At 37.6% G+C, this 72,089-nt stretch overlaps 2 protein-coding genes and 1 non-coding gene across 3 annotated transcripts; all 3 read left to right on the forward strand.

Annotated features, from left to right (window-relative positions):
* Positions 1-18,032: 18,032 nt before the first annotated feature.
* LOC107764904 (amino acid permease 6-like) lies at positions 18,033-31,205 on the forward strand. The gene is made up of 7 exons (XM_075231048.1): positions 18,033-18,287; positions 18,384-18,617; positions 19,084-19,177; positions 19,328-19,542; positions 20,155-20,300; positions 29,728-29,955; positions 30,639-31,205. The coding sequence occupies exons 1-7, from the start codon at positions 18,164-18,166 to the stop codon at positions 31,071-31,073; spliced, it is 1,476 nt and encodes a 491-aa protein (XP_075087149.1). The 5' UTR covers positions 18,033-18,163; the 3' UTR covers positions 31,074-31,205.
* A 1,787-nt stretch (positions 31,206-32,992) lies between these two features.
* TRNAE-CUC (transfer RNA glutamic acid (anticodon CUC)) lies at positions 32,993-33,065 on the forward strand. The gene has a single exon. It is a non-coding gene; the product is annotated as a tRNA-Glu (tRNA).
* Positions 33,066-34,584: 1,519 nt separating this feature from the next.
* Positions 34,585-35,946, forward strand: LOC142169767 (uncharacterized). The gene has a single exon (XM_075231672.1). It carries the CDS (start codon positions 34,585-34,587, stop codon positions 35,944-35,946), a length of 1,362 nt encoding a protein of 453 aa, XP_075087773.1.
* The last annotated feature ends 36,143 nt before the right edge of the window (positions 35,947-72,089 follow it).

The raw sequence follows: 72,089 nt of genomic DNA on the forward strand, positions 1-72,089 counted from the left end.
ACTTCTACCCGAAAATATGAGCTGGATCCCCTAGGCAAAAAGGTTCTACCTAGGTTAAGCTACAAAAGCAACCTGAGCGAAGAGTACTTCTACCCGGAACTATGAGTTGGATCTCCCTAGGCGAAAAGGTTTTACCTGGGTTAAGCTACGAAAAACAAGCATGGGCGAAGAGTACTTCTACCCGAAAATATGAGCTGAATCCCACTAGGCGAGAAAGTTCTACCTGAGTTAAGCTATGAAAAACATCCTGAGTGAAAAGTACTTCTACCTGGAACTAGGAGCTGGATCACCCTAGGCGATAAGGTTCTACCTGGGTTAAGCTACAAAAAACGAGTCTGGGTGAAAAGTACTTATACCCGGAAACTATGAGCTGGATCCCCCTAGGCGAAAAGGTTCTACCTAGGTTAAGCTATGAAAAACAGCCTAAGCGAAGAGTACTTCTACCCGGAACTATAAGCTAGATCCCCCTAGGCGAAAAGGTTCTACCTAGGTTAAGCTACGTAAAACAACCTGAGCGAAGAGTACTTCTACCCGAAAACTATGAGCTGGATCCTCCTAGGAGAAAAGGTTCTACCTGGGTTAAGCTACGAAACACAACCTGGGCGAAGAGTACTTCTACTCGGAACTATGAGCTGGATCCCCCTAGGCGAAAAGGTTCTACCTGGGTTAAGCTACGTAAAACAACCTGAGCGAAGAGTACTTCTATCCGGAAACTATGAGCTGGATCCCCCTAGGCGAAAAGGTTCAACCTGGGTTAAGCTACGAAAAATAGCCTGGGCGAAGAGTACTTCTACCCAGAAACTATGAGCTGGATCCCCCTAGGCGAAAAGGTTCTACCTGGGTTAAGCTACGAAAAATAGCCTGGGCGAAGAGTACTTCTATCCGGAACTATGAGCTAAATCCTCCTAGGCGAAAAGGTTCTAACTGGGTTAAGCTACGAAAATAATCTGTAATAGTGATGCATGCTGAAAATAAAAGAAAATAGAGATTTTGTGAAACTCACCTTGGTGACATTCGTTCTTTAGGAATCTCCATTCAGCACTGCTTTGTTCCTGCTTAAAAAAAATAAAATTGAGAGTTTTAAAAGTGGTGGTCGGTGTGTGGCCTTGATGTCTTTGGTAACATGGTTTAGTGCCCATCTTTATTTTGATGATGATTTCAACCTACCACTAGATGTTTCCTGAATACCACTTGCATTTCTAGTCTCGGAGAGCCTTTGACTTCTCAAACTTTTACATGACGGTTGGTCGCATGGGACTTAACCTTTTCAACTTTATTTTGCCTTTGTGGCATCTCACTTTCGACTTATTTCCTCCACAACTTTCAATTTAAGAGCATTGGGGAACCTTTGGCTCTTTAAACTTTGCCAAAATGGTTAGCCACTTGGGACTTAACCTATTCAACTTCATTTTGCCTTGCGGGCACTTTCAATTTGAATTTATCCTTTCGAGAGTTTTTTATTTCAAAGCATCAGCCACCATGGCCAGTCGGGGTTGACTTGATTCCCCTGCCAATGCAGGGTGCCTCTTGAATATTAGCTTGTATCAAATGAAAGCCCTGTAAATCATTCTTTCTATCCCTTCTTTGCCTTAGTTTTGGAACATAGTTAGACCGAAAGGGATTCAAAGAAAAATAAACAATGGAATGGATAATGAATTTAGACAAGGGGTATCCCTTTCGGGGGAAGGAAAGAAGGACTTATCTGGAGTACATGCGGACTTCAATGAACATGACATGCCTTTTGAACTGGATGCCTGATATGTGTAAACCCTCCGACTCTTAGAAATTCATCACAACTTTTGCCTCGAAACCGAAAAACCTTGCCCAGGACTGTCAATACCAATGGCTGTGAAGATCCTCTTTTCGATCAGTAGTACCCTTTGCGGGTTTTCACCAGCTAATCTCTCTCATTTCTCTTCTCACCATCGCCTTATAGTGCCCTTTGCGGGTTTTCACTAACAAGACTCTCTCATTTTCAGTTGCTCTGCTCGTCATCGCCCTATGGTGCCCGTGAGGGTTTTCACCAATAAGACTCTCTCATTTTGGTAGCATCTGATCCAAGTGACTGTATCCTCCAATTCTTGAGCATTCTCGTTGATTGATCGGAAAGAATTGAAAAGGATTTGGGTAAAAAGGATTTAGATTGAATTACAACTTTGGAACCTCTCAGGCGAGACCATCACCGAACCATTGTAACATTTTCCCCAGTTTCAACTTTTTGGGGAATGTGAATTTTTATTTTGGTGTGACTGAACCCTAGAGAAAAGCTATCTACATATCCTTTCGGAATCAAGTCAAACGTAGTTCAATGAACATGAACTTGTTTGGATTTTTTTTCTTTTCTTTTTCTTCCTCTGTCTCTTTTTTTTTTCCTTTTCCTTATTTTTTTCTTCTTTATTATTTTTTTTCTTTCTTTTTTTTCTCTTTTTTTTTCTTTTAATAGAATCTTCAGGTTCCAAAAGGGTAATCAAATAAAGGTAACCAGCTCAAAAGGGTTAGCAGAGGGTTGATGGTGTTTGGGTAGCGAGAATGAAAGCCTTCGTCATCCCAACCATAGAATAATAATGCTACATAGAGGGTCAAACATAATACCTTTTGACCTTGTCTGCATTGACAGTTGTTTTAGGGACATTTCCTTCGATGCTTCCCAGGTACAACGCTCGCTTTTGCAGTACTCTCGTTACAATGTATGGACCTTTCCAATTTTGAGCCAATTTTCCTTTAGCTTCTTCATGAGGTGGGAGGATACGTCTCAAAATGAGTTATCCTATTTCAAATTTCCTGGGCCGCACTTTCTTGTTGTAGACAAGGGTCATTCTTTGTTGGTACAACTACCCGTGGAAAACAGTGACCAATCATTTTTCATCAATCAGTGTCAATTATTGCAAATCGGCTCTTGACCCAATCTTTATCATCAATCTCGGCTTCAACAATGATTTGAACAGGAGGAATTTCAACTTCTTCCGATTTCATTCGGACTTGGCTTAGGCCTACTGTTCCAATTCTTGTTTATTTTCTCACAAGCATTATCTTCAACACATTCTGTTTCTTGACTCATTATTTCGGGGTCTGGCAGCGTTTTAGGATCAGGGCATGAAGTCCGCAAGCATGTCATGTCATTAAAATCTGTATTAACATAACTAAAAAGAGAATAAGAAAAGTGACAAAATTAAGAAAAGAGATTCTTGGACAACGAAATATTAATTTCATTTGATTTTTATTTTATTTTTTTGATTTTTTTTCTTTTGCATTTTAAAGATAGAAGGGTTTACATTGGAAAGTAAGACAATAAAGTAAAACATCCGGATCACACCTTGAGATAATCCTAACACATAAAGGATAGCAAGGCTGGCTACCAAGACTCCCGTCTAACGGGGGACTTTCAGGTTTGGCGGCCATTTTTTGGCTTTTCTTATGTCTCGGCAATGGCTGCAATGGCCTTCAGTGCCGGATCAAATTCCTCATCTTCACAGATCACACCGACTACTGGCCCATTGGTGTGAGTAGGAAGAGGATTGTTCATCATATTAGGGGCCTCTTCATCCCTAAGTACTATTGTCTTGACCTCGATGAGGTCTTCCACTGCTCTCTTAAGAGTCCAACAGTCTTCCGTATCATGTCCCACTGCTCCAGAGTGGTATTCACATCTAGCATTAGCCTGGTACGAGGGGGACTCAGGGTTTGGCCGGTTCGAGACTACTGGTTACAGTAGACCTATCCTGACTAGCTTTTGGAATAAGCTCAAGTATGATTCACCAACAGAGGTGAACTGATTCCATCTCGGGAGGCTCTCTTTTTTTCTTTTTTTTTTCTTTTTTTTTTCCATATCTTGATTTCTTTTTCTTTCTTTTTTTGTTGTTTTTCGCTCTTTGTTTTTCTTTGTTATTGTTTGTCACTCTTTTCTTTCTTTTTCACTCAATTTGTTTTTCTATTTATTTTTTCACTCAATTATTTTATGGCTATGATCGAATCCGATGAGTATTGCCTACGTATCATGACGCCACATGAATCAGATGATTACGTAGTTCAGGGGAAGATCGGGAATAAAGTAAATAAACTATCTTTTTTCCTTTATTTGTTTTTTCACATATACAAAACAGACCACAAAAGCTCCTAACAAGAATTTTTTTTTTTTTGGGGAATTTTAGAAAGGAAAATTCTTTAACAATAAAGAAAATATTTTTGAATTTTGATTTTTTATATATTATTTTATGTTTTTTATGTTTTTTGGAATTTTCGAAAAAAAATACTTCTAAAGAAGAAAGAAAATATTTTTGATTTGATTTTTTTTTTTATGAAAGACTTCGGAAAAGAAGAAAAAATATTTTGGAATTTGATTTTTTTTTTCTTGAATTTTCTAAGGAATGAATTCTAAGAAGGAATTAAGGAAAGGGAAAATATTTTTGGATTTTTTTTTTTTTTGAAAATTGGGGGCCGGAACCGATGAGGTTTGCCTATGTATCTCACATCCGGTGAGAATCAGACCCACGTAGTTCAGTCAGATTAGGAATAAAGTAAATAAACTAAAGAAAGACTTATAAAAAAGAAAGAAAATATTTTGGTTTTTTTTTTCTTTAGAGAATTTTTGAAAAGAGAATATTTTTTTGAATTTCGATTTTATTTTTGGAGAAAGACTTCCAAAGAAAAAAAATATATATTTTGGATTTTGATTTGATTTTCTTTTCGAATGAAAGACTTATAAAAAGAAAGAAAATATTTTTTATTTTAAATTTTTTTTATTTGGGATTTTCTAAGGAAAGATTTCTAAAGAAGGAATTAAAGGATAATATTTTTGGATTTTTAAAAATTGGGGCCGGAACCGATGAGGTTTGCCTACGTATCTCACATCCGGTGAGAATCAAACCCGCATAGTTTGGTGAAATCGAGTATCCTTCTCTTTTGGTTTTTATAAAAATTAATCTTTACACCTCACGCCGGACTACTATAAAATCTTAGTAAAAAAGGATTATTTGTACTAAACTAGGAGAATGGTTTTTTTAAAAAAAAAAATTATTTTGTTTTTTTTATTCCGCTCAACTAATTTTCTAAAGCCATTCAACAATGCAAGCAAGCCTTCGAAATGATTTAACAAGTAGCACATAAATGAACATGATGGTCTCAAAAAGGATACCTGTCTTATACGGACTCGGTCCCTGTGCCGAGTTTCGCTAAGTCAAATGCATGTGATGCAAATAAAGAGAATCTACTAGGGATATCCGGCATAAGGTTTGTTCTTTTAGATTTAAATCCTAGTAGAGAAGGTATCTAGACTGGCTTACTCGAGCGGACAACTCGAGCCGAGCAGGGTCAGCGTATTGGTAGCATTGCTTTCCGGCTTAACTGGTGGTGCTCTCCGCCTAAAATATGTGTGACTAAAATCCTTCAACGGGTGATAAGCACCTCGTCTACCTCAAAAAAGCGGGCTATGTCAAGCAAATGCCCAATTTTTAATTTCAAGAAGACTCAGAGGGGGTGCGTGAGAAGACAGTTTATATGTACAACTCAACAATATCGAAGCAGTAAAAAGTGAACAAGTAGCACATTAGGCACAAATAAATCACAATATTTACACAATTAATAAAGCCAAAAAAGTCAACATGTACAAGCTCGAATTCTAGTTTTTCCCAGCAGAGTCGCCAGAGTTGTCACACCCATTTTCTTCCCCCAAAAGATATATGTGTTATTGATTGTGGGTAAAAGATTTTTTCCAATTAAAGTGACATTTTTGAAGTAGGGATTATTTTATTATTCAACGTCGCCACTTGGAATTTGATTTTTTTTGGGTGTTCCAAGTCACCTTTTATTTGAGTCCCTATTCAAAGGAAGATTTGACTCTTTTATTATTGGTTTGCGAAAAAAAAGTTCGGGTAAGGAATTCTGTTGACCGGGGAGAAGGTGTAAGGCATTCCCTGAGTCCCGTGGTTCTAGCACGGTCGCTTTATTGACTAAGAATGACTTGAATTAATTTTGGATAAACTCTGATTTATTGGTTTCCATGTTTTATCTATCCGCTTTTAATTATTAAAATATGAAATTATCTTTAAAACGAATCACGTGTGTGAATCCATTTTGTTTATTGTACCAAAATTATGTCATGCGTACGTGTACACAATTAATAGCAGTTTATTAGATTAAGATTGCTTTGGCCAAAGTTGGGCAAACACATACTTCGGTTTTAATTTTGAAAAACTACAATTATGTCACGCGAACATGTACACAGTCACGATTGAGCATTGAGTATTTTAAACATAACTAATATTTAGTAAATCAAATATTAAACTAATATTTAGCAAATCAAACAAAATTCACCATTGAGCATTTAAAAAAAAAGATTATGCGCAAAATCAATAACATAACTAAGAAAAATATAAACTAAGACGAGACAAAATAAATAAAATAAAAGCAATAAAACTACGGATTCATGAACTTCTACTGCGGCTCACTACATTCGATCATGGAAATATGCAGCATATTGATGTCAATTTAACAAAGTGACAAGATAAAAAGGAACGGACCTTCACTGTTGCCAAATGCTTTTCAATATATTGATAAAGAAGAAACTTGTATAACAGCTCGGAACCGGAACAATACCGTCAACCTCAACAGATCCTCAAACTCGAACAAGAATACTTTGTCATTGAATGGCTTATAGACTAGTTTTAGGTGTTGGAACAGTCATTTTTGGTTGGTTTCTCGCAGCCACTGTTGCTGCGTTTTTTCATAGCTGTTGCAACTGATTCTTTGATGGGGATGAGTTGGTTTGGAGCTGATTTTCGTAGCTATTTTTTGGTGGTTTTAAGGTTATTTTAATGGAGTTTTACATGGTTTTGGGGGCTGGTTTTCAGATCTAGCTTTAGCTGGAATTTTGATGGTGTTTATTGGAAGAGATCCGGTTATGGATGCCCCCTTTTTTTGGTTAAGGAAGACCAACTCCCCTCCTTTGTGTGTGTTCCTTGAGAGTATGTCTATGAGGTCAAAATATGTGGGTATGATTGTAGATGAGAGCCGACCAGGAGAGGGAGGACCGGTTCTTTAATGAGGGACATGTGGGGGGTTGTGAGTGGGGACAAGCATGGGGGATAAGGAAAAGTGGAGTGGGGACAAAGTGTGGGGGGACAAGTATGGGGGACAAAGGAAAGTGGGTTAGGGACACGCGTGGAAAGATGGAGTGAGAGGTGAGGTATTGGTGAGATGAGTGGAAACAATTCAAGCATGGTCAAAAATTAGGTTCTCACAAGAAACGAGGGGACTATCTGTATACGGGTATAAAATCATGTTCATGATACACTACGGCCTCTAACAGGGTAAAATGAGCTCGAGATATGATTGTGAAGGATCGGAATCGAAGCAAAGGTCTCATCGAGTTAGAGTCCGGGGGCCGATTGTCTTCCCTCGAGAATATCGGGGACATGATTCGAGATCGATCCAAATACTAAGAGACTTCGAAGAACATTGTCGGGTAATCAAGCACGACTAACAGAAGGCCGTAATATTCGCGACCGCGGATCTCGGCATGTATCAATGTAGAACCAACAATTAGCTAAACAGAAGATAGTTTTACTTTTTATAGAGTTGTAATTAGAGTAAGATTCCCCTACTATATAAAGGGGATCTGATAATTCATTAAACACGTTGTAATACGCATTCCAAAGCAATATACTATTATTTTCACTATTATTGTAAGCTTTTTCTCTCTTTCGTCAAAGTTGTCTACTGTGAGCCCAGATCGAGGGTGAATGCTTCACTGAGGTTGGAATCATCCTCCTCATGTGGTTTGTACTGTATCTTTACTTGTCCACTCTAACTAAATTTATCGTTTGTATCAAATTATTCCGCATATCCTTAAAACCACTTATAAATTTAATTGTTATCCGATTTTGAGAGTAAACAGACTTATATATTGTTGATAATGTGAAAATTTGTTATACCATATTTTAAATTATTAACATACAATTGAGATAACTGTCTAGTGTCTATATTAAGTGTTGGCCCAAGTAAAGGATAGTTTTGAAGATTGACAAAGGAACTCAAGGATGAACCAGGTCCATCACTGGTAGGCATAGACACGGGCAGATTCAAAGCACGTGAGATGCACATGCAGGATATAAATGAAATTTGGCATAATAATAGATATCTCCTGGTCGAAAAGATTGCATAATTGATAAGGAGAAGGACTCATTACTCAACGAGAACATTATCCAAGATAAGGAAGGAGTTAGGAGTTGAGATTAACTAGAACACTTCCACCAAGGAAGAGTAGAATTAGAACTCTAGTTGCTTTCTACTCTACTAACTCTATAAATCGCAGGAAATTCTCATTCTACAGGTGACGCACAAAAGCAGAAGTTAAACGTGAATTGAGAGCAAAATAGCAAGGTATTTTTCAAGCAGTTCGTGTGTGATTCATGTATGCGAACCTGAAGCTACATGAACCAGATAGAAGAACTAGCTCCAAGTGTTTGTCTTTTATTCTAGTTCAATTATAGTAGGTATTTTCAAATTGTACCTTTCAGCTTTATCTAGAGGCAATTATAATAGGTACTCAGAGTATTCAAGTTAAAGTTAACTTGAAGTTGTTGCAGCAGTTAGAGGCTGGTTGCTACAACGGGATTAGAGTTAATCCTAGGTTTACAAAAGTGTATTGTAAATGCAGTTTTTGGCTCACTGATTTAGTAAAGAGTTTGGAAAAATCTTACTGGGAAGTAGGTCGTGGTTTTTTTACCTTTTGAACCAGGTATTTTTCACGTAAAATACTTGTGTTCTTTATTTTCTGTACTTATTATTCTGCAACAGTAGTAGTTGGAACACATAGAAGAACCAGGTCCTTCTATAATCTGTGCACGCAAAAAATTGGACACCACACAAATCACCCCTCCCCCTTCTTGTGTGGTATTGATGTAGAAAACACCAATTTGTATCAGAGAAGGTTATCCTTGAAGAGGCTAAAACCTTAGGAGAAGATCAAGATGAGTGCACCACCTGGAAACCGGGAAGGGCAATCCACTGCTAGGCCACCACTCTTCAATGGCCAGTATTACTCTTGGTGAAAAAACAGGATGAGAGATAACATCATAGGAGAAGACTATGAGCTATGGGACAATGTCACAGATGGTCCACTGGCTACCATGAAGATAAATGCCGAAGGAGAAGAGGTGCCAAAAACAAGAGCTGACTGCACTGCTGATGACTTGAGAAAATGGGAGAAGAATACTAAAGCCAAAAAATGGCTTGTTTGTGGACTCGGTCCAGATGAGTACAATAGAATACAAAGTTGTACCGCTGCCAAGGAAATCTGGGACACTTTGCAAGTGGCCCATGAAGGAACACCTCAAGTGAATAGGTCCAGAGGAACACTACTATATTCTTAATATGAGAATTTCACCATGAATATAGGGGAAACCATCTAAGAGATGTATACAAGGTTCACCACACTAACAAATAAACTTAAGTCTCTTGGAAGGGTTATTCTTGAAGAAGACAAAGTTGAGAAGATTTTGACAAGGGTTCTTCTAGTCTCATGGGAGAGCAAAATCACTGCTATTCAGGAATCAAAAAACATTGCCACTCTTAGGTTGGATGCGCTAATTGGAAATCTCACTGCTTATGAACTTAGAAGGCAAACCATGAAGATGGATGTACCCAAGAAGGAAAGGAGTCTGGCACTCGGAATCACTGAAGGTGCTGATCTGGAAGAAGATGAAATGGCTATGATCACCAAGGATTTCAAGAAATACCTTATGAGAGGAAAAGGTTCTTCAAGAGGTGGAAATTACAACAAAGCAAGGGTTCCTGAAAAAACGACCAATGAGGGCTTCAACAAGCATGGGAAGACTGATCATCACATCAAGAACTGCCCTCAATGGGAAATTGAATGGAATAAGGAAAGATCTGAACAAAGAAATAGGAAGAAGGAACAGGTTCATCCCAAGAAGAACAAAGGATCAACGAAGGCTATGGTTGCTGCTTGGGGAGAAAGTTCAGATGAGGATTCAGATGATGAAGATGGAGATGAACAAGCACTTATGGCAATTGGAGAATCAGATGAGGAATCTGAGGTAAGTATAATTCATCTCAAAGACAAGATTAAGTTTTTGTCTAAAGAAAAACTCTCTGAATTATTGCTTGATTTCATTGATGAATCTGAGATAATAAATAAAGAAAAAGAACAGTTGTCTAAGGATTGTGTGATTTTAAAATCAAAGTGTAAGAACCTGGAACTCAGAGTTAGTGAGACAATGAGTAAAAATAATGCTTTGAAGAACCAGGTTCATACATTTGAAGCAAATGTTCTTGAGTTAAAATCTGAAAATCTAAAACTGAAACTAGGAACTAGTAAGAAGATAGTTGATTGCACAGCACTCACTTTAGAAGAAAATATAGGCAAACTGAAAGATGAGTTGTATAGGAAGGATGAGCAGGTAAGATTGCTAAAGGAGGATCTAGGCAAGGTCAAGCATGAACTAGACAGAACTAGTAAATGGAACAGGTCCTCCGATGCTTTGTCATGGCTATAGGAACATCACAGTAGCAATAGAAGAGGACTTGGATTTGGGAATCAGCTACCTAAGTGAGATCCTAAAATAAAGTACCTCCCTCTTCCCGAGAACAAGATTTGTACTCACTGTGGTAAGACTGGTCACTATAAAAGTGAATGTAACGCAAAAGAAAGGGCCAGTCAAAAGAACAAAAATTTTGTTCAAGGGAAGAATTGGTTACCAAGTTGGGCTAAAAATAATTTAATTCATCCTTTTGCTTATAGAAAGGGACCCAAACTAGTTTGGGTTCCTAAGACTAACCCCTGATTTCCTTTTGTAGGTTCAAGTGAAGGGGAGCAGCCAAATATGGTACATGGACAGTGGCTGCTCAAAGCATATGACAGGAAGCAAGGACCGGTTCCTTTCACTTGAGGAACTCACAGGAAGAAATGTCTCCTTTGGAAATGGAAAGAAAGGTGAAATCATTGAGGTTGGTAAGGTAGGTAAGGATGACTCTCATTCCATTGAGAATGTCTACTTGATAGACGGCTTGAAGTATAGCCTAATCAGTGTGTCACAATTATGTGATAGAGGTAACTTGGTAGCATTAACCTCTAATAAATGTTTTATGATAAATCTTATCATTAACAAGATTGTTTTGCATGGTAAAAGAGTGAATAATATATATTATAGATCTGTCCACACTCTCAGAGAATGAACTAACTTGCTCAAGTGTGTTGGATAGTGATCTCATCCTTTGGCATAAGAGGCTTGGACATGCAAGTCTAAGTCAACTCAACAAATTAGTCTCCAAGGACTTGGTGATAGGACTGCCTAACATTAAGTTCAAGGAAGACAAAGTTTGTGAGGCTTGTGCAAGGGGGAAGCAGGTAAGATCCTCTTTTAAATGCAAGAAAGTGGTAAGTACCACCAGAACGATGGAACTGGTTCATATGGATCTCTGTGGTCCAATGAGAACAGTAAGTAGAGGTGGTAAGAGATATGTGATGGTGCCTGTTGATGATTATTCTAGGTTTACCTGGACACTATTTTTAACATCTAAAGATGAAGCATTTGACATGTTCACTTCCTTTGTTAGAAAAATACAGAAACAATTAGGAAATCAACTTGCATCAATTAGCTCTGATCATGGTACTAAATTTGAAAATGCTAAATTTGCTGAATTTTGTGATGTGCATGGCATAGATCATAATTTTTCTGCCCCTAGAACTCCACAACAAAATGGAGTAGTTGAAAGAAAGAATAGGACTCTTGAAGATATGGCTAGGACTATGCTTCTTTCTAGTAAGCTGCCCCATAGCTTCTGGGCAGAAGCTGTAAATACTGCATGCTATATCATAAATAGGTGCATGACAAGACCTCTAGTAGAGAAGACTCCTTATGAGTTACTTAAAGGGAGAAAACCGAACATATCTCATCTTAGGGCATTTGGATGCAAGTGCTTTGTGCACAACAATGGTAAGGACTCCCTAGGTAAGTTTGATCCCAGAAGTGATGAAGGAGTATTCTTGGGATATTCTTCACATAGTAAAGCTTATAAAGTGTATAACAAAAGAACTATGTGTGTTGAAGAAAGTGTACATGTGGTATTTGATGAAACTAACATTCTTTCTGAGAGACACGAACAGGATGATGAAGCAATTGGGTTATTTAAACACTTAAATGAAACCACAGCCCAGACTCAAGCAGCTCTGGAGGAAAGAACAGGTAATGGAACAGGTCCTTCTACCCAAGGCAACCTGACAGGGGGAATAGAACAAAGAGGAAATGATTCTCAAACCTCAAGGGAACCTATCCATGAACCTGTTCCACAGCAACAAAGCATTAAAAGAACATCAAGGGGAAACTAGTTAGTTGTAAAACCTTACAAGTATAAAAGTTCTCATCCTATTGAGAACATAATTACTGATCCAACCTCTGGAATCAAAACCAGATCTTCATTAAAGAATCTTTGTGCTTTTGATGCTTTCTTATCTCTTATTGAACTTAAAAATGTTGCTGAGGCTTTGCAGGATGCAGACTGGGTAAATGCAATGCAATATGAACTCGGCCAATTTGAAAGGATTCAAGTTTGGCATATGGTGCTAAGACCCTTGGACAGATCGGTAACTGGCACAAAATGGGTCTTTAGAAATAAACTTGATAAAGATGGAACTGTTGCAAGAAACAAGGCAAGATTGGTGGTTCAAGGATATAGCCAAGATGAGGGCATAGACTATGATAAAACATTTGCTCCAATTGCAAGGTTGGAAGCAATAAGACTCCTCATAGCCTTTGCTTCTTATATGGAATTCACCCTCCACCAGATGGATGTCAAGAGTGCCTTCCTCAATGGCTATCTAAAGGAAGAAGTGTTTGTCAAGCAACCTCCAGGGTTTGAAAGCAAGGAGAGTACTGATCATGTGTACAAGCTTGACAAAGCACTTTATGGGCTCAAGCAGGCGCCAAGAGCATGGTATGAAAGATTATCAAAGTTTTTTCTTGAGCATGACTACAAGAGAGGTAAAATTGACAATACTTTGTTCTTGAAAGAAAAAGGTAAAGATCTCTTGGTAGTTCAGATATATGTTGATGATATAATCTTTGGAGCAACTACTAATAAGTTAAGTAAAGATTTTGCTAAACTAATGGGGAGTGAATTTGAAATGAGCATGATGGGTGAGCTTAATTTCTTTTTAGGCTTACAAATTAAACAAAATTCAAACGGAACTATGATCCATCAGTAAAAGTATGTAAAAGAGTTGCTTAAAAGGTTTAAAATGGAAGATTCCAAAGAAATCGACACTCCTAATGCAACAGCTACAAAGTTGGATATAGATGAACCTGGTTCATCTGTTGATTAGAAGTTGTATAAGGGAATGATTGGCTCATTGTTGTATCTTACTGCTAGTAGACCTGACATTGTTTTCAGTGTAGGCCTTTGTGCAAGATTTCAGGCAAATCCGAAGGAGTCTCACTTGACGGCTATCAAGAGAATTTTGAGATATCTGAAAGGCACCACTGATCTTTGTCTTTGGTATCTAAAAGGTAGTAATTTTAATCTTGTGGGATATGTTGATGCTGATTATGCAGGTTTTCTTGTGGATAGAAAGAGCACCTCAGGTATGACACACTTTCTTGGCTCATGTCTTGTGTCTTGGGCCACCAAAAAGCAAAATTCAGTGGCCTTATCTACTGCTAAAGCTGAGTATGTTGCTGCTACTTCATGTTGTGCTCAATTGTTGTGGATCAAACAGCAATTAAAAGATTTTGGAATTGATGTTGGTTGTATTTCCATTTTTTGTGATAACACTAGTGCTATTAGTATGACCAAGAACCCGGTTCACCATAAGAGAACTAAGCACATAGATGTTAGGCATCACTTTTTGAGGGATAACTATGAAAAAGGGTTGATCACTGTGGAATTTTGTGCTACTGACAAGCAAATAGCTGACATCTTCATAAAAGCCCTAAGTAGAGATCACTTTGAAAGGAACAGGTTAGAATTAGGGATGATTAAGATCACCTAAAAGGACTAGTTCAGAGTACACAACGAAAAAAAAATATTTTTGGTTAAAAAATCTGAAAATTGTGTACATACTTAGATTAATTTTTGCTCAATCTCATACTTTCAATAGTATACTCTTGTGCCATGTGTTAAAATGACTCATTAATCTCTAATGATATTTTCTCTATTTTGGCAAATTTAGACTTACACAAGAGTATTCTCAGTGAAGAACCTGGTTCATCAAGATAACACGGTATATTTTCTACACTCTGCATAATTTGAAATAATAATGTTTGGATCATGAGCAGAGTCCTACTTAATTCCAAACTTCTTTTGGACTTATCTGCTACAAGTGAATCAATTCTATTCAAAAGAGTCTCAACCGAATTGAAGTACCTAGATTCTAGGGATACACTCCAAAGTCTTTTCAAAACTGAAATTCAGTTTGATTAGACTTTCACACCCACTATCATCCCTTCCACCACCCCAACCTCTAAGAAAAGAGTAAAGATGCTTGCTCGTAAGGTTGTTGCGGGGAGAGAACAAATTTGGAGAATAGGTTTGTACTAGTAGGGTCTAAAGCATGTGTTGAAACTACAAAGTCTGGAGGAATTGGTGGTAAAAATAAAAAAGAAAAAGAGAGCAAGGGTGTTCGAAGTGCTGTGAGGGGAAAGGGTAAAAGAGTGGTTAATTTTTAACCCACTCCTGTGAGTTTAACCAAAGACACAGGTGCAATGGTTGTTTGGGGAGAAAATATCTATTGGAGTAGAGGAGAGTGTAAAGAAAACAGGGGAAAGTGGGTCTGGCGAATCCGCTGAAGGGTTGGTTCAACTTGGGAAAAATATAGATGAACCTGTTTCATCTGAATAGGAAACCCTCGTAGACCTACTGAAGAGAGTGACTAAAAGTTATAATCCAAAGAAGAAAGGAAGGTTGGTACAAGCAAGGATCATTTTGGGGAAAATACGTTGCCTGCTTGTGACTATGAAGTCCATGTCACTCCTAAAGAACCTGGTTCATCTAAGAAGGTACCAGTGAATAGCAAGGTGCGAGCCCTGGTGCAAGAAAGTGGGGCTAAGGATGCTGAGATTGAGAGGTTGAAGAAGAGGTTGGCAGAGGTGGAGACTCAGAGAAATGCTCTCAGAACAGAACTAGCAAGGGAAAAGGAGAAGAATGATGGAATTCTTCAAGACATGCTGAAACTTCTCCAAGCCATAAACCAAGCCCCCAGTTCTTTCAAGCCTTAAACTTCTAGCCCAGTGTAGACCTTTCAATGACCCAGTTTGGGATGTTTTGTTTGCTCATGTTTTCAGTATTTTTATTTCTTTTTATGCTTTGTAGAAGAATCGTATCAATCATCAATGAAATTCACTATTTTTTCTCTAACTGTTTGTTTATATTTCTTTGATGGTTAAAATTCTTAGCTTGATCTATGATGATTAATCCATGATTTCATTTGAAGTAGCCCCAGTGGCCATGAGTAAGTTTTAAAATCTAATTATCTCACATTTTTATGCAACTTTTCGATGATGCCAAAAGGGGGGAAAAGGTTGTGCTTTGAACAGTGATGTTTATAACCTAATGAACCTGATCCTTGATGATAAGTGATAAAAAGGGAAAATATTTCTAACATTGTGTTGATGTTGAGCTAAGTTGAAATAGGGCCTAAGATTATGGAAGCACAGAGTTTGTCATCATCAAAAAAGGGGAATTTGTTGGCCCAAGTAAAGGATAGTTTTGAAGATTGACAAAGGAACTCAGGGATTAACCAGGTCCATCACTGGTAGGCATAGACACGGGCATATTCAAAGCACGTGAGATGCATATGCAGGAGATAAACAAAATCTGCCATAATGATAGATATCTCTTGATCGAACAGATTGCATAATTGATAAGGAGAAGGACTCATTACTCAACGAGAATATTATCCAAGATAAGGAAGGAGTTAGGAGTTGAGATTAACTAGAACTCTTCCACCAAGGAAGAGTAGTATTAGAACTCCAGTTGCTTTCTACTCTACTAACTCTATAAATCGCAGGAAGTTCTTATTCTACGGGCGACGCATAAAAGCATAAGTTAAACGTGAATTGAGAGCAAAATAGCAAGGCACTTTGCAAGCAGTTCGTGTGTGATTCAAGTGTGTGAACCTGAAGCTACATGAACCAGATAGAAAAACCAGCTCCAAGTGTTTGTCTTTTATTCTAGTTCAATTATAGTAGGTGTTTTCATATTGTACCTTTCAGTTTTATCTAGAGGCAATTGTAACAGGTACTCAGAGTATTCAAGTTAGAGTTAACTTGAAGTTGTCATAGCAGTTAGAGGCTGGTTGCCACAACGGGATTAGAGTTAATCCTAGGTTTACAAAAGTGTTTAGTAAATGTAGTTTTTAGCTCAGTGATTTAGTGGAGAGTTTGGAAAAATACTACTGGGAAGTAGGCCGTGATTTTTTCACCTTTTGAGCCAGGTGTTTTTCACGTAAAATAGTTGTGTTCTTTATTTTCTGTACTTATTATTCCACAACAGTAGTAGTTGGAACATATAGAAGAACCAGGTCCTTTTATAATCTGTGCATGCGAAAAATTGGACACCATATAAATCACCCCCTTCTTGTGTGGTATTGACGTATAAAACATCATTAAGTATGAATTGCAAATTGAAAAATAAGGTAAATACTCTAGTACATTTGTTGATGGTGTAAAATATTTACATAGTATCTCTGAATCACATGTATTTTAGAAAAGATTTAAGTTAATTATATACACTAACAATTAAAAGATTTTTTATACTATTTAATTTTAACGTATGATAGTGTATCAGTTATAATATTTATCGTGTTATCAATTAATGTTTATCATATAAATTTATCTGCAATTATCTTACGAGTAACTTGATTGCGTAAATAATTTTACACAACCTGCACATAGAACTTAAAGTAGTATGCATGCAAAGGCGGAGGCACACTATGGGTTGAGGGGTTACCGGAAACTTCGACAAAAATTTTATATATACTTGCAAATATCTTCAAAAAATAGTCAGATATTAGTATAGGTTCTATACTAATCTTTATGAGAAATGATAAATTAAGGGTGTCCGCTACCGCCGAATACTAGATCCGCCTTTGGATGCATGTATCCGTTGAAGTTCTTGTGTGCATAATAGACCTGATTATCGTCTAATATCATCATTAAGACCAAAAAAAGAACAAATGAAAGGGGTATTTCAATTCCTTTGGGTTAACTAAGAGAAAAGAAATGGGAAGAATATTTGGTACAAGAGAGGAATATTTGTTCAACTAGAATTGAAACAGTGAGATGGAAGGTGGTGTTGTCGACTAGGGAATTATCATAAGGTCACGTAACTCATCTTTTGGCAATGAGAAATTGAAAAAGGAAACAACATAATCTTTATCAAAGAACAAACTGACTCAAAAGTATGAGAACGACTGAAGAGAGTGATCAGCTAATTAGCTCTCTCCAGATTTCATTGTTCGGCAAATTGCTATTCAACGACTGACTAACACACTCGTTGCATTTTCATTGGTTAGGACCAAATGCAATAGCAAATTGTGGGGGTCATCTTGGTTTTGATTTATCTTATTATGTTATATGGATATACACGATGTCGAGTTGTCGACGTAAAAAATTATTACACCATAGTGTATTTTAACTTATTACAGTATTATTTAGTTGATTTTTTGATGTCGCCAAACAAGATTACCGTTATTGAAAATCGATAGTTTGACGGGTAAAAAAGTTATATACAGTACACAAAAATAAAACCCAATTTGATTTTTGAGGGGTAAAGGAATAAAATTTTCCACCAGATCACCGTCCTTTTATTTTATAAAGATTATTCGAGTTTGAAAAATCAATGCCATCACTCTTGACCTAAAACCATTATAATACCACCCAAATTTCAAACTCCCCGCTTCTGAATCTATTTTTTATTTGGTTCGTTCTAAAAAGAATGATTTTTTTTTAAATTTAGATAGAGCAAGAGACCCATAATTTAATCATTTTTAACTGATAATTCACTTATTGTTCTCATTTGTTCCCCCTTTTCCCTTCTTTTTATACTCTCCATCTTCCTTACTTCTTAACCATTCTCTATTTCCTAACTCAAAAGATTTCAAAGTATTACACTCTTACAAAACCGCATATATATATATATATATATATATATGGCATCGTCAGAATTTCAGAAGAACACCAATATGTACGTAGAACATTCAGCACAAGGAGGAGTACTAGAAAGTGGAGAAGTTCATAAAAACATTGACGATGATGGGCGCGAGAAAAGAACTGGTATTCTAAAATGTTGAACCATTTCTCGATTTCTGCTTGTCATTCTTGATCGAATATCATTGTACTAATCTTCTCTGTATCGTTTTAACTTTGAAGGTACGGTGCTAACAGCGAGTGCACATATAATAACTGCTGTGATAGGGTCAGGGGTGCTATCTTTAGCATGGGCAATGGCTCAGTTAGGGTGGGTGGCTGGTCCTGTTATTCTCTTTGTCTTCTCTTTCATTACTTACTTCACTTCAACACTTCTCGCCGATTGTTATCGCTCTCCTGGCCCTGTCTCCGGCAAGAGAAACTACAGTTACATGGAGGTTGTCCGCTCTCACTTAGGTAATAAATTATTTACAATTTAAGTTACATAAAGTGACAGCGAAATCTATGACTTGTGGTTGTGGGGGTTCTGAGTTGAGTGTTAGTTCAAAAATACATATCTAACTCTATTTTTATTTATTTTATATTGTATAAGTGTAGCCCGACATCTCGCGTTTACGCGAGGTCGTACTCTAAGAGACAGTGATGTAGGCAGTGTACTTGATGCAAGCATCTGTATGTATATAAAAATTTGAATCGAAAGCTTAGAAGGCATTTTGTAACATTTTAAAGAACCAAGAAAGAAGCTCTGTAATGTACTTGGTAAATTGTAGCTAAGTTTTTTGGCCAAGTTTTTTTTTTTTTGTGGGGCGGGGGTTTCATTTTTAACAAAAGTATAATACATTGAAATATGGACAGAATTAATTATTTATGCAAAAACTTGAAGTACTAAAGGAATTTTGTCTTCTCTTTGTGTTTTTAACAGGAGGTATTAAGGTGCAACTGTGTGGAATAGCCCAGTATGGTAACCTCGTAGGAATTACCATTGGATACACAATTACTGCATCTATCAGTATGGTGTAAGTTTAATTAAGTCTTTTTTTAAAAGAAAATATTTCAAATCTTTTTGTTATAATGACTTTAGTAGTTTATTTAGCATTTATGGCAATAATTACTACTATAGTACTAATTAATTCGTTCTTCATATTTTGAATTTTTGGGTGATTCAGGGCAGTAGTAAGGTCAAATTGTTTCCACAAAAAGGGGCACCAAGCCAGCTGCTCAGTATCAAATTACCCTTATATGATTATCTTTGCAGCTATACAAATAGTTCTTAGCCAAATACCAAACTTCCATAAGCTTTCATGGCTATCCATTCTTGCTGCAGTTATGTCTTTTGCTTACTCTCTTATTGGTCTTGGACTTTCCATTGCCAAAGTTGCAGGTACTACTCTCACATGTATACGTGTTTGTTTGGTCGGGAAACAAGTTATCTCATAATTAGCTATCTCGGGATTAATTATCATATTCTTCCATAGGAAATAAAAAAATATTATAATCCCGAAATTAATTATATCATGATTTATCCCAACCAAACGTGTGATAAACTTATCTCCTGGGATTAATTATCCATTATATATCCCTCGTACCAAACGAGCTCTGAATAAATATTTCTACAACTACAACAACAAGCTCAGTAATTTTTCACAAGTGGGGTTTGAAGAGGATAAGATTATGTAGCGTTACCCCTATCCTGAAAGGGCAGAGAGACCGTTTCTGATAGACCCTCGGTTGGAGAAGACCCCTGAATAAATATTTATATAATTAGATTACTTATTAAGTAAATATTAGTAAATCTATTTATAACATTCGTTGATAATTTAATAAAAAATACTACTAGTAATTAACCTGCTTTATATGTTAAAAGTAAGTGACTGTTATAAAATAAAGACTGTAAAGTAAAGACAACTATAGAGAGTGATTAATTTTGTATTATTATTGTGGTCCGTGAAAACAGTACTAATTATCTGCAATTTATTTTTAAAAAACTTTGTAGGTGCAGGGCACCATGTAAAGACAAGCCTAACAGGGGTACAAGTAGGGGTGGACGTGTCAGGTTCAGAGAAACTTTGGAGAAGCTTCCAATCCATTGGAGATATTGCCTTTGCTTATGCTTTTGCCACCATTCTCATTGAAATACAGGCAAGAACTAATTCCTTCTTCCAGTTAATCTTTCTCCTTCTTCATCTTCTCTGTCATCTTCTCTGCATCGAACGATCGAACTGGTAATTTTTTTTCTTTTATTCCTTTTTTTTTGTATATGTATAATCGCGATCAATGATGTGTCAAGTATGTGTGAAATTTCAAAAATGATCATTATAAGTTGATTCAGTGTCGGAGAAGTAGCGTATTTTTGTGATGCTGTTATTCAGAACTTTTTGGTAAGTGTAGCCTGTGGTATATCTGAATATACTGTAGCTTTCAGACAATATTCAGCCACATGTCGGCCAATTTTATCACACGAGTATATGTTGAGAAAAGAGTTCAATTAGGTTCTATATGCAACAAGGGGACGTTTGGTTGCCGGTTAGAGTTATGCATGGTATTAGTTATATATGTATTAGTTATGCAGGAATAAGTAATGCATGGATTAGTTATGCATGTATTTAGTTATGCAAGGTTGAGTTATGCAAGAATTTGTTATGCGGGGATTAGTTATACGGTAGTTATATAAGGATTAGTAATATAAATGTAATGTGAGTGTTATTTATTATTAGCTTACTTTATTTTATTAAAATTGTTAGTATAGTTTAAATATATATTTTTAAACAAAAAAATACAAGTTTGAATAAAGGGTATTCTTATCATTTTGTGTTTTAATACAAGTATTACTAATACATGTATAAGTTATTCCACCTTCTACCATGCATAAATAATACATAGATTCCCTCATAACTTATACATGTATTAGTTATGCGGAAAAGAAAAACATGAACCAAACATTGTATTAGCAATGCTACATTTTATGTGGAAAAGCGGAAAAAACAACCAAATATTGTATAACTTATGCTAGCTTCTATGTGGAGATTATTTTTTTCCCCTTCTTTTTAACCAAATAATGTATAAAGTTATCCTAATTTTAATACATGAATAATTCCTATCTAACCGACTACCAAACGACCCCTAAGTTTTAAAGAATATTTACGGTCATTTGTAAAATAATTATAAGTAACTTTATGATATTGATAAGCATTATGTTATAACTTTATAAAAATGATAATATTTTACCGCATGTTAACTTACACTAGTAATTAATATAAAGAATTTTCACATTTTCTATGTATATAACTTATACTTCGTTAAAAATAGTTGATAAGGCGGATTTAGGGATCCCTTCCGCCGAAAAATTACACTGTATATATAGGACAATCTGGTTTTTACTTCTATATATTAAGTTTTGAATTCCCTTGATACAGCCCAAAAGTGTACCTTAGTGGTTAAGGGGTTCAAAACCTTTGTAAGATAATATGTTCAATTTCTACTAATTATAATTTTTTTAACTTTTTTTCTTTTTGAACCCCTTTCGCCAAAATACTGCCTGCGCCACCGAGTACGTAAATCCATGTGCTGCACTAAGTTGATAAGAACCCGAGAATATCTAAGCTTGTTGTCCATCTCCGGATAGAGAACGTGTTTGTTCTTTTCTTTTTTTTCCCCATAGGTTTCTCGTTGCCATGCAACATGTGGTGAGAGTATTTAGGGGCTTAGTCAAAATTTAAAATTTATAAGGAGACCTAGAGTCAAGATTTAAAGTTTATGAGTTTGGAATTTTAATTTTTTTAAGTTATTGACTTCTAAATTAATAATTTATATATATATTTAATAAATTTTATATAAATATAAAATTTGAACAAAAATTATTAAAGTTTTGCCGAACCCTTAAAAAAAGAACTAGCTCCGCCTCCGTTTATAAGTTTAAGAACTTATCCTTAAATTTATAACTTTTTAGTTATGAAGCTCCAAGTTAGATATTTAATAATTTTTAAATACAAAAACAGGATTCATCTGAATCTGTAACTGATATTGGAGCTCCGCCCTATGTATATTATTCTTTAGGACCACGATTTTGAACAGAAAGTTCAAAACTTTTTTTGGGGAAAGAAGTGAAAGCCAACTCTTCTTCTTAACAACCATATCATTTCATATGTTGTCAATATATCACCAGGTGTCAGATTTTAATTACTACATGGCCCACGTCTTTAACTTTTAATGATAAGATGTAAATTCAACGGGTCAAATTGATTTCAGCAGTTGCAGTCTGTCTACTTTCATGATAATAACAACAATAATAAACCACAAAAACGTTTTTGTACGGCACGAACTCGTTTGGCGTTATATCCTAAAACCAAATCTTTTGGCGATTTGATAAATGACTAAACGCCACTTCCCCTACTGTATATGTACACATATATTGGTAGTATAAGAAAAGTATAAATTATAATGAATTTTTTGTTATTCCCGGTCAATATTGCTGTATTTGTAAATATTAATTCTGCAAAATATAAGTTAACGTAATGAAACAATAATAATAAATTCGAGCCCACTGAATTCACAGTGTTTCCTTAAGGAATTTAATCCCCTCCTAGTACCCAAGGTAATGGATTATTTCCTCCCAGGATAGAACGAATAACACACTGGTGTAGCGGTACTTCAAACCCCAGTGTTTCGGCGAACACAAAGTTCGGTAGCAAATCACACTTACAGTTGCTTTGTTTGAAGTTAAAAAACAATGCAGAACGAAGGAGTATATACTCAGAAAAACGTATGGAAGTTCTGAGAGGAAGGAGTGCAATGTATAGCCAATTTGTTGAGCGAATTGTATGTTGAGTTGAGTATTTCTTCAACATTTGCTGCTCATATATATATAGCAGCCAAGAAGGAGTGCAAGACCAAACGTCCACCCTTCATGGTGGATCAAGCATTACATATTTGTGGAGCAAGCACTTCATATTTGTGGAGCAAGCACTTCATGGTGGGAAGACCATTATCCGGCTGCCAAATTATCAATACACGGATTGGAAAATATCCGTTTACAAATACGGATAATCTTACGTTAATATTTACTATTAACAAATAAATTTGGTCCAAAAAATTAATCAATCAATCGATCATTTGACCAAATCCAAATCCGAATCCGAATCCGAATCCGAATCCGAATCCGAAGCCGAAGCCGAAGCCGAAGCCGTAGCCGTAGCCGAAGCCGAGCCGAGCGAGCGACGACGACGACGGCGCGAGGCTTGCTTTCTTCTTAACTCTTTAAGAGCTACAAGAAGAGCAATTATATATATACCCACCAAAAATGTCTTCCACTTCCAATATGGGACAATGTCTCATTGTTAAGAGGGGAAAACTTAAAATTTTATTCAAAATTTCATTTTCCCTCCATTTCTCATTCATCCTCATTTTAAGAATATTACATCTTAAAAATAAAACCTCAACAATCCCCCACATGAATGGGGAATGGCTATATCACGGAAGTATGCATGAAAAACTGTGTGATTTACAAGCAAGGATTAATTGCATCTGGATAAGTAGGTTTCCCTTTGAACTTTCCGTAGTAAACTTATGTCGGATATACTCGGTCAATCGGTAGATTTGATATCTTTGAACCGTCGATCTTTGGTGTATACCTAGACAACCATAAGTCACACAATCAACCCTTAACCGTCTTTGGTTCTCATTGTTGTGTTCGTTTCAGCCATGAACACCGCCTGGTTTCATAAGTGCGTAGAGAACTGGCCTTACAAAGTTCTCCTTGAAGCGGCTCACACTTCACACTTAAATAGGTGATTCCTAAACGTGCCATCCTGTAGATACACTATTTGATATACCCCGTATCAAATTTAGAAATCATTAAAAAGCCTTAATGCTTTATCCTTGGTACCGAACATTGTCTCATCACGAGAATGGACTAAAATTTTATTTGACAATGTTGAACCGTCATTAATGACTTTGTTTGATCTCTTTGAACCTAGATCTTGGGATCTCCAGTCTTCTAGGTAGAGTTACCGCCACAATGACTTGTTCTCGGCCATAGCCCCATTCCCCTTGATGATTTCTCAACTACCTCTCTAGTTAGGCCTTTTGTAAGTGGATCCGACACATTATCACTTGACTTTACATAGTCAATTGTGATAATTCCTCTAGAGAGTAATTGCCTAACGGTTTTATGTCTTCGTCGTATATGACGAGATTTACCGTTATACATGACGCTCCCAGCCCTTCCAATTGCCGCTTGACTATCACAATGTATGCATATTGGTGCCAACGGTTTGGGCCAAAATGGAATGTCTTCCAAGAAATTCCGGAGCCATTCAGCTTCTTCACCGGCTTTATCTAAGGCTATGAATTCAGCCTCCATTGTAGAGCGGGCAATACATGTTTGTTTGGACGACTTCCAAGATACCGCTCCTCCACCAATAGTGAATACATATCCACTCGTGGACTTAGAATCAGTTGAACCGGTGATCCAATTTGCATCACAGTATCCCTCAATCACCGCAGGGAAATTACTGTAGTGCAATTCAAAGTTCTGGGTATGTTCTAAATATCCCAAAACTCGTTTCATTGCCATCCAATGAGATTGGCCTGGATTGCTCGTATATCGACTCAGTTTACTTATAGCACAAGCTATGTCTGGTCGTGTACAATTCATGATATACATTAAGCATCCCAATACACGAGCATAATCCAATTGTGATATGCTTTGGCCTTTGTTCTTTGCTAATGCAAGATTCACGTCAATTGGAGTCTTTGCAACTTTAAAGCCCAAGTGCTTGAATTTTTCAAGTACTGTCTTAATATAATGAGATTGTGACAATGCCAGACCTTGAGGAGTCTTATTGATCTTAATTCCCAGAATTAAATCAGCAACTCCCAAGTCTTTCATATCAAACTTGCTATTGAGCATACGCTTAGTAGCATTTATGTTGGCAATGTCATTACTCATTATCAACATATCATCCACATATAGGCAAACAATGACTATGTTATTTGGAACATGTTTAATGTACACGCATTTATCACATTCATTTATCTTAAAACCATTTGACAACATTGTTTGGTCAAATTTCGCATGCCATTGTTTGGGTGCTTGTTTTAGTCCGTAAAGAGACTTAACAAGTCTACATACCTTCTTTTCTTTACCTGGAACCACAAACCCTTCAGGTTGTTCCATGTAAATTTCTTCCTCCAACTCTCCATTTAAGAAGGCCGCCTTAACATCCATTTGATGAATTTCAAGACCATACACTGCAGCTAATGCTACTAACATCCGTATGGACGTAATTCTTGTAACTGGAGAGTATGTATCAAAGTAGTCTAGACCTTCTCGTTGTCTATACCCTTTGACTACGAGCCTTGCCTTGAATTTATCAATAGTGCCATCATCTTTGATTTTTCTCTTAAAAATCTATTTAGAACCCAAAGGTTTATTTCCAGGAGGAAGATCAACCAATTCCTATGTATGGTTGTTCAATATGGATTCTATTTCACTATTGACTGCCTCTTTCCAAAACAATGATTCCGAAGAAGTCATAGCTTCTTTAAATGTTTGAGGCTCATTCTCCAATAAGAAAGTCACAAAATCTGGTTCAAATGAAGTAGACGTTCTTTGACGTTTACTACGTCTTGGATTCTCCTGATTACATGTACTTTCTTTTGTTTCTTCCCGAGGTCGTTTAGATCCTTCACCAAACGACTCACATTCCTTTTTATACGGATATATATTTTCAAAAAACTCAGCATTATCTGATTCTATAACCGTATTATTATGAATGTCGGGATTTTCTGATTTATGAACCAGAAATCGATATGCTTTACTATTTGTCGCATATCCTATGAAAACACAATCAACGGTTTTCGGTCCTATCTTTACCCTTTTGGGTTTAGGAACTTGCACTTTTGCCAAACACCCCCACACTTTAAAATAATTCAAGTTGGGCTTCCTTCCTTTCCATTGTTCATAAAGAATGGATTGTGTTTTGCTATGGGGCACTCGATTTAATATTCGATTAGCCGTAAGAATGGCTTCCCCCACAAGTTCTGTGGCAAACCAGAACTTATCAACAACGCATTCATCATCTCCTTTAATGTGCGATTCTTTCTTTCCGCAATCCCATTAGATTGGGGCGTGTAAGGGGCTGTTGTTTGATGAATAATTCCATATTCTAAACATATTTCTTCAAAAGGAGATTCATATTCACCACCCCTATCACTTCTTATCATTTTTACTTTCTTGTTAAGTTGCGTTTCAACTTCATTTTTGTATTGCCTGAATGCGTCTATTGCTTCATCTTTACTATTCAGTAAGTAAACATAGCAATATCGAGTACCATCGTCAATAAAAGTTATGAAATACTTCTTTCCACCGCGAGATGGTATTGACTTCATGTCACAAATATCTGTGTGAATTAAGTCTAAAGGATTTGAATTCCTTTCAACTGACTTATAAGGATGTTTAACATACTTAGATTCCACACATATTTGACATTTTGATTTTTCGCATTCAAACTTGGGCAGTACTTCCAAGTTAATCATTTTCCGCAAGGTTTTATAATTGACATGACCCAAACGTACATGCCATAAATCATTTGACTCAAGTAAGTAAGAAGAAGCTGAAATATTATTATTATTTTCAACAACCATTACATTTAGATTGAAAAGGCCCTCGGTGAGGTAACCTTTTCCCACAAATATTTCATTCTTACTAATTACAACCTTGTTGGATACAAAAATGCACTTAAAACCGTGCTTAACAAGAAGTCCAGTAGAGACTAAATTCTTTCTCATTTCGGGAACATGAAGGACATTGTTCAAAGTCATGACCTTGCCAGAAGTCATTTTTAGAAATACCTTCCCATATCCTTCAACTTTTGCTGTTGAAGCATTTCCCATATAAACTGTCTCTCCGGGTTCAGCAAGAGCATAGGTAGCAAAAGCCTCTCTAACTGCACAAACATGGCGAGTGGCTCCTGAATCAAACCACCACAGTTTAGGATTTCCCACCAAGTTACATTCAGAGAGCATGGCACACAAGTTATCAACATCATCATGGTTTACTACCATGTTTGCTTGACCCCTTTTCTTGTCTTTCTTCGGAGTACGACACTCCGTAGATTTGTGTCCGATTTTCCCACAGTTGTAGCAGTTTCCACTGAACCGCTTCTTGCTTGGGTTGTATTTCGGACCAGAAGCCTTCTTCCTCTTTTTGTTAGCTTCAACAATATTTGCTTCCATTATTGTTGAATTTCCACGGCCTCTCCTTTCAGCAGCTTTATTGTCCTCTTCGATTCTCAACCGAACAATGAGATCTTCAAGGGACATTTCCTTTCGTTTGTGTTTCAAATAATTTTTGAAGTCCTTCCACAACGGAGGTAACTTCTCAATCATTGCTGCTACTTGGAATGCTTCGTTGATTACAAGACCTTCAACAAGTAGATCATGAATAATCACTTGCAATTCCTGGACTTGAGTAATAACAGACTTGCTATCTATCATTTTGTAGTCCAGAAATTTTGCGGCAACGAATTTCTTCATCCCGACATCTTCAGTCTTATATTTCTTTTCAAGCGCATTCCACAATTCTTTGGATGTCTCCATGCTACTGTATACATTATACAGATTATCATCCAGTCCGCTAAGAATATAATTCTTACATAAAAAATCAGAATGCTTCCACGCTTCAATCACGAGAAAGCGTTCATTATCTGGAGTTTTATCCGGCAGATCAGGAACATCTTCCTTGATGAACTTCTGTAGACATAACGTAGTTAAGTAGAAGAACATCTTCTGCTGCCAGCGTTTGAAATCAATCCCGGAAAATTTTCCGGGTTTTTCTGCCGGTGCCAACGCCGGTGTTCGGCTTGTCGTTGCGTTGGCAGTCGCCATCGGAACAGCTTGGTTTTCGTTTTCAGTCATCATCTTTTAGTTGCTTTGTTTGACACAAACAAACGTTTAATACACGTTTTCAAACTGGAGTAAAAATCACGTAGATTTTAATATCCAACAAAACGCTACGAAGGCTTAACTCTCCAAAACGGGAGTACACAAACCACAAAGGTTTTAGTTTGCAGAATAATAAGAATAACACAAGTACAGAAATAAATATTAAATTCCTTAAGATTTTTATTCCCGGTCAATATTGCTGTATTTGTAAATATTAATTCTGCAAAATATAAGTTAACGTAATGAAACAATAATAATAAATTCGAGCCCACTGAATTCACAGTGTTTCCTTAAGGAATTTAATCCCCTCCTAGTACCCAAGGTAATGGATTATTTCCTCCCAGGATAGAACGAATAACACACTGGTGTAGCGGTACTTCAAACCCCAGTGTTTCGGCGAACACAAAGTTCGGTAGCAAATCACACTTACAGTTGCTTTGTTTGAAGTTAAAAAACAATGCAGAACGAAGGAGTATATACTCAGAAAAACGTATGGAAGTTCTGAGAGGAAGGAGTGCAATGTATAGCCAATTTGTTGAGCGAATTGTATGTTGAGTTGAGTATCTTTCTTCAACATTTGCTGCTCATATATATATAGCAGCCAAGAAGGAGTGCAAGACCAAACGTCCACCCTTCATGGTGGATCAAGCATTACATATTTGTGGAGCAAGCACTTCATATTTGTGGAGCAAGCACTTCATGGTGGGAAGACCATTATCCGGCTGCCAAATTATCAATACACGGATTGGAAAATATCCGTTTACAAATACGGATAATCTTACGTTAATATTTACTATTAACAAATAAATTTGGTGGCCGTAGCCGAAGCCGAGCCGAGCGAGCGACGACGACGACGGCGCGAGGCTTGCTTTCTTCTTAACTCTTTAAGAGCTACAAGAAGAGCAATTATATATATACACACCAAAAATGTCTTCCACTTCCAATATGGGACAATGTCTCATTGTTAAGAGGGGAAACTTAAAATTTTACTCAAAATTTCATTTTTCCTCCATTTCCCATTCACCCTCATTTTAAGAATATTACATCTTAAAAAATTAAAACCTCAACAATCCCCCACATGAATGGGGAATGGCTATATCACGGAAGTATTCATGGAAAAACTGTGTGATTTACAAGCAAGGATTAATTATAAGATTTTTTGGTTATTTGATTGAGGTTATTTTATACCAATAAGTTCATAAATTATGATAATTTTCTCACTCATTAATTAATATATTTGCTTTACTTTTTAATTTTAATTTTATCCTTTTTATTTAGAAATTAAGATATATATCAACAACATAATGAATTTCTTTTACAATCTTCTTTGAAATTGCATGAACACAAAAGCATTCATGCATCGATTTTTTTTTAGTGTAATTCAACATATTATATTAAGTTATTTTCTCCATTTAATGTTTCGCTGTGATATTTATGCACTGGTAGGGGTCTAGATCTAACAGCCATCACAACTGTAACGACCTTTGAAGGGGAAAAACCTATATATGGATGAAAATTTTAAACTGTCACAGAGATTTTACGAAATTGGGGTCTTTTCTGGGATATGATTGTGCAATATATTATATCTGAGAAATAATTGCTTAACCAACTTGGCAATTTGCAGGATACATTGAGATCACCACCTGCAGAGAACAAGGTTATGAAAAGAGCATCACTTGTCGGAGTGTTTACCACAACCTTATTCTATGTACTATGTGGTACCATTGGCTATGCAGCCTTTGGAAACGATGCTCCTGGAAATTTCCTCACTGGATTTGGTTTCTATGAACCCTTTTGGCTAATTGACTTCGCTAACGTTTGCATCGCCGTCCACCTGGTTGGAGCTTACCAGGTAAAAGTTAGAGTCAACTATATAAATCATATATATTCATTCCGTGCTATTAAGACTCATTTCATTCTAGTACTAGTAGATATATAATTTGTCTACTGTGACATAATATTTCATCTATAACACAATTTCGAAGACATTGATGTACTATTGTCCACTATAATGATATGATTTTACTATATATTTAGGAAGTGTAAAGACTTAATTTAACACTCTATGTGTAACTTAAGTTGTTTTAGCAAGTTGTCTGTTTTATTTTTCAAGAAACAAAACCTGTTTAGAATTCAAGTTATATAAAATATAGAGAATATTACATTATCACGGCAAGTTAATTAGTTATATATCAATTTCTTTCACTATTTTCTTATCATATTAAACTTGATATTAAGAGTTACATGATGCATTACGTTTGAGCCCTGTTATCAATGATTACTCAATGACTTGCAACAATTTCACTTATTATTATTATTATTATTATTATTATTATTATTATTATTATTATTATTATTTAGGTATCATATTGATTTTTATGTTTAATTACTAAATTCACTATCACTGTACAGAACTACACTTATTATAAACATTTACCTATTATTATCTTTTACGTCACCTACGAGTGAAAACTTTTCTTTTACACAATGTATAAATGTTAAACTCATCGCTCAAATATACATTGTCTTTCTCAGGTTTTCTGCCAACCAATATATGGCTTTGTGGAGGGTCGTTGTAGTGAACGATGGCCAGACAACAAATTCATCACTTCTCAACATGCCATAAACATTCCATTTTCTGGTCATGTTTACTATGTAAACTTTTTCAGGTTGTTGTGGAGGACAGCATATGTTATAGTAACAGCAGTAATTGCCATGATATTTCCATTCTTCAATCACTTCTTGGGCTTAATTGGGGCAGCTTCTTTTTATCCATTAACTGTCTACTTGCCTATAGAAATGCACATTGCTCAGAGGAAAATTCCAAAGTATTCATTCACTTGGATATGGCTGCAAATACTAAGCTGGGGTTGCTTAATTGTGTCACTTGTTGCAGCAGCTGGATCCATACAGGGTCTTTCTCAGGATCTCAAGGCATACAAGCCTTTCAAATCTCAAGCTCATGAATGAGTTTTAGACCAGTTTATAACTAAATTTATAGTAATATTTTCAATAAGAAGTTTGTTGAAACAGAGTGATTGTATGTAACTCTTGCAAATTTTGTACGGCACGTTATATGGCATCACGCTACTTGAACACCGAGCAGCACTGGGTCCAAAGATGATTAATTAGATCTCCTTTGCCTGAAAATAACACTGTGCGGCATAAGTGAACCTTTTTTATGTAAATTATATCGATTGTTGAATCCCATTAACATAAACAAGGGCGTTCAGAAATGTTTTAAGTTATGAGTTTTTTTTTTGTAAAGCCGCCTTGTGGTGGCGGGGGATTGACATTCCTACATTGTATATTAATTTCCAAAAAAAATAAATACATAAAAGAGGGGACATGTTGCGTAACATCCTAAATACATACAGGTATATGGCTTTGACTTCAAGCTTGACATTTAGCATTTTTTGAACCTCTGTTTTCAATCTTTCCTCCACCCCTGCTTGGCAAAAGCTGCAGAGGCTTAAAACGGTAGGCCTCATCTGAATATAAAGCTTATTGTCTTACCTCAGTATAATAATACTGAAAACAGATCAAGCAAGTACCATGAACAAGCAGTGCAGGATCTCCTGCAAAGGGAGTTCAAAAAACACAAATTGTAGCTAGTGAGAATTGAACCAATAAGCTTTCAAAGATTTTGAACCCGCTTGACCACTAAGCTACACTTTTGGGTTGTGTCAAGGGCGTTCAAAACTTAATATATAGAGGTAAAAAACAGATTTTGCCTTATATATACCGTGTAATTTTTCGGCGAAGGGGGTTCAGGTACACCTTCCACCCCTAAATCCGCCCCAGTGCACAAGCATATACACTTTTATTGAAAATATGATCAAGAAAAATTAAATGAATCGACTAAAATCCATATTGTGGAAAAATCAGTGCTTACAGGAAAGTAATTTCCGTTTTGAAAATCAGAAAGAAAATACTTCATTCTAGCTAGGTGATATTGCAAATAATGCAATGAAATGTTGCATAAACTCTTTGGATTAAACGAAATGAGAGTAATATAAGCTATTTTATTTAGACTTGATGGAGCATTTTACGATTAATTTACAGTGGATTCTTCCACTTGAACACATTACAACTAGTATTTGTTAGATATTTCTAAATCAGAACCGTAGCTAATTATCCTAGCAATGATCCAAGGGACAGAGATACTTGTTATTGTGGCAGTTTTCTACTTGAGTTCTGTTGGAATCTATACTGTTCGATGAAGATTTATATTTTGGTTAAAAAATCCTTAAGAATAATTAAATTAAGCTACAATTGCTTGAGATGTAAAATCTGCAGCATGGCTTATACTTGATTCATAATAACCTCATTTTGCTTGGATTCAGTGGCGGACCCAGGATTTTATACAAGCGGGTTCAATCTTAGAAGTACATAACTTTAGTCGTAAAATAATAGTTGTCAAGTAGGTTCAAATAAAATATTTAAACAAAATTTATGCAGCTTTAATCGTAATTTATACATATACACAGTATTATTTTTTGACGAAGCGGGCATATGCGTCCGCCACTGCTTGCACTAATGTTGCTTGAATGAGACTTATGGACAAGACTATCGCCAGAGGATGATGTATTGTACTTAATATGGGTTCAGTCAAACTCAATAAATTCGACTTATAATGCGTATATTTATTAAGAAGTCTAACTATATATTTGTAACAAATATTATATTTTAAACCTAGTAATTCAATTGGTCGCCGAACCTCTAAAATTTAAATCTTAAATCTGTACGTGTCGCCGGGTCTAGTTTTACACTCTTTCGTTTAGTTTAACACGCGCTTATTATTTTGATGCGTGTGTCGGGTTTGGTCAAGTTTTTTCTCGTATCTTAATATTAATATAATATCTACTAATCGTCAAATCCTTCAACAATCCGTTGTAGTCTAGTTGGTCAGGATACTCGGCTCTCACCCGAGAGACCCGGGTTCAAGTCCCGGCAACGGAATATATTTTATTCTTTTCTTCCAAAATTCTTGTTATGTCATGAAGAAGTCGTCGTCCTTTCTTTGTTTTACGTTTTTGTATGCTATTAATGAACTTCCTTTTTGTGTCATGAAGAAGATCGATCTTATGTAGGTTGAGTCAAAATCTTGTTGAGACGTTCAACCACTCAAATAACAAATGGCTTTTTGCATATAGGGCCATTCGTAAGGATTTGCCCAATTAACCAGAAAAAAGTTGTTTCAGATTCAATCAGTTGGGTTTGTCTTAGACGGATACCGAAATTACACGTGAAATTCAGACGTTGCAACTTTGGTAGAAGCGAACATGTAATTGAACGCTAGAAATATTTCGAGAAATTAAGTTAAAGTCAACTTTCGGTCAATGCTTTAAAAAGTACATATTTAGTGGTTGGTGGGCTTCAAATGATCACCAACAAAAACTTGTCGAAGTGAAAACCCCTTCCCGTTGTAATGAAAGTCACCAACTTAAGACATAAGCCTATTTAATCGATCACTCATAACTTAAGATATAAGCCTATGAGTTAAACTCATTGACATTGTTCAGGTTAAAAGATAACGATATTTGTTGAAGGAAAATAACAACTGTATATACATAACAACTGTATATAAGAAACAAATACATACATAATTCGGAGAACCAATATTATGGAGACGGGCATTAGTTATGTAATGTTTCTTTTTGTTCATCTAATCATAATCTTACACCTTATCCAACTTCTAAACATTGTACGTTAAAAATGTTATGCATAAATATATATGAGATAAGAGAAGTCATAATAGTATATTCTTCAACTTTTAATCATAATCATAAAAATTGGACGAAGTGAATAATACTAGTAATTATAATTACATAAATTAGGACGGAGAGAGTAATGTTAGGGCAAACCATGAGAAATAAATCTCCTCCTTTTTTGTGTACCTATTCGGAGCTAGCTCGCTAGCCTGACTACTTTTGATTTTTGTTGTGTAGGACTGTTGGATATCACAGAATTGGGCCCATTTTTATTTTAGGCCCAAATTGTAGTTAGCCCAGTTTTGTTTTGTATTTATTACCATGTATATGTAGACCCGGACCACGGTTGTATATAGGTGGGTTACTCATATATTTTTAGTTAGTCAGAAATATTGAACACAAAATTGAATAAAATTTTCTCTCTCTTCGTCTATCTTCTCTCATGGCAGATGGGGTTTTCTATGCATTTGTTCCCTAATTTCTGCTCAATTTTCATCCTAACATGGTAAAATTTGGGGATTTCTAGGCGATTCGCTTTCATCTCTTCAAGTATTGATGTATGAAGGCCTTACTTCTTCAGGTTGCGAAGAAGATCAGTACAATTTTATTTTCAGTGCACATAATCGCATATTAGGGTTTTCTGAGTTCGATTTTTTTTGCTGTGTTGGTTGATATTTGACTCATCGGTTCTTATTTCTCGACAAAGTTTCTACATTTGCTATTTTCTCCTGCTGTTATTCAACATCTCTGTTGTAATGAGTAATAATATGGAAAATACTGAGTTGCATGCAAATATACCGTCAAATTTTGATGGTTTCACTGCATTTACCCTAGATCCATCTCATCCTTTATACATACATCCTTCTGATAGTCTTGGTGTTCAGCTGGTTACAGTTCCTTTCAATGGAACTAGTTTTGTTATATGGCGCAGTAGTATGCTAACATCTCTCTCAACTAAGAACAAAGTAGGACTAATCACTGGCAAAGTAGCCCAACCTGCACTTGATTCTCCCTATTTTCCTTTCTGGGAAAGGTGCAACAATATGGTCAAGGCCTGGATTACTAACTCACTAATTAGAGAGATTGCTATAAGTGTTATGTGTCTTAGTACTGCCAAGGAAGTATGGATGGACATAAATGAAAGGTTTGGGCAGTCTAATGGGTCTAAGTATATTCAATTCCAACGGGAGATCAGTTCTACCTTTCAAGGGTCTTCTGATATAGTCACCTACTTTACTAAGATTAGAAGTCTGTGGGATGAATTGAAATCTGTATATGTTGGGCCCACATGTTCATGTGGTGCCTTGCCAAAGTTCATTGAAGATCAATATCTCTTTCAGTTCCTAAGTGGACTGAATGATTCCTACTCAACAGCTAAAAGTAGCATCTTTATGATGTCCCTATACCCTTCAATCAGTAAGGCTTATTCTCTTCTACAAGAAGATGAGAGTCAGAAAGAGACTCATCCTGTCTCTCCTAGGTTTTCAACTGATTCAGCATCTTTCTCTGTCCCATCAACTCAACTTCACCCTAATAAACAATACACTCAGAGAGTCACTTTTGAATCCAAGAAGCCTTCAGCATCTGCTACTGTGTCTTGCAAGTATTATAAGAAAAGTGGCCACACCATAGAGAAGTGTTACAGACTTCATGGATTTCCTCCTGATTTCAAGTTCGCAAAGAACAAGAGATCTGCTTCATGTGTCCAAATGGAGAAATCATCTTACTCTCCTGCTGTTTTCAAAACATCTGAGGCTCCAGTTCATGGGTTCAACAAAGAACAGTACAACCATCTCATGGCCTTACTCCAACAGACACATATTTCTCCCAACTATACTCCTGCTAGTGCTGCTGCAGACCGTGGTGGATATGCTCATTTTGCAAGTGTGTCATATCTTCCAGTAGAGAAAATGCATTCTTTAGCTCATTCTTTGTCTGCATCTTTTAATTCAGTTAGAAAACCTTGGATCCTGGATTCTGGTGCAACAAACCACATGACTCGATACAAATATTTTCTTCACAATATTCAACCTTTAACTTCTCTTTTCTTAATAACCTTGCCAAATGGATATAAAGTGAAAGTCATTTCTATTGGTTCTATGTACCTTAGACATGATAATTCTGCATAATGTCCTTTTAGTCCCTTCTTTTCAATTCAACCTTCTTTCTGTACACAAACTTCTAACTCAATTACAGTATATGGCCATATTTATTAGTTTTTCTTGTTCTTTACAGGGCCCTTCTCTGAATAGGCCATTGAAAATTGGTAAAGAGGCTCATTGATTGTATTTTCTACTGCCAGACATACCTTTACTTTCTGTCCATGATTCTTCTGTTGATTCTAGTAATGCTTGTAATATTTCTGTTGATCCCTTACCCCTATTGTCCCTCTTGTATTCCAATTTCTACTATTAATAAAATGGATTTTGTCTGGCATAAAAGGTTAGGGCATATGCCCTACAATAGAATGACTTCAATTCCTTTCCTTTCTGATAAAATCACATCTAAACAACATTTCTTATGTACTATTTGCCCCATGGCTAGGCAACAAAGATTGCCATTCTCAGACAGTACTATCAAAACCACTGCCCTTTTCTAGTTAGTACATATTGACGTATGGGGACCTTACCATACTAAAACCTACAATGGTTTCAGTTATTTTCTCACTCTAGTTGATGATTTTACTAGAGTTACCTGGACTCATTTATTTTCCTGTAAAGCTAGTGCTTTGTCTATTCTGAAAACCTTCACTTCCATGGTTAAGGTTCACTTTAATTGCTCTATTCAATTCTTTAGATCAGACAATGCATATGAATTAGGCAGTAGTATTGAAGCAAAGACCTTCATTGCTGATAATAGCATCCTCCACCAGACCACTATACCACAGACCACTATACCACATACCCCCCAACAAAATGGAGTTGTTGAAAGAAAACATAAGCATTTGTTAGAAACTTCTAGAGCTTTATTGTTCCAGTCCAATCTTCCTACTAAATATTGGGGTGATTGTGTTCTCACTGCTAACTACCTAATTAATAGACTACCTTCTTCTATTTTAGGCAATGCATCTCTTTTTGAAAAACTACATGGCACACCACCCTCTTATGATCATTTGAGATCTTTTGGATGCCTTTGTTTTGCTACTACACCCAAACCTGGTAGAGATAAGTTTCACTCAAGGGAAATTGCATCTGTTTTTCTAGGATACCCATGTGACAAGAAAGGTTATAAACTACTTAACCTCTCCAACCATTCTATTTTTTTCTCAAGGGATGTACAATTTCATGAATCTATTTTTTCCTATTCTTCCTCTCTTTCTTCCTCTGTTTTCCCTGTATCTTTTTCGGATTCTATAGATATTCCTGCTTCATCCTATCCTATACTTTCTTCTTCTCCCACACATGGTTTCACATCTGAACCCACTCCTTATTTCACTCCTCCTACTATCTCTCCCCCCTCTCCTTCCATTTCTCCAATTTTCTCCTTTCCATCTACTTCTTCTCCTTTACCAGTTCCTTCTTCTCCCCTCCTTAGGAAGTCCACCATAGTTCATCAACCTCCTGCTCATTTGGCATATTATGTGTGCAATTCTGCCCTTCCTTCAGTTCCTCTCTCTACTCAACCCAAGTTTCCTCTACTAATGTGTCACTGCATGAACCTCAGTTTTACCAGCAAGCTGTTTCTCACCCTGTTTGGCAGCATGCCATGCTACAGGAATTCAAAGCTCTTGAGGCAAATAACACATGGGATATTATTCCTCTTCCTCTCAACAAGAAGCCTATCCCATGCAAATGGGTTTATAAGATCAAACAAAAATCTGATGGGACTGTGGAGAGATATAAAGCCAGGCTTGTAATAATGAGAGACACTCAAAAGGAGGGAATTGATTATTTTGAAACTTTCTCTCCTGTGGTCAAATTTACCACCATCAAGTGTCTCCTTTCTCTTGCTGCAAAAAAGGGATGGAATGTGCATCAACTTGATGTTAACAATGATTTCCTCTATGGTGATCTCCATGAGGAGGTTTACATGAAAGTCCCTCTAGGTTTATCTGTATCAGGTCCATCATCTTCTGATTCTTCTTCTCCTTTGGTTTGCAAACTCAAGAAATCACTTTATGGCCTCAAACAAACTTCCAGACAATGATTTTCTAAATTGTCTGAAGCATTGTCATCTAGAGGCTACATTTCAAGCAAGAATGATTATTCTCTTTTTACCAAGTATGTTAGCTCTTCCCTAACTGTATTAGCAGTTTATGTTGATAATATTTTGTTGGCTGGTGATCATATCACAGAATTGGATAGTTTGAAGACATTTCTGGATGCTCAGTTTAAGATTAAAGATTTGGGTGAGGTCCACTATTTTCTAGGTCTAGAAGTGTCTTCTCATCCTGAGGGTTTTCTGATGTGCCAACACAAATTCACTTCCGAGCTGCTGGCTGAATTTAATTGCACTCATTTTACCCCTGTAGTTACCCCTTTGGATCCTTCCATAAAATTAATCAGTGATATGGGTGCCCCTATATCTGATCCAAGCACTTTCAGAAGGCTTGTAGGGAAACTGAATTTTCTTCAGCGCACAAGACCTGACATTGTTTTTTCTGTCCAGCATCTGAGTCAGTTTCTTCAATCTCCCCAAGTTCCCCATATGTTAGTTTGAATTCATGTGCTGAGGTACCTTATGAATGCACCTGGTCAGGGCATTCTGTTGTCTAAGAATACTGACCTGTCTCTGGTAGCTTTTTCTGATTATGATTGGGCTGCCTGTGCCCAATCTAGAAGGTCTGTCACTGGGTATTTCATTACTCTTCGAGGATCCCCTATTTCTTGAAAAAGCAAAAAGCAACCAACCATTTCTCTTTCTTCTGCTGAGGCAGAATATAGGGCTCTAAGGAAGGTGGTTGTTGAAGTCTCTTGGTTGATCAGAGTGTTGGTTGATTTGGGCCTGACATTGTCTTCTCCTGTTCCTATATTTTGTGATAGTCAGGCTGCGCTCCATATTGCCAAGAATCCTGTGTTCCATGAGCGCACCAAATATATTGAAATTGATTGCCATTTTGTTCGTGATTGCTTAGCATCTGGATTGATTTCTTTACATCATGTTTTCTCATCTACTAATCTTGCTGACATTTTGACGAAGCCTCTTCCAGGTCCAGCTCATCACAATCTGTTGTGCAAGCTTGGAGTGCTTCCCCTTCGAGCTTGAGGGGGGGAGGGGGATGGGGTGTTGGATATCACAGAATTAGGCCCATTTTTATTTTAGGCCCAAATTGTAGTTAGCCCAGTTTTATTTTGTATTTGTTACCCTGTATATGTAGACCCGGTCCACGATTGTATATAGGTGGGTTACTCATATATTTTTAGTTAGTCAGAAATATTGAACACAAGATTGAATAAAATTTTCTCTCTCTTCGTCTATCTTCTCTCATGGCAGATAGGGTTTTCTATGCATTTATTCCCTGATTTCTGCTCAATCTTTATCCTAACAAGGACCTCATAAAAGAAAAATACTTTCTATTAGAAAATTCTCGAAATCTCATATATCCCACAACAACACTACGTATGCATGTTAGGTTTGCTATCTCAGTTGATCCTGTTGATAAGGTTCTGTACTTCCCTTTGAAGAAACCTCTTAGCTAGTTTTGCATTGTAAAAAGGCCAAAATAGACAACGACTCATAAATTTTATGTAGCAAAAAGAAGATAAGACGGAGAAAGTTACATCTTGTGTTGAGTGGAACAAAAATTCCAAATATAGAGAGAAAGATAATTGAGATGACAAACCACTAATTAAAAAAGAAAGAAAGAAAAAAGAAAGATAGACCACCCAAAGTTGTGGTGGAGTGGTAAGTTATCCGTTATCCTTAATCAGATGTCTCGAATTCGAACTCTGGATATAGAACTATCTTTTATAGCTAGCGTTTTACCTACTAGAGTAGAATTTCTTTGCACGAATCTGAATTAATCGAGTCTCAAGTAAGTATCATATATCGTGAAAAAAAAAAAAGAATGAACCGAAAGCTGTAGGGTTTTGTACATGGCTAGCTATATAAGATAGTGGCTCAATATTTAATCAGCGTCCTATTAAGAATGAGATCAAGTAAATCCATTGTTTTTTTATTCTAATTAAAAGGAACCCACACAGATGTAATCCACAAATGCAAATCGGTAGTAGTACTAATCTTGTGTCGAATCGATGATGACTAGAGTAATTGTGTCCATAATATCATTCTCATCATATAATTTTGTCTTGTCTAGTTGTCTTCACGCAAGAACCTGGACTGTTTGAGAATTGCAAAAGGGGAAAAAAATCATATGATTAAGACCTCTATACTTTACGTGATTTATTTAATATGAATATTTTTCATTCATATTTTTTTTTCAAGTCCTGTAGATTTTATCTCATTTAAAATATCGTGATCTTAAATAAATAAGAAAAAAAGTAAATAATATAAAGGTAAAATAGGTATTTAAAATATTCAATTGACATATGCACGGTAGAATGTCTATTTCTCAAAGTTGACGGGGACGCTTAATTTTTAAAGCAAAGTTAAGGGGTAAAACCTTAACAAAAAATAGTAATAGAGGCCTAAATTTTTATTGCACAATATTATTATTAATCAAAGATGATCCAGTTTGTGATCTGCATGCTTAGTGTACATCTCATCATAATCATATCAAATCCAATGTATATCCAAAAACCTAATAATAGACTATGAAAAGAAAGATTCACAGAGTTGAAAAGTTCTGCGTAAAAGGAAAGCAAATTGAGTTCGTATTGCAACCAAGATAAAAAAAAATATATAGTGCTCAACGTAAAAGTGTGTTTGACATTGTTAAAAAGGTGAAACATGTACTTCAAATTCAACCATAATCCTCAAGCTAGAGATGGCAGTGGGGCGGGGCGGGCTGTTACAGGCCAGGTTTAGATTCAACCCGTTCTGCCCCGCACCGCATGGCAAAATTTTTTATTTTCAACCCGTCCCACCTAATAAAAATCTTTCATTTTCTTCTATAAGCTCTCTGTTTCCTCAAAAAAATTTAGTTTTGTGCAACTCTAATTTACTGAAGTTTGCTAATTTAGGTCAATTACCAAATCTTCTTATCTATTTTTTGCTCATTGAACTGATATCTTAACTATGCTAATTATATATTATTATTTAATCTTAATAAAAAATCATACTTTCAGATTTGGCTACTAGATTACAACAATAATAACATACCCAGTATTATCCCACACCATGGGGTTTGGGAAGGGTAGTGTGTATGCAGACCTTACCCCTACCTTGTAAGGACAGAGAGGTTGTTTTCAATAGACCCTCGGCTCAGGAAAGCATAGCACCACATTAATGAAAAAATACACAAGAAGGGCCAAGAAGAATAGAAACAACAAGACAGTAAAGTGATCAACAATGAAAGAAAATAACGGCTACTCTTAAAAACCTACTACCAATAGAAAGCGAGACTGCATGCCAATACTACTGTTATGAACACTCTAGACTACCTACTCTACTATCCTAATCCTCGACCTCCATATCTTCCTATCAAGGGTGATGTCCTCGGTCAGCTGAAGTTGCGCTATGTCTTGCCTAATCACTTTTCCACCCTCTTCTTTGGCCTACCTCTATCTCTCCGTAGGCCCTGCAATGTCAACCTCTCATACCTCCTCACCGGAGCGTCTGTACTCCTCCTCTTTACATGACCAAACCACCTCTTCATAGATTTGGCTACTGGATTGACTTTGTTTTTTCTTATTGCTCTTTTAGTTAACAGCAACAGCTTTATTTCAAAACGAAAAAGGGAGGGAAAAAAACATGAATGAAAAAAAAAATTAAATAGGAAAAGAAAATTCAAATTTTTCCAGTTAATATTATAACCACGACCTTCAACTATTAAACATCCAAAATCTCATTTTAAAGAAAAGTATAAGAAGAAATGCTTCGACAGTCTATATACTCAGTGGCAAATTTGCTTGAAATGGAAGAACCCGCCTCACATGATTTTTAACTCGCAACCGCCCCGCAACCGCTTTTAGTTTTTAGAAGAATGTTCAGACCCGTCCCGCACCCAACCCGCATTCATCTGCACCCGCCCTGCCCCGCCCCGCCCCGCCCCGCATGATCTCAAATTCGCACCGCACCGCACCGTACCGCCACATTGCCATCCCTACTCAAGCACGACACAAAATACTTAAATCTAATCGTGCACCATATGAAAAATGGTATTGTATACGGTCAAAACCGAGTTTTCCCTTCTTGTGACTAATCAAGATTTGGGCATGATGGACCGAGGTTCGTCATTATAATATCGAGCTGTGATGTGAAGTTGGATTGTCGAGTTCGAGCCTCAAAGACCGATCAATACCGAAACCGGCCAAGGTCGAGCTCGAGATCCAGGGACCGATCAATACCGAGATCGAGTCAAGATCGAGCTCGAGACCCAGATACCGATCAACACCGAGACCGTCCAAGATCGAGACCAAGCCAAGAAACAAAAAATCTGTTATAGCCGTATTTGGGGAGAGAATCTCAGCTAAAATCACGACTTGAATCAAGGAAAAGCTTATTAATTAATCTATCATGGGATCCCCATTATATATTTTTTATTATATCCAAAGTAGAATTCCCCCACTATATTAAGAGTGGTTATCATTTGTAAAAGGGGCATTCACACATTCAGATTTACTGAGATTTACATAACATCTAGCTAATATTATCCTTTTTGATCTTTGATATTGATTCATCTTGTTCTCTTATCAGTCACTCTCTATTCAATTTGGGTTTGTATTTATTCTTTTTACAGTTAAAATTCGATATATCTTTACTTATTTTTTTTAATTTGTACCAAGTTATACCACGTATCCTTAGAACTACGTATAAATTTAACTTTATCCGTTTTTCGGATAAACAATTTAGCGCCCACCGTAGGGCTAAGGATAATAGTGGTTATTTGGTACGAATCTCTTTAAAACACACTATTTTACACTTGCTCTTGGAAGTGTCTTTGATTTCAGGTTTAAAAACGACGAACTCTCAATTAATGGCCCTTCCTATCGACAATGAAGCTGGCTTTCAAGATGAGAATAACAACCTGACGCCTGGGGATGAAAGGCCACTTGTTGACCTAGTTGGAACTCAGGCCGTAGATCCAATTGACATTAATTCACATGTGGCCATTGAGGCGAACCAATGTTGCGACCCCGAAAACAGCATTCACGGTGGAACTCGATCTGCAATTCGAAATACCCAAAATGTTGGAGAAGACAGGATCAGCATGCGTATGATTTTCGAAATGTTACAAGCTCAATAGGTAGCGATAGCTCAGTTGCAGAGCCAAACCCAGGCACCGAGCAGGCCCGAGCCCGGTCCACCCCGAGAAGTCACCCACAAAACGGGGCTAGCTGTAGTGAGGTCAAATAAACAAGAATCGGGGACTAGTCCCGAAATTATTAAGATGCTCGAGGAACTGACAAAACGAATAGATTCAAGAGAAAGGAGGATTGAAGAAAACGACAAAAAAGTGAAAACTTATAACTCCAAGGTTGATCAGATCCCGGGGGCACCACCAATATTGAAGGGCTTGGATTCCAAAAAATTCGTACAAAAGCCCTTCCCCCCGAGCGCAGCTCCAAAACCGATCCCTAAGAAGTTCCGCATGCCCGAAATTCCTAAATATAATGGAACGACCGACCCCAACGAGCATGTCACCTCTTACACATGTGCCATTAAAGGGAACGATCTAGAAGACGGCGAGATCAAATCCGTATTATTAAAGAAGTTCGGAGAAACCCTGTCAAAGGGAGCAATGATATGGTATCATAATTTACCACCTAACTCTATCGATTCTTTTGCTATGCTTGCAGATTCTTTCGTAAAAGCACATGCTAGGGCCATAAAGGTCAAAACCAAGAAGTCGGACCTTTTCAAGATAAGGAAAAACGATACCGAGATGCTAAGAGAGTTCGTATCTCATTTCCAAATGGAACGAATGGATCTACCACCGGTCACGGATGATTGGGCTGTTCAAGCTTTCACCCAAGGACTGAACGTACGAAGCTTGATGGCTTCACGATAGTTGAAGCAGAACTTGATCGAGTACCCGGCTGTTATCTGGGCCGATGTACACAATCGATATCAATCAAATATTAGAGTCGAAGATGACCAGTTGGTTCTGGGTCCGTTATTAAAAGGGACATTGACCGAGAATCAAGGTTGAACAGGGACCGATACCGTCGTATAACGGAGATCGTAGGGGTAGCGAACCGGGATGCAACCCCGTATGAGGCGAAAGGAGAAGTGATCGAGGCCAAGGGTCTAGAGGGCTGATGAACAAGAATGGGTTCGACGGGCATACAGGACCTAAGGAAGCACCGCGATTATCAGAATATAACTTCAATGTTGATGCATCCGCCATCATGTCGGCTATCGGACGCATCAAAGATACTAAATGGCCTCGACCTCTACAGTCCGATCCAGCCCAGAGAAATCCTAACCAATGTGCAAGTATCATGGCACCTATGGACACAGAACAGAAGATTGCAGGCAGTTGAGAGAAGAGGTAGCCCGGTTATTCAATGAAGGGCACCTTCGAGAGTTTTTAAGTGAGCGGGCCAAGAACCATTTCAAAAACAGAGAGTTCAATAGACAAAACAAACAAGAAGAGCCACAACACATCATCCACATGATCATCGGAGGGGTCGATGTCCCCTAGGGGCCGTGCTTAAACGCACTAAGATGTCGATTATAAGAGAGAAGCGATCTCGAACTTAGGATTACATACCTAAAGGAACCTTGTCCTTTAGTAATGAAGACGTGTAAGGAATCGTGCAGCCCCATAACGATGCACTGGTAATATCTGTACTTATGAATAACACTCAAGTTAAGCGAGTGTTAATTGATCCAAGTAGTTCGGCCAACATCATTCGATCAAGGGTCGTAGAGCAACTCGGTCTATAGGACCAGGTCGTGCCCGCAACCCTGGTACTAAACGGATTCAATATGGCGTGTGAAACTACTAAGGGCGAGATAATTTTGCCAGTAAACGAGGCTAGGACCATCCAAGAAATGAAGTTCCACGTGATCGAAGGCAACATGATTTATAACGCCCTGTTCGGGAGGTCGTGGATCCACAACATGAGAGTAGTACCCTCAACCCTTCACCAGGTTCTAAAATTTCCAACACCAGAGGGAATCAAAATGGTCTACGAGGAGCAACCGGCCGCAAAGGAAATGTTTACCGTCGATGAAGTGATTCCGATATCATCACTATCATTGACAAAAGGGATCAGATTCGAAGGAGAAACGGACACCAAATAGCAATTACAAACGCCAGCCTCGACCCAACTAGAGAAGCAGAAGACTGACGAAGATGATAATTATGGGATCCCTCGATCCTTCATGGTCCCCGATGATTCCGACACTACCAAATCAATGGTCAAAGAACTGGATCAAATCATGCTAATCGAACATCTTCCCGAGCAAAAGGTATACCTGGGCACGGGTTAAATCCCGAGCTCAGGAAAAAGCTTATTCAATTTCTTATAGCTAATATGGACTGTTTTGCTTGGTCCCATCTTGACATGACAGGGATCCCACCGGAAATAACCACTCATAGACTAAGCTTGGATTCGAAATTCCATACTGTAAAGTAAAAAAAAAAGGCCCCAGCCTGAGGTCAAACACGCCTTCATCAAGGACGAGGTAACCAAACTTCTTAAAATAGGATCCATTCGAGAAGTAAAATACCCTGAATGACTAGAAAACATTGTGGTCGGCCCTAAGAAGGGAAACAAACTTAGAATGTGTATAGATTATAAAGACATGAATAAAGCATGCCCTAAGGATTCTTTTCCTTTGCCTAATATCAATCGTATGATCGATGCCACGGCCGGCCATGAGACTCTCAGTTTTCTCGTTGGGTACAACCAGATACAGATGAACCTGGAGGACCAGAAAAAGACCTCGTTTATCACTAAGTACGGTACCTACTGTTATAACGTAATGACATTCGGTTTAAAAATGATGGTGCAACTTATCAACGCCTAGTAAATCGAATGTTTGAAAAACAAATAGAAAAATCAATGAAAGTTTATATTGATGACATGTTAGTTAAGTCCTTGCGAGCAGATCATTTAAAACATTTGCATGAAAATTTCGATGAACTGAGGGAGTACAATATGAAGCTCAACCCCAAAAAATGTTCATTCAGGGTTGGCTCGGGCATAAAATCAAAGCTATCGAGGATATCACAGTAGTAGATAATGTAAAGGCTGTGCAGAGGCTAACGGGACGGATAGCCGCCCTAGGACGATTCATTTCGAGATCCTCAGATAGGAGCCACCAATTTTTCTCACTACTTAAGAAGAAGAGCAACTTTGCATGGACTCCAGAATGCCAGTAGGCTTTGGAGGAATTAAAGATGTATTTATCGAGCCCGCCGCTGCTTCATACTCCGAAAGTGGACGAACAGCTTTACCTGTACTTAGTTGTCTCGGAGATAGAGGTAAGTGGAGTCTTATTTTGAGAAGAACGAGGTACGCAATTCCCTATTTATTATGTCAGTCAGACCTTGGGCGAGGCCGAAACTAGATATCCACACTTAGAAAAATTAGCGCTTGCTTTAATAAGCGCCTCTAGGAAACTAAAACCATATTTTCAGTGTCATCCGATATATGTTGTAACAACTTATCCTCTTCGAAATATTTTGCACAAACCCGAGCTTTCGGGTCGATTGGACAAATGGGCCATAGAAATCAGTGGGTACGATATTGAGTATCGACCCCGAACCGCCATCAAATCTCAAATCTTGGCGGACTTCATGGCTGACTTTACACCGGACTTCGTACCCATGATTGAAAAAGAACTACTTATAAAATCGGGTACCTCTTCAGGAGTCTGGACCCTCTTTACGGATGGTGCCTCGAACGCAAAGGGGTCTGGACTAGGCATCGTAATCACCCACAGGTAATATAGTTAGACAATCTATCAGAACTACAAAATTGACTAACAATGAGGCCGAGTATGAGGCCATGATTGCAGGTCTCAAACTAGCTAGAAGCTTGGGAGCGGAAGTCGCAGAGGATAAGTGTGATTCCTTTCTCGTTGTAAACCAAGTTAACGGGACTTTTGAAGTCCGAGAAGATCGAATGCAGAGGTACTTAGATAAACTACAAGTGACTTTACATCGATTTAAGGAATGGACCTTGCAACATGTACCCCGAGAACAGAACAGCGAGGTCGACGCTCTTGCAAACTTAGGTTCATCAGTCGAAGATGACGATCTCAACCCGGGGACTGTCGTACAACTCATCAGATCAGTAATCGAAGAAGGTCACACCGAGATAAACTCCACTAGTTTAACCTGGGATTGGAGAAACAAATACATAGAGTACTTCAAGAACGGGAAGCTTCCATCAGATCCAAAGGAATCGAGAGCTCTGCATACAAAGGCAACACGGTTTACCTTGCCCGAAGATGGATCGGTGTTTAGAAGGACGTTCGATGGACCATTGGCAATATGTTTGGGACCAGGAGATACCGATTACATCCTACGGGAAATTTACGAGGGCACTTGTGGAAATCATTTCGATGCCGATTCGCTGGTCCACAAAGTAATCAGAGCAGGGTATTGTTGGACCGATATGGGCAAGAATGCAAGGGAGTTCATTCGAAAATGCGACAAATACCAAAGGCATGCGCCCATGATTCATCAGCCCGGGGAACTACTCCACTCGGTCCTATCTCTATGGCCTTTCATGAAATGGGGAATAGACATCGTTGGCCCCCTCCTATCGATCCCAGGTAAGGCTCAGTTTATTTTGTTTATGACTGATTATTTCTCTAAATGGGTTGAAGCACAGGCTTTCGAGAAAGTCAGAGAAAAGGAAGTGATAGACTTCATTTGGGACCACATCATATGTTGATTCGGGATGCCATCCGAGATTGTATGTGATAATGGAAAATAATTCATCAGCAGCAAAGTAACTAAATTTCTCGAGGATCACAAGATAAAAAGGATCCTATCAACACTTTATCATCCCAGCGAGAACGGACAAGCCGAATCGACCAACAAAATCATCATCCAAAATCTTAAGAAGATATTGACCAACGCCAAAGGAAAATGGAGAGAAATACTACCCGAGGTCCTATAGGCATACCGCACAACATCTAAATCCAGTACCGGAGCAACACCATTCTTGTTGGTTTTTGGCGCCGAAGCTCGGATCCCAGTCGAGGTCGGAGAACTTAGCATCAGGTTTCGATATGCAACAGAGGAGTCGAATAACGAGACCATGAATACGAGCCTAGAATTGTTGGACGAAAGACGAGAAGCCACTCTCGTCCAATTAGCCGCCCAAAAATAGCAGATCGAAAGGTACTACAATCAAAGAACCAATCTTCGACATTTTAACATCGGGGACTTGGTGCTAAGAAACGTCACCCTCAACACTCGAAATCCGAATGAAGGGAAACTGGGTTCAAACTGGGAAGGACCGTATCAGATTCTCGAAATCGTCGAAAAAGGATCCTATAAGCTTGGTATGATAAACGGCAAACAACTACCGAGCAATTGGAACGTATCGCACTTAAAACGATACTACTGCTAAGGTACGACCCTCCCATGTTCATTTGTACTTCGAAACTAACCCTTGCAGGTGTTTGACAAAAACCAGGGATGGATTCTTCAACACGAAGCCTTTAGGTCTGAAAGCATGCATTGCACTCTTTTTCCTTTAGACCGGTTTTGTCCTAAATGGGTTTTTCGGCGAGGGTTTTAATGAGGCAATCATTGATCGTGCTAACTTAGAATAATTCAACAGTATTCGAGGCCTCTTTACAATCAACCTCGAATACTAGGGGGCATTGCCCTCGAATATTAAGTTCGATGCAAGGAAGTTACTTCATGGCAACAGGGTCTCGATAGGAAAATTTTGTAAGGGCCAAATGGTCAAATAAACCATGCTCGCGTAGTTTTCTCGAGACCTGGCACAAAATATGTTGCTCGAGCCCTGGCAAAAAACATGTACGCGTGTATAATGACTTATAAAGAGAAATTTCTTCTTTACCGATATCTCATACCTCAGAAAGGTTCTTCTACTTCATAATCTCAATCTATTATGCAAACATGCTTAAGGGCCGACCACGACCGGAGTTCAAATGATTACCCCCACAAATCGGGGACTGCAGCCTAAAATATCAACGAGATCGAATTATATAAACTCCGAAAATCATAAGCCCAAAGGCAAATCCCGAACTAAAAGGGGATTTTTATTAGCCACGACCACCCCACTCGGGGACTGATACTTCGGGCAAGCTCGAAAGTAAAACGGAAAAATAAGCCCAAGACGCAAATCCAAGACTAAAGAGGCTACGACTGAATTAACACAAATCGGAGACGTCCAAATTCCGTAATAAAACAGGCCTTCGAAATCAATCATAAATCGGTTAAAAAGGCAACCCCCGGCAAAATCATAAAAGGCTTCGATAATATCAAGCTTCGAAAACTCTAATGAGTAAATAATTGTTCGAACTCTCGAATAATTTCCTATTTCATGCTAAGGCATTACAAGTTTCGCAAATACGAATGATAAGAAACTCTTTCAAGCCGGAAAGGGGACAAAGCCATAAAAAATCTTTTTTACAAAAGCCTAAGGGTTACTTTACTTCGAGTTCGAGCAAGCACTCTCTCGACCATAAAGTCTAAGGGCTGTTTTTTGTCTTGAGTTCGAGAGACCGTCCTCGCTCAAATAAAAAACCTAAGGGTTACTTTACTTCGAGTTGAGCAAGCACTCACTCGACCATAAATCCTAAAGGCTATTTTTTGTCTTGAGTTCGAGAGACCGTCCTCGCTCAAATAAAAAATCTAAGGATTACATTACTTAGAGTTCGAGCAAGCACTCACTCGACCATAAAGCCTAAGGGCTGTTTTTTGTCTTGAGTTCGAGAGACCGTCCTCGCTCAAACAAAAAACCTAAGGGTTACTTTACTTCGAGTTGAGCAAGCACTCGCTCGACCATAAAGCCTAAAGGCTATTTTTTGTCTTGAGTTCGAGAGACCGTCCTTATTCAAATAAAAAATCTAAGGATTACTTTACTTCAAGTTCGAGCAAGCACTCAATCGACCATAAAGCCTACGGGCTGTTTTTTGTCTTGAGTTCGAGAGACCGTCCTCGCTCAAATAAAAAACCTAAGTGTTACTTTACTTTGAGTTCGAGCAAGCACTCATTCGATCATAAAGTCTAAGAGATATACTAATTCATTCCAATCAAATTGTTTAAATCTCGGATCTTAGAATACAACTTCATAATTTTGTAAGGCGAAAAGGAAGAAAGTTTCATATATATGTGTCAAAAATTATTTACAAGGGTACCATGGCCCGATCAAGTTTCTCTACAAAAGACCGAAACGGTCTTAAAAGAAGCACAAAAAACAATATATACTAAAGGACTTAGTCCTCTCCACACACTAAAGGACTTAGTCCTCTCCAGGAGCAGCATCTTCGCCCTCGAGGTCTCCTTCGCTTTCAGATCCGCTCATACTCCCGGTATCATCGTCATCTGGAAAGGCCAACACTCTGGCTTCGGCTACTAGCTCCATAGCATTCTCGATCTCGGCTATAAGATCGAATCCACGAGCATGGATCTCCTCGAGAGTCTCCCTTCGAGACTGGCATTTAGCATGCTCAGCAACCCAGTTTGCTCGAGCCTGAGCAGCCTCTTGATACCCAATTTTTTTCTCATATTTTTCAAATACATATATACTTTCAAATTAGCATATTTGCATTATTATTTAGTTTATAAACCTATACAAGCATTTTCTATAATTGTTTCATAATTTTTAGAGCTTTAAATTAATTGTTCTTATATTCTAATTATAGATAAAATCCTTTAAATTATTTTTGTGATGACTTAGTTGCCTAAAATAATGAACCTATAATATATGTTTCAAATATTTTATTTCATTCCATATAATTACATTAGCAATTTTTAAGCTATTTATCTAATTTTGCAATAATGGCCTATATTCTACAAATAATTGCGTTTATTATATTATTTATGCCAAAGTATCATTTTATATTTTTATAAGGTTGAGTTATTATTTTTAAAATATCTTTACCGTATAAATATTATTTTTACCATTTATTAGAAGTTTTAATAATTTATTTTTTAATTTTTAAGGGTTTCAAGAGCTGGCCCAAAGCAGGCAAATTTTCGGACCAAATTTTGGCCCAAACCATTAGCCCACACCCCAATTACCTCAAGCCCAACACCAGCGACCCAATACCCTATACCCGTCCATTAACCCGGCCCAGCTCTTTTAAAATCCTGGCCGTTGATCTCTAAGATCAACGGCCCACAATTAATCCCCCCTTTTATTATCCTAACCCCTAACCCTAATCCACTTTCCCTCTTGAACCGCCGCCCTATAATCCTCTCCTCTCTCTCCCACCGAAACCCTAGCCGCCCTTTCAATCATCTCCGAATCCATCCCAATGACGGATTCTTTCCATGATTCTCTTGCCTTTTATGTATTACCTCAGTATTATTTGCAAGACTATGGTGTTACATAGTACTTACCCCAATTTTGGCAAGTACCAGTCCTCAAATCAGATTCCACTACCTTCAACCTTTGAGATTTAGATGATATTTTGTCTATATGCACTCACTATCAGGCTATATGGTCTGATTTAGTGAGATTTTTGACCATCTCTGCTTTCCTTTTGAACTAGGGTTCGAGATTTTCCTTTATTCTTTACTGATTTTTGATTGATACTCTTCCCTTTCTCGTGTTTGACCGATATTTTTCTTATTTTTGTTTAACCCACTGTATTACCCTATTTTTACTTTTATTTGCCCTAAGATTGATTTTAATTGGTTTAACCCGCTTTTATTTGCCCAAACCCCATGAGCATGATTCAACTATGATAATGTTCAATATTTTGATGTCAGTCTGAGTTAATTAAACGCATGAGATAACCTACTGTTTATGTTATGCTTCTCTGTGATTTGCACTCTGTGATCTCTTGTCTTCTAAGATGGGTTATGTACCTTGTAGCATCTTAACATATTTAGTTTTGGACTTCAATAGCAGTCCACTACAACATGAGCTTGACTATTGTGATTGTATGTTGTTAAGTTACCAATTTCTACATAGTGTATTTAGATATTACCCTAACTCTATGGAAATCCCCCATTTACTTGAATGAACCTTTTGGTACTGAGTTCTGTGTATATTGGAATGCTATGTGTGTATTAGCCCTAACTCTATGGAATGCTTCCCTAAAATCTGCTCTAAACTTGTTTCATGCTATCCTGATTTTCTAAAAGACAAACACTTTATTTTTTATTGACTAGGACCTTGCTCCTACGCTAATACTTTTTCAGTATTCCTTGGTTTATTTGCTATTCTATTCTTTCTGTGATTATCAATGTGTGTATCCCTCCATCATGGCTAAGTATTGATTAATATGGCATTAGGTTAGACTTAACTTAATTTAGACCCTTAGATTTCAACCAGTTCAACTTCATGCAACCTATGTATGTCTGCAAACCTGTTTCTTCTCCTAATTCCTATGATGGTTGTCTATGTGGTACTTTGGCTATGTGAACCTTGCTGAATTTACTGGGCTACTTGACCAGTTGTGTTGTATGCTCAGTCTAGTGATTTTTGTCCACTCTCCTTACTTGTTACTCTGATATTCTAAATTCATATTCTCAGCCGGTTGATAGCCAAGGCTATCTAGGTTCCATTGTTGGCCTCCCTAGTGTGAGCATTGCTCGGGGTCCAATTGAGGCCCTTGTGAACTCTGACATACTAGGGCTTGGTCCTAGTCATTCGCTCAACCTCCAAAACTGTCCCTAATACTCTATTTCCCTGTCATGTACTGTATATCTATATTGGTTGTTCCAAGTGGTGCAACACTTGGTGCTGTGGCTCATTAAATTGGTATGGGCTCTTTTATGGACCCATGATCGTGTATTGAACGTGGCTCTTTGTTGAAGGCCCAGTAAGGCTGGGTATTTAGTTATTTTATTTGGGCCTACTGTGGCCCTGTTCACTATTATGTAGTATTGTTATTTTACTCATTATTGGGCTTGTTGTAATTTTTGTATAAACAATTGGGGTTATTACTAAAAGGGAATGGGGTAGATTTTAATATTAATATGCGATGGGTAGATAATATGCCTATAGGACTGAATGATATGTTTTCTATATATGTCGTTCACTCTCTATGCACACTATAGAAATCATGCCATTAGGAGAAGCACACGCTTGCACTACTTGTCTACTAGCAAAGCATGAACTCAAATGCTTCAATTATCCTTGTTGCTATATGTTGTCAGAAAACCTGCCAGTAGGAGATAAATATCGTTGAATTTTTCGTTAATTTGCATTACTGCAGCATATCCACTAGAGATCATGCCTATGGTACTTTGATCACCTTGTTTGTTATTGCATCACATGATTCACCTAGAAAACCTGCCTATAAGGTTTAACAATAAAATTAGGTTCTTAAGTGCTAAACGTTAGAAATCATGCCTATAGGATGGCACTGTTCGCCTTAATAACTGGTAATGACGCCTTCCAATACTGATCATCGCTCACTTAGGCCGTTACCAAAATCATGAGTAATTCTGAGTTTCTACTCCCTCTGTTACATAAATAACCTAGGCGCAACATTTACAGGACTAATAACTGGGAATCTGCCATTTCAATAATCAGTGTGCAACACCCTTTATAATCCTGTCTATGGGCGATGCTTGGTTTCTGAAACTGCTTGCATGCCTTAATGCCTTGTCACATAGAAATCATATTTATAGGGATCTAAGTTCTTAATTCTGAACTGCTCAACATACAATTTGTCTTGCGTGCATTTGTTGCTTAAGTGTGGAGGCAAACTTGAGCCTTGACTGCCTATATGTGAAGTCCAATGTGTTTTGTATGTCACCTAGTTTGGACATTTCTGAGCAGCCTAAGTGAGGTCTAGAACCATCCAAAGTAAAGGTCCAATACCTTCTGAACCATAGGTATGGGACGGGTAGTGCACGCATAGAGTACGACCTATAATTGAATTAGAACGCCTTTAGGTAACAACTTTAACATAGTAATCGGGTAGCAGGAGATAATAGTATGTGCCCGCTGAATAATATGAGTAACACCCCATCTTGAGGGAGTTACAAAGTATTATTTATGTTGCACGGGATGATCCTTTAGACTAAAAAACTTAGGACCCCCTCCTCTTTATATGTTGTTATTAGATCTAAATAGTTGTATCCCTATATTCGCACTAAGATCTGTAATAATCATGTTGTAATAAAGTTCTTTGACTTCTAAATTCCCTTTGTTTACTTGATCACCTAGCCTAATCGTAATCCACCTAATCTTAAGTTCGGCCGGGACCCACAGTTGTAGACCTCGAGGAGTGCCTAACACCTTCTCTTTGAAGTAACTTGAGCCCTTACCCGATCTTTGGTGGCGTTGACTAGTCAAACAGAGTTATCTACATAATAGGTGCCCTAACACACCTTAAAAATCGTTAGGTGGCGACTCTTCTCCTTTAGCACTCTATCTCCCATTCTAAAAGGAGTTGTCACGTGTCGAAGCCCGCTTTTTGCGAGAAAAACGGGGTCGCGACAACATGGCAACTCTGCTGGGGATTTACACTTAGGCTCTTACCGTAATGAACTTGGCATATGTAGATTAGTTTTCTTTGTTATAAAATGCACATTCCTTTTCCATCTTTATTTGTTAGATTTGCTATTATATGCATATCCCTTTCCCGTTCACCTTTACTTGTTTAAAACCGTTATAACATGCACATCCCTTCCCTTCTCCACCTTTATTTGCTTAAATTTGTTATAATATGCACATCCCTTTCCCTATTTGCCCTTAGTTGTTCTTATTAGCTATATCATGTCTCTCTCACCCCCACTCCCTTTCTTACTTTATTATATTCCCTATATTCCACGAACTAACTTCTTCTTTTGTCTTTCTTTTTACATCCTTTATGTTTTATCTTAATATTGCGTTTATTGCTTTCACATATTTATCATGCAAATATTTGACAACGTGTTATTATTGATGCATAAAGCATAATCCACATCATATTTCACTCGTGCCCAACTAATACCATAGAGGCACTTGATGAGTGTCCGTGCTCTTCCAAAATTACCCTTTAAATTGAAAAGGCTTATTTGCGGTAAACTAGTCGATCAACGGTGCAGTCGACGGTTCCGTGTCTTTTCTTCTCAAGTTGTCCACTTGAGAGTACCAGTCTAGACCCTTCTAGAAAACTCGCTCCAATATTAATTGTGTATGCATCATGTCAAACCTAGTATGGGTTAAAACGTTGTCCACGTGACAATCCACTAAGATAAGCCTCGTCCAAAGTCCGACGGGATTTCCACAATCCCAATGGACGCTATCATACTATGTGCATTACTTGGAGAAAAATATGCCAATATGTTGATTATTATTGCGTAAACATTTTTGGCATTAATGAAATGACGCAAATGTTAGCATCAATTTTCTCCAAGTCTACGTATCTCTTAAACCTACCTCGGGCACAATGAGGTCCCCAAATTAGGACGCGAATTATTGCATGACTTTGTGAAACATGTTTTAATATCGCAAACACTCTTTTAATATTCCTTACTAACTTGGTTACCTTTTGCTTTTTCTTTCTTTTGATTATTCCCATTCTCAAAGGTTGGTTCGTGCATACTAGCATCTTCTTAAGAATTGGACTGTTGCGCCATCAAGGGCCTGTCGAGTTCTTGGGTAGCCTGGCAGTTAGCATCAATTATTTTTAAAAGCAATTTTATGAGCATCTAAGACATTTTCATTATTTTGTTCTGAACATATTTTATTTTGAAATAATTACTCGAGTCATCGAGTCGTACTTGTTTGACGTTTTCAAGATTTATTTAATGCATTGTTATTTTTAGTATTTATTATTATTCTTTATATTTTTTTTCTCTACAGCATTATTATTACCTATCCCAATGAACCTAAGACTGTGACATGTAACGAGACAACGCAACAAAAGGATAGTGATTTAGAGGATCTGGAAGAGGATATAATACCCGAGGAAATTGTTAGAGAAGTGAAATTTTTTGAAAACAAGCCTAAGTCCAATTTGGATGAGACTGAAACCGTTAATTTGGGAGACTCCAAAACAGTCAAGGAAACTCGTGTAAGCATTCACCTATCACCGTCAGAGAAAGAAGAATATCCGGTTCTTGAAAGAGTATGAGGATATTTTTGTATGGTCCTATGATGATATGACCGGTTTGAGCACGTCCATAGTGGCTCATAAACTACCTACCAACCCTAGGTGTACGCCCGTAAAGGAGAAGCTCAGAAAGTTCAAACCAGATATGAGTCTGAGAATAAAGGAGGAAGTCACCAAGCATATCAAAGCCAAGGTTCTCAGAGTGGTTGAATATCCGACCTGGTTGGCTAACATTGTGCCGGTTCCATTTAAAGATGGGAAGGTTAGAGTATGTGTCGACTATCGGGATTTAAACAAAGCAAGTCCCAAAGATGATTTCCCTTTACCCAATATACACATACTGATTGACAATTGTGCCAAGCATGAACTTCAATCCTTTATGGATTGCTTCGCGGGATATCATCAGATCTGGATGGATGAAGAGGATGCCAAAAAGATAACCTTTATTACACCATGGGGAGTATATTGTTACAAAATGATGTCGTTTGGCCTAAAGAATGCTGGAGCCACCTATATGAGGGCCATGAAGACCATTTTCCACGACATGATACACAAGGAGATAGAGGTGTATGTGGATGATGTCATCATCAAATCCAAGAGAAGCACAGATCATATAGCAGATTTGAGGAAAGTCTTTGATCAACTTCGAAGGTACAACCTCAAACTGAATCCCGCAAAATGTGCCTTCGGAGTCCCTACTGGAAAGCTGTTAGGGTTCATCTTCAGCCGCCGAGGAATTGAGCTAGACCAGTCAAAGGTCAAGTCTATCTAAGATTTGCCACCTCCGAAGAATAAGAAAGATGTGATGAGTTTCTTAGGGCGTCTCAATTACATCAGCCATTTCATAGCACAATCAATTGTGATCTACGAACTGATTTTCAAAATGTTGAAGAAAGACGCTGCAACAAGTTGGACTGAAGAATGCGAGAAAGCCTTTGACAAGATCAAAGAATATTTGTCCAAACCACCTGTTCTGGTCCCACCGGAACCTGGGAGACCTCTGTTACTCTATTTATCTGTACTAGATGGGGCTTTCAGTTGTGTCTTGGGATAACATGACGAGACGGGAAGAAAGGAACAAGCCATATACTATCTGAGCAAGAAGTTCACACCCTACAAAGAATGATATTTTTTGTTGGAACGCACCTGCTGTGCTTTGACGTGGATAGCTCAAAAGTTGAGGCACTACTTCTGTGCCTACACCACATATCTCATATCAAGGATGGATCCGTTAAAATACATCTTCCAGAAACCCATGCCAGCGGGGAAGTTAGCAAAATGGCAGATTTAAGTGAGTTCGACATCATCTATGTAACTCAGAAGGCTGTCAAGGGGCAAGCGTTGGCGGATCATTTGGCAGAAATTCCTATAGACGGAGAGTACAAACCACTGAAAACATATTTTCCCGACGAAGAGGTATCATTCGTAGGAGAAGATATCACTGAAACCTATGATTGTTGGAGAATGTTCTTCGATGGAGCTGCAAATTTCAAAAGAGTCGGTATTGGAGCAGTTTTAGTATCAAAGATAGGTCAACACTATCCAGTATCCGCAAAGCTCAGGTTTTCATGTACCAACAATATGGCAGAATATGAGGCTTGCATCTTGGGACTCAAGTTGGCCATTGACATGAACGTTCAGGAATTGTTGGTAATTGGTGACTCAGACCATTTGGTACATCAGGTTCTATGAGAATGGGCTACAAAGAATACCAAAATACTGCTGTATTTGTACTATTTACAGGAATTGAAGAAGAGATTCACAAAGATAGAATTCAAACATGTTCCGAGAGTCCAGAATGAGTTCGCAGATGCATTGGCCACTCTATCTTCCATGATACAACACCTAGACAAGAATTTCATCGACCCTATCCCGGTAGGGATTTATAACCAGCTTGTTTATTGTGCTTACTTTGAAGAAGAAATTGATGGAAATCCATGGTTCCATGACATCAAAGAATATTTGGCAAAAGGAGAATACCCAGAGCACGCAAATCATACTCAGAAACGCACACTCCGAAGATTATCTAACCACTTCTTCCAAAGCGGAGGGATTCTGTACAGAAGGACTCCAGATCTGGGGTTATTACGGTGTGTCAACACCAAGGAAGCATCCAAATTGCTCGAAGAAATACATGCCGGAACTTGAGGACCACACATGAATGGCTTTATCTTAGCTAAGAAGATATTAAGAGCGGGGTATTTTTGGATGACCATGGAAACAGACTGCATCAGGTATGTCCAAAAGTGTCATCAATGCCAAGTACATGCTGATATGATACGAGTGCCACCCAATGAACTCAATGCAACAAGTGCGCCTTGGCCTTTCTCCGCTTGGGGATTGGATGTCATCGGTCTAATTGAACATGCCGCTTCAAATAGGCACATGTTCATTCTAGTGGCCATAGACTATTTCACAAAATGGGTTGAAGCCGCATCTTACAAGGCTGTAACTAAGAAGGTCGTAGCAGATTTTGTTAGGGATCATATTGTCTATCGATTTGGGGTACCGGAATCAATCATCACCGACAACGCCGCCAACCTTAACATTGATTTGATGAGATCCATGTGTGAAACCTTTAAGACCAAGCATAAGAATTCCACAACATACAGGCCACAAATGAATGGAGTTGTGGAAGCCGCCAATAAGAACATCAAGAAGATACTAAGGAAGATGATAAATAATCACAAACAATGGCACGAGAAGTTACCATTTGCCCTACTTGGATATCGCACCACGGTTCGCACATCAACTGGGGCAACTCTTTATCTGCTGGTCTATGGTACTGAAGTCGTCATTCCGCCGAAGTAGAAATTCCTTCTTTGAGAATCATACAAGAGGCTGAACTCAGTGATGCGGAATAGATACGAAGTCATTATGAACAACTGGCTCTCATTGACGGAAAAAGGATGAACGCAGTATGTCACGGTCAACTTTACCAGAACAGAATGTCCAGAGCTTTCAATAAAAGGGTCAGGCCCAGACAATTCATACCAGGGCAGTTGGTGCTAAAGCGGATCTTCCCGTATCAAGAAGAAGCCAAAGGGAATTTTTCACCCAATTGGTAAGGGCCCTACATGGTTCACATAGTACTAATAGGAGGAGCACTCATACTTGCAGAAATGGACGGAGAAATCTGGCCAAAACCTATCAACTCAGATGCAGTCAAGAGATACTATGTTTAGATTATTTACATTTCTTCATTCGATATAACTGAACTACACTTGACCTGATTCCCGTTTAAGAGGGGATACGTAGGCAGCCCTGTGGGTTCGGTCACATCTTAATAAGATCTTCATTTTTCCATTGTTAGAAACTGGGGCAGAATTTTGAGGAGGACCCTCAAAATTCTGAAGCAAGTCCAGCCAGCTTCGTCATACACAGAACAGTCAAAGAATTGCTTTTAAACTGGGGCAGAATTTTGAGGAGGAGCAAGGAAGTCGCAATGTTTCCAAAATATATCACAGTTATTGGTTCATCTAAATTTACTTGATATTACATACTGCTATATTTAAATAACTACATTCATCAGATGCACGCATATTTTCTCAAAAACTTTATTTTTATAAACCGCCAAATGTTACCCAGGATAACTCAAAACAGGATCTCAAGAAAGGAGCACAGGCAAAGCAGAAGAAAAAGCGCGAACCAACCTTCCCCCGCAAAACTCACAATTTTTCTTTGGATGCAGGCATAATAAGACAATGATATCTGCAGACACATCGAGTCACTACCTTCAAGATAGCAAATTATCTATCACAAGCACCTCCAGCTAAGAAATACTCTACTATCACTCATCGTTTTCTTTGCATGAGGCTAAGCCTTGCCTCCTCAATTGCATAAGGCTAAGCTCTGCCTTTCCTTGCATCGAGACTAAGCATTATCTCATTTTCTTGCATGAGGCTAAGCATTGCCTCCCTAATTGAATAAGGCTAAGCTCTGCCTTTCCTTGCATCGAGACTAAGCACTGTCTCATTTTCTTGCATGAGGCTAAGCATCGCCTCCCCAATTGCATAAGGCTAAGCTCTACCTTCCCTTACATAGAGACTAAGCATTGTCTCCTTTTCTTGCATGAGGCTAAGTATTGCCTCCCTAATTGCATAAGGCTAAGCTTTGCCTTTCCTTTCATCGAGACTAAGGACTGTCTCCTTTTCTTGCATGAGGCTAAGCATTGCCTCCCCAATTTCATAAGGCTAAGCTCTTCCTTCCCTTACATCGAGACTAAGCATTGTCCCCTCTTCTTGCATGGGGCTAAGCATTGCCTCCCTAATTGCATAAGGCTAAGCTCGGCCTTTCCTTACATCGATACTAAGCGATGTCTCCTCTTCTTGCATGAGGCTAAGCATTGCCTCCTTAATCGCCTAAGGCTAAGCATTACCTTGTCCTTGCATAATACCGAATGCTATCCCCATACTATTTAAAACCTACCACTATTTTCTATTCGCCCGGGGCTAGGCACTGCCCCAATCTTACACAAGACTAAGCTCTGCCTTGTTTTACTTCGCATACGACCGAGCATCATATCTTTGCATCTCATGGGCTGAAACTGCGCATTTGTCCAAAGGCGTCATAGTCTGAAGGCATCATCCTCATAGCCGGAAGACACTATGCCATGGCCTGAGGATTTCTCAATATTGCACATCATTATTCAAAGGCGTCATGGTTCAGAGGCACCATTTTCATGGCCCGAGGACATCATTTCATGGCCTGCGAATCTCTTATCACATGATTCATAGCCCAGGACATCATGGTCTAAGGACATCATCCTCACCGCCCAAAGACAACTTTCATGGTCCAAAGGGAATTTGCATCATGTTTAAATTCTCGCAATAACCCATATATATTTGCATGCATTGTGTTTTAAGTCTTGCAGGTAATCCAGGAAGTGACCGTTCTCCTAAAGGGAGCAATCTTCGCTCCAGTTTCTGTTCAACATTCGAATCCTATAATTATTTCAAACGCAGCCAACCACCATCAGTTACCAACTTTTACTTGATAACCGTTCAGATACTCATTTTGAGATATATCCATAACTTTTCAGATTCACATTTATGATTTCGCGTAAATTCATCTGATATTGTTCTACCCAAAAGAACCCTTTCCAAAACATACGACCATTCTTATAACAATTTCATCGGTTCAATTCACCGATGGATCCAGAACTACACACGGTCTGATTCCCGTAACACCAGGGATATGTAGACAACACAGGAACCAGGGTTTAGCCCCCATTTTTTCAAATCATATTATCCCTCATTCAATTAGGTCAAAATCGGTCATCATTTTCTTTACTCGACAACTCTTTCATCATTCCTGGGTAAAGAGGGGCAGCTGTTGATACCCAATTTTGCCCTCATATTTTTCAAATACATATATACTTCAAAATAGCATATTTGCATCATTATTTAGTTTATAAACCTATACAAGCATTTTCTATAATTTTTTCATAATTTTTAGAGCTTTAAATTAATTTTTCTTATATTCTAATTATAGATAAAATCCTTTAAATTATTTTTGTGATGACTTAGTTGACTAAAATAATTGTTTTGCACCTATAATATATGTTTCAAATATTTTATTACATTCCATATAATTACATTAGCATTTTTCAGCTATTTATCTAATTTTGCAATAATGGCCTATATTCTACAAATAATTATGTTTATTATATTATTTATGCCAAAGTATCATTTTATATTTTTATAAGGTTGACTTATTATTTTTAAAAAAGTTTTACAACATAAATATTATTTTTACCATTTATTAGAAGTTTTAATAATTTATTTTTTAATTTTCAAGGGTTTCAAGAGCTGGCCCAAAACATGCTTATTTTCGGACCAAATTTTGGCCCAAACCATTAGCCCAATACCCCAATTACCCCAAGCCCAACACCAGCGACCCAATACCCTATACCCGTCCATTAACCCGGCCCAGCTCTTTTAAAATCCTGGCCGTTGATCTCTAAGATCAACGGCCCACAATTAATCCCCCCTTTTATTATCCTAACCCCTAACCCTAATCCACTTTCCCTCTTGAACCGCCGCCCTATAATCCTCTCCTCTCTCTCCCACCGAAACCCTAGCCGCCCTTTCAATCATCTCCGAATCCATCCCAATGACGGATTCTTTCCATGATTCTCTTGCCTTTTATGTATTACCTCAGTATTATTTGCAAGATTGTGGTGTTACATAGTACTTACCCCAATTTTGGCAAGTACCAGTCCTCAAATCGGATTCCACCGCCTTCAACCTTTGAGATTTAGATGATATTTCGTCTATATGCACTCACTATCATGCTATATGGTCCGATTCAGTGAGATTTTCGACCATCTGTGCTTTCCTTTTGAACTAGGGTTCAAGATTTTCCTTTATTCTTTACTGATTTTTAATTGATACTCTTCCCTTTCTCGTGTTTGACCGATATTTTTCTTGTTTCTGTTTAACCCATCGTATTTCCCTATTTTTACTTTTATTTGCCCTAAGACTGACTTTAATTGGTTTTCATATGATATTTTTCTTATTCTCTGTTCAATCTATTGTATTCCCTTATTTTAAGTGTTATTTACATGTTATTTTTCCTTATTCTCTATTTAATTTACTGAACTTCCTTTTCTATGTATTATTTACCCTAAATTGAGTCTAATTGAGTCTGACATATTTCCTTATTTTGTGTTTAATTTTACCATATTTCCTAATTTATGTGTGAAATATGCTACTATATAAACCCCTACCCTAAAACCCCTTTGACAGATTTTTGAATCTTGATCCCTGCTACTGTTTTCACTACTCTCTTCTCTCACTCACTCACTCACTCACTCACTTTTATACTCGAACACTCTCTAAATTATTGAACAACCTCCTCCGGTGCAAGCACTGCTCGGAACCCATTCTCGAGGCTCTTGTGAACTCTGAAGCATCGGGGATTTGGGATTTTTTGCTATTACATTCTTCATTCTTTGATTCTGCTACTGGTTAGTGTCTAAACTCTTGTAATGTTCAATTTTCCTCCTTCTTTTGCAATATGTATTTGAACTTGCATGAGCATGATTCAACTATGATATTTTTCAACATTTTGATGTCAGTCTGTGTTAATTAAATGCATGAGATAACCTACTGTTTATGTTATGCTTCTATATGATTTGCACTCTGTGATCTCTTATCTTTTAAGATGGGTTCTGTACCCCGTAGCATCTTAACATGTTTAGTTTTGGACTTCAATAGCAGTCCACTTCAACATGAGCTTGACTATTGTGATTGTATGCTGTTAAGTTACCAATTTCTGCATATTGTATTTATTGGAATGCTCTTTGTGTATTAGCCCTAACTCTATGGAATGCTGCCCTAAAATCTGCTCTAAACTTGTTTCAGGCTATCCTGATTTTCTAAAAGACAAACACTCTATTTTCTATTGACTAGGACTTTACTCATACGCTAATACTTTTCTAGTATGCCTTGGTTCATTTGCTATTCTATCCTTTCTGTGATTATCAATGTGTGTATCCCTCCATCATGGCTAAGTATTGATTAATATGGCATTAGGTTAGACTTAACTTAATTTAGACCCTTAGGTTTCAACCAGTTCAACTTCATGCAACCTATGTATGTCTGCAAACCTGTTTCTTCTCCTAATTCATATGATGGTTGTCTATGTGGTACTTTGGCTATGTGAACCTTCCTGTATTTACTGGGCTACTTGACCAGTTGTGTTGTATGCTCAGTCTGGTGATTTTTGTTCACTCTCCTTACTTGTTGCTCTGATATTCTAAATTCCTATTCTTAGCCGGCTGAAAGCCAAGGCTATCTAGGTTCCATTGTTGGCCTTCCTAGTGTGAGCACTGCTCGGGGTCCAATTGAGGCCCTTGTGAACTCTGACACACTAGGGCTTGGTCCTAGTCATTCTCTCAACCTCCAAAACTGTCCCTAATACTCTACTTCCCTATCATGTATTGTATATCTATATTGGCTGTTCCAAGTGGTGCAACACTTAGTGCTGTGGCTCATTGAATTGGTATGGGATCTTCTATGGACCCATGATCGTGTATTGAATGTGGCTCTTTGTTGAAGGCCTAGTAAGGCTGGGTATTTAGTTATTTTATTTGGGCCTACTGTGGGCCTGTTCACTGTTATGTAATATTGTTACTTTACTCATTATTGGGCCAGTAATAATTTTTGTACAAACAATTGCGGTTATTAGTAAAAGGGAATGGGGTAGATTTTAATATTAATATGCGATGGGTAGATAACATGCCTATAGGACTGAATGATATGTTTGCTATATATGTCGTTCACTCTCCATACATACTATAGAAATTATGCCATTAGGAGAAGCACAGACTTGCACTACTTGTCTACTAGCAAAGCATGAACTCAAATGCTTCAATTATCCTTGTTGCTATATGTTGTTAGAAAACATGTCCAAAGGAAATAAATACTGTTCAACTTTCCTTTAATTTGCATTGCTGCAGCATATCCACTAGAGATCATGCCTATAGGACTCTGATCACCTCATTTGTTATTGCATCGCATGATTCACCTAGAAAACCTGCCTATAAGGTTTAACAATAAAATCAGGTTCTCAAGTGCTAATCGTTAGAAATCATGCCTATAGGATGCCACTGTTCGCCTTAATAACTAGTAATGACGCCCTTTCAATATTGATCATCGCTCACTTAGGCCGTTACCAAAAGCATGAGTAATTTTGAGTTTCTACTCCCTCTATTACATAAATTTCCTAGGCGCAACATCTACAGGACTAATAACTGGGAATCTGCCATTTTAATAATCAATGTGCAACACCCTTTATAATCCTGTCGATGGGCGACACTTGGTTTCTGAAACTGCTTGCATGCCTTAACGCCTTGTCATATAGAAATCATGTCTATAGGGATCTAAATTCTTAATTCTGAATTGCTCAACATACAATTTGTCTTGCGTGCATTTGTTGCTTAAGTGCGGAGGCAAACTTGAGCCTTGATTGCCTATATGTGAAGTCCAATGTGTTTTCTATGTCGCCTAGTTTTGACATTTCTGAGCAGCCTAAGTGAGGTCTAGAACCATCCAAAGTAAAGGTCCAATACCTCCTGGACCATAGGTATGGGATGGGTAGTGCACGCTTAGAGTACGACCTATAATTGAATTAGAACTCCTTTAGATAACAACTTTAACATAGTAATCGGATAGCAGGAGATGATAATCTGTGTCCGCTGAATAATATGAGTAACACCCCATCTTGATGGAGTTACGAAGTATTGTTTATGTTGCACGGGGTAATCCTTTAGGCTAAAAAACTTAGGATCCCCCCTCCTCTTTATATATTGTTATTAGATCTAAATAGTTGTATCCCTATATTCGCACTAAGATCTGTAATAATCATGTTGTAATAAAGTACTTTGACTTCTGAATTTCCTTTGTTTACTTGATCACCTAGCTTAATCGTAATCTACATAATCTTAAGTTCGGTCAAGACCCATAGTTGTGGACCTCAAGGAGTGCCTAACACCTTCTCTTTGAGGTAACTTGAGCCTTTACCCGATCTTTGGTGGCGTTGACTAGTCAAACAGATTTATCTGCATAATAGGTGCCCTAACGCACCTTAAAAATTGTTAGGTGGCGACTCTTCTCCTTTATCACTCTATCTCCCATTCTAAAAGGAGTTGTCACGTGTCAAAGCCCCCTTTTTGCAAAAAAAAATGGGATCGCGAGACAGCCTCGGCAACCTCCCTTGCTCGAACCTGAGCAGCTTCAGCATCGGACCGGTAGAAGGCCACCATTCCATCAGCATCAACCGTGGCTGCTTTGACCTCCGATTTGGCCGCTGCAAGTTCTATGGCCAGTCTCTCTCGATCAGAAGTTGCTGAGCCCAACCGAGACTTGAACTCCTCGATTTCCTTGGCTTGCACCAAGGCCTTTTCTTTCAAGCTTCGGAGTTGGGTCTATGCCGAGGCCAGTTGAGCTCGGGCAGCCTCCTTTTTTGAGGCAAGGCGGTCCATGTTCTTTTTCCACTCTTCGGCCTCCGCTTTCACTGCGTCTACTTCAACACGAAGTTGCCTGATCACATCGAACTTTTGCTGGACCTGTGGAACCGAACTGTTAGCTATCACGCCCAAGTCGGTGTCATTAACTTCAACGATTCTTTTTACCTGCTCAGACAAATCAACTTGTTCTTTCCGAGCTGCTTTTAGCTCACCCCAAAGTCCTTTTGGTTCTCCCTCTCTCTCTGCTTACTGAGAAGCTTGAAGGCATCTCTCTCCTCGGTAGGCCCTCGGATTTCGGCTTCGTACCAGCTCAGCTCCCCTCGGGATCGAAGAAACACCTCGTGATGAAGCACAGAGGCCTACGAAAATAGAGAGAAGGAATTATGCAAGGAAAGAAAAATACAAGTATGAAAATAGACAAAGGAAAAATGAACTTACCCGATTCAGGGCCTGTTGAGCTTCGTTGAAAAGACAAGAGACTCCTGCCTCGCCCGAGCTCTTCTTCGGAGCCTCCAAATCACTCAGACCGGTGGCATCTTCTACCCCAACAAAATAACCACGGAAAATATCTTCCTCTCCATGGGCTCCCTCCCCGTGACAAATCTCCACGGTCTGGGCATCACGTATCATCGACTGCGAAAATGAAGGAAACGAGGGGAAATCCCCGATCTCTATTGCCCCAAGTAGGTTTTTCGGGACGCAAACTCCGTCTTGGGGAGTATTAAGCTCGGTTTCTGCATCGGCATCCACTGCCTCTTTGACGGTCTCTTTTCCCCGAGGTAAAACATCCTCGGTCACCCTCGGCTCGGGAACTTGGGTCGAAGTCTCCTCCCCGACCCCATCAATCCTGGACGGAGCAGTATCAACTTCCACAGGTATCGAATTTTTTTGAATATCAGTGCTAGCTCGTACACAGGCCACCACCCAAAGTCACATTCTTCTTCTTCTTCTTCTTAGACTCAGGACCGACTCCATAGTCAGTGGGATTGTGTTCCCCTTGGGTTTGCAGGCCTCTCTCTTCTTGGGTTTCTGACCCTCAGAGTCCGAGGCCCTTTTTCTCTTAATCACCTTCGCCGGTTTTGAGATAGGCGGTAAATCTTCTTCATCACCTGACGGGGGTTTCATGGCCGAATCTTTTCCGAGACCTACAAAATAAAAAAGTAAGTAAAACTTATACTGGAAAAAAAATGCTTGAACGATAGGCAAATCGGTAAGCCAAGAAGAAGGTTTACCATGAGTATGAGCCTCCTACCGGCCCTTTGACAACTCGCGCCACGCGCACTCGGCGTATGTTGATGTCGAAACTAGGCTTCTGACCCAGTTATCGAGATAAAAAAGTAAAAATAGCAAACGAAAATTAAAAACAGTATCATACTTACATTTCATATTCCATTTCTCAGGAAATGGCATGCTCTCGGCCGAGATTAGGCTGTGGTCTTCACCCGAACGAACCGGCCCATCCAGCCCCAATCTTTGTTTTCATTGATACTCGAGGTGAACGCCTTGGTGGCCCGGCGTTGAAGCTTTATCAGCCCACCTCGGTAGAGTCGAGGGCTATATAATCTTACGAAGTAGTCAAGGGTAAAAGGGAGCCCGTCGATTTTGCTCACGAAGAAATGGAGCAGTATTACGATCCTCTAGAAATAAGGGTGAATTTGGCCAAGGGTCACTTTTTGCAAAAATCGACGATTACCGGATCGAGGGGATCCAGCGTTAAAGGATAAGTGTAAACACTCAGGTACTCTTCTACGTGGGTAGTGATCGCTTTCTCCGGTGCTGGTATCACAAACTCTTTGTTTTCCCAATTGCAATCTTTTTTCACCAAATCAAAAAGGCTTTGGGGTATTGAGCATATATATCTCGATACCGGTTCGCATCGACCAGCAACCGATGGAGGTTTTTCGACCTTAAAGTCGGAATCAATAACACACCCCCCGGGAATAAGTTCTTCAAGGCGTGGCTCCACCACTGGTTTCTCACCGGCCGGCCGAGATGAGGAAGCAACCTCTTTTTGCGAAACGATTTTAGATATTTTGGCCATCTAAATTTTTGTAAACAAAGAAAAAGGGAGATTGAAGTATTTGGTATTTTAAGAAGAACAAGTAAAGAAATTCCAAAACCTGAAAATAGGGAGCTTTGGAGAAGGCGAAGAACTGTGAAGATTGGAATGAAAAAGATTTGAAGGTAAAAGTTTGAAATAATGAAGAAGAGAGCTATTTATAGATTTCACAGCGACAGTTCGAAATTGGCAGTGGCTGACCATCTACTGACGCATATTTAGTGCCTTGCTAACTGGACCGGCGAGACGTTTGTCACATACGTCACAATCGGGTTCGTCGCAGACGTCAGTATTCATCTAGTCGGAGGTTGAAAAATCATATCGTTTCTCGCCACCTTCTTTCTGAGAAATGAGGGGACTATCTGTATACGGTCAAAACAGAGTTTACCCTTCGTGTAACTAATCAAGATTGGGGCATGATGGGCCGAGGTTCGTCATTATAATATCGAGCTGTGATATGAAGTTGGATTGTCGAGTTCGAACCCCAGAGACCGATCAATACCGAGACCGGCCAAGATCGAGATCGAGCCAAGGTCGAGCTCGAGACCCAGGGACCGATCAATACCGAGATCGAGTTAAGATCGAGCTCGAGACCTAGAGACCGATCAATACCGAGACCGTCCAAGATCGAGACCGAGCCAAGAAACAAAAAGGCCGTTATAGCCATATTTGGGGAGAGAATCTCGGCAGAAATCACGGCTTGAATCAAGGAAAAGCTTATTAATTAATCTATCATGCGATCCCCACTATGTATTTTTAATTATATCCAAAGTAGGATTTTTTCACTATATTAAGAGTGGTTATCATCTGTAAAAGGAGCATTCATTCACACATTCAGATTTACTGAGATTTACATAATATCTAGCTAATATTATCCTTTTTGGGCTTTGATATTGATTCATCTTGTTCTCTTATCAATCACTCTCTATTCAATTTGGGTTTGTATTCATTCTTTTTATAGTTAAAATTCGTATTTTTTCAATTTGTACCAAGTTATACCACGTATCCTTAGAATTACGTATAAATTCAACTCTATCCGTTTTTCGGGTAAACAGGTATAAATGAAATAATTAAGAGGAACAAGTATAATGTATATATCTCAAGATCATTCTCAAACTTTTTGTTCCTTAATTTAGGTGATCGAAAAATTTACAAGAATACTTGATGCAGAATTTCGTTGTTATAATATTGTTTCAATTGTATCGGATGTTCTTGACGCTTATTAATCTTCCTATCTTCAAAATACATAGAATAGACCGATATAGACTCCACAAATCCATATACCAACATGATGTATTGTAAATCTTGAAGTTTATTTTCCAGAAAAATCAAAATGTTCAATATTTGAACTCACGTTGAGATATATATGTTCATTTTGCTAAAGTTTTGCAAAATTAACGAGGGTTTGAACACCATTTCTAACTTTGGTCTACCATCATTTTATATGAGGTGCACAAAATTAAACTGATATTGGCCAACGCAAACAATATATATGAACATTGTTTTTCAACTCTTGGTAAACCACGTTTTCCAGTTTATTGAAATTATTTTAAAATTCTAATTTAAAATAATCTTAAGCTCCAAATATGATTGTGAAAGACGTTATTAAGCATTTGAATGATTGGCAAACAATAACAAACAGTCACCCTCTAATCTTATCATTATCTTTGCATCGAATATGATTGAGCGGTCAATGTATTATATGCAAACCTTGAAAACTAGAGTTTTCATTTGCCTAAACTTTAATGGACATAATTATAATTTTAATGGTGGAAGATAATGAATATCCGATAAAATAATCAAAATGAAAGCTAGTATGATACTGTCGATATAAAAAAGAAAAATAGAATCTTATCATTATCTTTTATAAGAGTATAAACATTAAAATCATGTATAGGGAAATGCATTTTACTTTATCTGGAAATGTCCAAAAGCAGTTTACATTGCTCTATTTCCCCTTATACCTAAGGTGACTGCTGATTAGGGGTGTACATGAGTCATGTTGGTTCAAATTTTTTAATTATCAAATCAAACCAATTATATCGGGTTATTAAATCTAAAGACCAAACCAAACCAATAAAAGTCGAGTTTTTAAATCTCGATTTTTCTCGGGTTGTTTCGGATTTTCGGGTTGTTTCGTTTTTTTTTCCATAAAGTCTTCATAGCACAAAACATAGAATTTGTGCTCCAAATATTTCTTTAATCCTAGTAAGACAAAACTATATAAGGTATTTTTTAATAAAATAACATAAATATGAGATAATTCATAGCACTGTACTAAAATATTCAACAATAAAGATGAGAAAATCACATAAAATAAATACTATTAATACGCCATAATGAAAACAAACATAATTTAAAATTACTAATAAGTTGCTAAAATAAGTATGACTAATAAATACTATTATTTACATGACTAAACACTAAAAGAATAAGTTATGTATTTTATCTAAACCATGAAAAAACTAAAAAATAAATATCCAACACTATTTTCATTCATAGTACAATTAAATTGAATGCCTTTTATTATCATTAGTATTGATTTGATTTTGATTTAGGATTTATTTGAGTTACTAACATTTATGGACCGTAAAACTTATTGGAGCATCCAAAAATTATAAGTCCAAGCTTGAAATAATACGTTAAAAGATAAAATTATGAAAAAGCATAAGAAATATTTATAAACTACACTACAATAAATATTTTCATGTATTAAATATATTTAAAACTTCTATACATATAATGTCGGGTTGTTTTGGTTTCGGTTTGACTTTTTTTAGTTAAAACCAAACCAAACCAAATATCGCCGGGTTTTTTTTTCCAATACCAAATCAATCAAACCAAACCATAGTCGGGTTTTTTTTCTCGATTTAACTCGAATTATCGAGTTGGTGCGGTTTGTCGATTTCATTTGTATACCCTATTACTGATATAAAAAGAATCTAATCACCATCTTTCATTAGAGTAAACATTAAAAACATGTGTACTGAAATGCATTTTACTTTAGTTGGAGGTGTCCTAAAGCAATCTACACTTAAACTTGAATTCTAGTTTAAAATAACTTAAGCTCCAAATATGATTGTGAAAGACGTCATTAAGCATTTGAAAATGTGATTGGCAACTACCTTTTAAAACAATAACAAACATCCACCCTCTAATCTTATCATTATCTTTGCACAGGATATGATCGAGCGATCAATTAATTGGTTGCAAACTTTGAACAACAAAGTTTTTGTTTTCCTTAACTCTTAACATTATTATACTTGTACTAGTCAAAGATAACAAATACAATAATATAACCAAGATGAGCACAAGTACGATAATGTCGATATGAAAAAATAAAAAGAGAACGGAAAAGGGCCAACAATACCTCTAACGTATTGAAAACGGCTCAAAAATATTATTTTTTAACCTTTTGGTCCGCAAATGCCCCTAACGTTTGTTTTTGGGCTCAAACTTACCCCTATATCTAAAAGAACTAACCCGGTCAATTTTTTGACTTTAACTTCGCCATGTGATATTTTCTTAACCTGCCACGTATATTATTTGTATTAAATAAAACCCACCTGTATCTTTTAAATACTAACAGAACTAACCTGGTCAATTTGTTGACTTTAACTTCGCCATGTGGCATTTTCTTAACCCGCCACGTATATTATTTTTATTAAATAAACTTACATGTATCTTTTAAAATACCCAACGACCCTGACCCGCTCCTATATATTTGGACGGTCGGCTAAAAATAATTACATTCGCTAGTTAAATATATAAAAAATATACATTGATTATATATAAAAATATGTATATTATGCATTAATATTTTAATATATATATTTTACATGATATTATTTTTAGGAGAAATTATGCGGTGTAGTTTTTCCTTCAAATTTTGCAGATCTTAACAAGTTTAACAAATATAAATTTTAATTTGCAAACATAAAAATGATAATGTTCTATGTATATGATTCTAAAGGAGAAGCAAAGAAACAAATGGAAAGAAAATTATTTTA

Source organism: Nicotiana tabacum, chromosome 15, assembly GCF_000715075.1.
Source record: "Nicotiana tabacum cultivar K326 chromosome 15, ASM71507v2, whole genome shotgun sequence".
Classification (NCBI taxonomy): Eukaryota; Viridiplantae; Streptophyta; class Magnoliopsida; order Solanales; family Solanaceae; genus Nicotiana; species Nicotiana tabacum.

Coding starts and splice junctions, on each gene's coding strand:
- LOC107764904 (XM_075231048.1), top strand. CDS start 18,164: ATGGCATCGTCAGAATTTCAGAAGAACACCAATATGTACGTAGAACAT. Junction 19,178..19,327: donor ACTGCATCTATCAGTATGGT/GTAAGTTTAATT, acceptor TGGGTGATTCAG/GGCAGTAGTAAGGTCAAATT. Junction 19,543..20,154: donor TTCCATTGCCAAAGTTGCAG/GTACTACTCTCA, acceptor AAAACTTTGTAG/GTGCAGGGCACCATGTAAAG.
- LOC142169767 (XM_075231672.1), top strand. CDS start 34,585: ATGGAAAATACTGAGTTGCATGCAAATATACCGTCAAATTTTGATGGT.